This window comes from Sorex fumeus, unplaced genomic scaffold (assembly GCF_029834395.1).
Source record: "Sorex fumeus unplaced genomic scaffold, SorFum_2.1 ptg000043l, whole genome shotgun sequence".
Lineage (NCBI taxonomy): Eukaryota > Metazoa > Chordata > Mammalia > Eulipotyphla > Soricidae > Sorex > Sorex fumeus.
This window is the reverse complement of record NW_026606100.1, coordinates 23,860,346-23,932,434: the sequence shown is the minus strand read 5'-3', so window position 1 is coordinate 23,932,434 and position 72,089 is coordinate 23,860,346. Positions and strand designations below refer to the sequence as shown.

The 72,089-nt window shown below is 41.6% G+C and overlaps 1 pseudogene; it reads right to left on the bottom strand.

The window, feature by feature from the left end:
• Positions 1-33,800: 33,800 nt before the first annotated feature.
• Positions 33,801-34,138, bottom strand: LOC130029868 (elongin-C-like; annotated as a pseudogene).
• Positions 34,139-72,089: the final 37,951 nt, after the last annotated feature.

Here is a 72,089-nt window from a genome sequence, read left to right as displayed (position 1 = left end):
CTCCAGAAATGATTCCTGAGTGCAGAGCCAGGAGCAATTGCTGAGCATAACCCGGTGTGACCCCCAAACTGAATTAAATAAATAAATAAATAAATAAATCAGATTTTCAAAGTTTCCTATTGTATTTTTAGCCATACTGTCCATAACTCAACCACCTCTATTCTCACAGCCACTCTCCACATGCTCAGACAAGCCTAACCCATGAATGAATCTATTCCAGGAACTGATATAATTTACGCAACTGATAGATGATAGATCAACAATAGCACACCAAGTTTGATGGGGTTTAAAATAGAAGACAAGTGGTTGGTAGCCGTACTCTCCATGGCAGTGTTCCCAGAAATCAAGCTCAGGGAACTGCAAGACTCTTCACCGTTGACCATTCCCCTGAACCCCCCACCCCCCTCAACACACACATGTACTCAGGATGGAGGCGTTCCCAGAAAGTTTTAGGACTGCATCAGAAGTGGGACTTTATTCTGGAACAGGCACCATTGGGACGTACTCCCCCAAAAGTAGAGCAGGGGCGATGGGCATGGCCTCCAAGGCAGCAGCCCCACATGCAGCTGCTCTAATTTTCCCCTTTCTCTATACTTTGGACTCACATCTCAGTCTCCATTGCCTAACTTTCAGGAGTACAGCTTGGCTATCACAAACAGATTATGCCAATAGTCCACTAGCCTATTTCTATCTCACCAAAATAAATGTGAACACAAGAAACTGACAAGTCTAACATTAAAGAAAACATATCTGAAACTGTAATAGAGGACTCACAGAAGTCACAAAGGAACAGAACCAAAGAGGAAGCTAGTATTCTAGAAGGGGTAAAAGGTGACCACCATCAAAGAGCTCATCCAGTATCCTTTCTGACAACAAGAGGGGAACATTGAGAATGAACTAGAGGGTCCCACCTCAAAAGGAAATACAACAAATACAATCTCTCCAATAATGAATTCGGAGATGAAATGTTGAGCATATATATTGAATTCAAAGAAACGATGGAAGAGGCACCCAGTTGACTGAAGGAATCCATGAAAGAAACAGTGGAATGGACAGTCAATAAAATCAGGAAGCAATTAAAGCAGAAATAAGAAAGCAACAAACAGGTGTCACTAATAAAGGATTCAGGAGATGAAATTAAAAAGAGTGTGTGTGCTCAACATTAAAATGACCCCCACTGATGAAAGAAACCGTGAGCTACAAGATGAGCTGCATGAAGCATACAGGCAACAAAATGTAATGGGAAAGGACCTCAAAATAGGTCGTGTGAATCAGAGACCTAGGGGTTGAACTTCAGAGGAACAACATAAGAATCATCAAAGATTCAGAAGAATGGGGAGGCTACCCCAATGAAGTAGAAACAGTTAAGGACATCATTGTTGAGAATTTCTCAAAGCTGGAGAATGCAGACATCCAAATCCAAGGAGTTTGAAAGGTACAAGCTAAAAGAGACCATAATATAGAGACTCCAAGACATAGCCTATTCAGAATGATGGATAATACAGATAGAGACATAATACTGCAATTAGAAAGGTCAAAAAAGGAAATCACATACGAAGGTGCATCCCTTAGATTTGCAGTAAACTTACCAAAGGAAACCGTCCTAGCCCAAAGACAATAGGAGGATATAGTGAAAACACTCATTGAAATGAATGCTTCACCAAGAATACTCTATCCATCAATGGAATACACTAATACACTGCAACTTTAGAAAGGATGAAGTCATGAAATGCACATACAAGTAGTTCAACATAGTATCATAGGATGTAAAATGAGCCAGAAAGGGAGGGACAGACATAGAAAGACTGCACTCATCTGGGGAATATTAAATAAAAGAATGGGAGAAAACACAAAGAATATTTGAGATCATTACCAGAAGGTCTGCTCCATGGCTTGGAACCCGGGAAAACTGGACAGCTACATGCAAAAAAAAAGGTCTCAGACATCTACCTATCTACCTAAGAGCATGCACAAAAGTCATATCAAAATAAATTATAGAACCTCATCATCAGATCTGAATCCATAAGGTACATTGAAGAGAAGGTCAGCAAAATCCTCTATAACACCGAAACTAATAGTATCCTCAAAGTAGACAGGCCACTGAACAACCAAGTGGAAACAGAGATACACTAATGCGACTATCTTTTTTCTTTTTCTTTAGTTTTAAAATATTTTATTTTTTAAAAATTTTTATTAGTGAGACATCATGAGGTACAGTTGTAGAATTACACATTTTTTGCTTGAGTTTCAATTATACAATGATCAAATATCCATCCCTCCACCAGTGCCCATTTTCCATCACCATGGGTCCCAGTATCTCTCCCACCCCCCATCCCCTCCACCTCCCCCATCCCACCCTGCCTCTGTGGCAGGGCATTCCCTTTTGTTCTCTCTCTCTCTTATTGGGTGTTGTGGTTTACAAAAGAGGCAATGGGTGACAATCATGTTTGGTCTATAGTCTACTTTCAGCATGCTTCTCCCATCCTGGGAGGATCCTCCCAACACACTTCATTTGGTGCTCCCTTCTCTATCTGAGCTGCCTTAGCCCTAGCATGTGTGGCTGCCCTCCAAGCCATGGAGTAAAATTTCTGGTACTAATCTCGGCCATTCTTGGGTGTTAGTCTCCTATTTTGTTATTTCATGTTAATGGGAGTATCCTAAACCAAGAAGGCGCTGTGCCTCAAAAGAATCAGTGAGCTGAATACAAAGACTGTTTACAGAATGGGAAAGGATATTCACCCAATGCCCCTCTGATAAGGGGTGAATATCAAGGGTATACCAGGCACTGGTCAAACTCTTCAGTAAGAAAATATCCCATCAGAAAATAAGGCAATGAAATAAAAAGAAAATTTCTCAGAGGAGAAATCTGAATGGACAAAAGGCACATGAAAAAATATCGTTCATCACCAGTCATCAGGGAGATGCAGATGAAAACAAAAAGATACCATGTCACAACACAGAAACTGGCACATATCCAAAAGAACAAAAGCAATCAGTGTTGGCATGGATGTGGGTTGAAGGGCACTCTCTTTCTCTGCTGATGGGGATGCTGACTGGTGCAGCCTTTTTGGAAAACAATATGGACGTTTCTCAACAACAACAACAAAAAAAACAAAACTAGAAATTGAGCTCCCAATTGACCCCGCAATACCAATTCTGGGAATAGATCCTGGAGATGCAAAGAATTACAGTAGAAATGACATCTGCACTTGTACATTCATTGCAGAACTCTTTGCAATAGCCAGAATTTGGAAAAAATCCAAGTACCCGGAACAGATGACTGGTTAAAAAAAAAAAACTTTGGTACAACTACACAATGGAATACTACGCATCTGTTAGCAAAGATGAAATGATGAAATTTGCATATAAGTGGATCGATATGGAGAGTATCATGCTAAGTGAAATCAGTAAAAGTGATTGTGTTTGACACAGAGGCAGCTGTGAGAGATTGTGTGGGGTTGGCGGGAGGGATACTGGGAACATTAATGGTAGAGAATGTGCACTGGTGGAGAGATGAGTACTCAATCATTTTATGACCGAATATACTTTCAAAATGTAATCAAGAAATTTTGCAAATCTGTAACTGAACCTCATGGTGATTCATTAAAAAATCAAAATAAATAAATAAAAAAAATAAATAAAATAGAATATGAGGAAACAAATCTTAAGGGAAATATATTCATACAGAAAGATTGATGGACAGACAGACACACAGATAGATATATATGCACACAAGGCTAAACCTTAACAACATGTTACTAATTTCTTATAAAAGTACTCACTGGCTCCTGGGTGATATACAACCATCTAGAAATACTTTCCTCTAAGAAACAATTTTTGGATCATTTTTAGCGAATTATGCATAACAAGTAGTACAAAATTAGTTATTTTGGCTCTGCATTAGTGTGGGGGGCCCCGCCAAACCAATCCTCCGGCCCGCGGAGGTGGCCCTCGGGTCCGTAGGTGCAGGGAGGGACCGACCAAATTAACACAAGATACAAGAGACATAATTCAATTTAGAAACAGAGAGAAAAAGGGACAGGACAGAGCAGACAGGACAGCAGACAGGATCAGACAGGACAGGAGTTTATTCAGGGCAGCAGGTGCTTAAATACCTATCAGTACAGGAAAAGCACAATGCAGTTACACAAAAAGGGTCATGTCCACATATGGTTAGGAACGTTATAAAGTCTATAGGTTTTCACATACCAGGCATGAGGTAGTTACACAAAGGGTTATATCAATATATGATTTACAAAGTTTATAATTTTCACATACTAGGTTAATCACTGTCAGTTACTTCTTGTTTTTACTGACAGCCATGACAGATGTTTTCTCAAGATAACCATACATAGCACAGGCATGTAGGCCCTTGGTCAGTTAAAGGTCCAGCTTCCCACACATTAGGGCAGGATTTTAGGTTTGGTATGGAAACATTTGAAATATGTTCATGAGAAGGTGTAATGGTGGTGTATTGGTGTTTGAATATTAAATGCACTCAAATATTGTGAACAACTTTTAAAAATAAAATTAAATTAAAAAAACTTTTTACGAGATCAAAGCAACAATTCTAAGTGTGGAAATCTATGAAGAGGAAAACAAAATAAAGAATAACTCAGAGATTTCTGTATTCAATTATCAGGTGTTCAGAAAGAGAATTCAGCATGGTCCATAAGGCTCATGCTGAAAACTGAATGCTGAAAGCCCCAAAGGTGCCATGTGGAGAGAAGGATCACGTGAGTCCAGCACTAAGCCACAGGCTTAGGACTGTGATCATTAGAAAACAGTTGGTGGCCAAAAAAGGAAATTTTATTGAGCAAGACCATTTAAGATCAAGGTTGAATCAGTGCAGACTTATAATATAGAGAATCGAATAGTGGAATTTTCTGCTATTCATAGTTCATACACTTCCGTCTATAAACCACTAGGAATTTCATCTTGCACTTAGCACTGTAGCACTGTCCTCCCATTGTTCATCGATTTGCTCAAGCGGGCCCAGTAATGTCTCCTTTGTGAGACTTGTTGTTACTGTGTTTGGCATATTGATTATTGCATGGTAGCTTGCCTTGCTTTGCTGTGCGGGCGAGATACTCTCAGTAGCTTGCCGGGCTCTTGGAGAGGGTCGAAGGCATCAAACTCAGCTCGACCAGGCTGAATAAATATATTTACTATATTTCAATATAGCCATACCTCAGCCAGAGGAATAGTAAAGCAGATAGGTATTTGGCTTGGTCAGGGTCTATCCAGGTTCAATCTAAGACATCCCATATTTTTCGAGAAGCACTTCCAGGCATAATTACTGAGTTTCGAGCCAGGACTCACCTCTGAGAATTTTGGGGTGTCCCCGCAAATAGTAAGAACTTATGAAGTGCCCACTGTATACAAGCCATTGTTTTAAGCATATTTGTAGGTATTAAGTTGACAATATTTTGTTAGAAATGCTCTAGCATCAAAGATATTGTTGGGGTCGGGAGTCCCCTGGCCCTGGGAAGCACGGAGAGACCAGACAGACACAATTCCTACAGGAGTACAAACAGGGTTTATTTAGATCAGCATGCTGGGGCTCCACAGCATACCCCAGAGTGGGCAGTGGCTGAGAGAGCCCCGAGCTTCTTCAAAGAGGGTCTTATATGGGCCTTCACCGGCCGTTACAACAAAGCCCACGCATTCCATAGCCTATAGATTCAGAAATCAGCAGTTACATACATCGATTGTTATCATAAGCAAGGTTATGGTGGGAATATTAAGCCTTGGGTAATCTCCCCCAACCACTCGCATCCTGAGTTATCTATCACCCAAGAAATTTGCAGGGTTCCCATCACCCAAGACATCTACAGGCTTCTTTATTGGAACAATACATTCCAGGAACAGTCAATACGCCTGAACCCTGTCACACTCGGTTTCCCAAGGAGTTACGTCCTGTTTTGCTCACATTCACAAGAAGTTACATCCTGTTGCAAAGCAGCCGAGCAGTTTTACAGAAAGCAATGTTGCAAGTTAGCTGAAGCATGCAAAAACTTAATGCCCTAATATGGATTCTTTCATTCCCCACTTCTTTTAATAAGCATCTCTAATCCTAGAGATAGTGGGGTGATCAGGGCCTTATTCAAGGACCCATATTTAAGAGGAGCTTTCCCCAGTGGGTGACAGAGTTTGATACTGCTGCCTTAAAACCCGGAGTTGGACTGAATTGACACGTTCTCTAACAAAATTCACTAACCGGTTCAAGATTTAGGGTCCTAGGTTCACCATGATTAGAAGAATCAGGAGGGGGCCAGCCAAGGTCGAGAGGAATGTAGCTAGCCACAGGGACTGATTGAACCATGACTCAAACCAGCCTTCCCTAGCTTCCCTTTATCTTCGGCGCTGCTCAAGGCCCTCCCCGAGCTTGGCCATGGAGTCTCATACCACCCCTGTGTGATCAGCATAGAGACGCAGCATTTTTCTCCCAACACCACACATAAATCCCCATTCTTCTTTGCCTTGGGAGGGGGCCTTCACTGTCGACCTGCCTATGTCCTATTCCCCCCTAGAGATTTCACCATCTTAAATCTTTAAGGGGAAAATGGTCGGTGGTCCATCTTCTGAAGCTGCTTCATGCTGACAGAGGGGCCCAGACCCTGCCTGTGCAAGGGGGAAATCTCTTGCTACCTTAGTTTATAATGGGCCCCAGGCTATGAAGTGCTTGGGTTCCTGAAGTTATCTGGAAGTAAAGATCACTTCACTTAGACTGAGGGATATTACTTAGAAATGGTTAGACCCTGGAGGAGTAGAAATTCCTTTCTGACCCAGTATGAACAGAGTTGTTAGCTGTCTTAAAGAAAAAGTTAAAGCAACAAAAACCAAAGCAACATTGGCCAATTCACAGACTGGGGGAAAGCAATTAATTCTGCGCTTTGAGCTGAGGTTCCTCCTAGAAAAGATCAGATTAGCATGTACCACTTTGAGTTCCTTTATTGACCAGGCTGTTTACTTATAGTCAGTAAACTAAGTTTTACCTAAAATTCCCAAAGGGGGTACCTTTGAGATCAAGATTAAAATTTATTCAATCACCTCTGTAGAATTAGAATCTGATCCTTACAAAAAGCAAGTTACAGAAACATGGTTTTCTTTCTACCTTCATTTTAAAACTTTGCCAGATAGCTTAACAAACCTGGTTTGTTCTTTTGCATAAACACAGCAAAATTAGAGAACTCTCCATTTGGGATACCCGATTATTTACTGCAAAGTCCTGGGGGTCGGCTAAAGACAGGAGACACACCAATAATGGCATTAATCTTATCTGGCACATCAGGGTTACCCAGGCCTGGCCATTAGATGTCCCACGATGAACTGGATGGCCTCGAGCTTTCAGGTTGAACTGGATGTGGCTTTGGGCCTCATTTTCCGCAGAGATGTCCTGGCAGAAAGGAATCCATCCCATCCCTTCTTCAGGGCCGGGAGAAATTCTGGTTTCCAGGTTTTTTTTTTTCCTTGACGCTGAGAGTAGGCCCAGACTGAGTTAACCTAGATTCCTCCATAGCGATGATGACTTCCAGTCTTTCCTTGAGCTGGCCTGCCTCTAAGGTCACCCTGAGGTTTGTAGGGTACTTGAAACAGTACCTGTTAAGTCCCTGCTCCTGTCATTTAGACAGATCCCCTGACTGTTTCCCTGGAAAAGGGCTTTGGGGTCCCACAGCTGGTTTTTCCTGTCTGCATGAGGGGTAGACCCTATTACAGAGAGGAAAGACTTATCTGTATTTATGCAAACCAACGTAGTGCCATGAAGCACCAAAAACATCTGAAGGTACAAAAGAAGAGAAAAGCAAGCTTTTCACCTTACTCACAGCAAGGTGTAATACATCCATTTGCTGTGGGTCCTAGTCAAAAGAAGCTTAAATCTGTAGCGATAAACGATACAATTTAGCATCATGTTTAAACCTTGACTTCCCATTTTCTAAGAGCACTTTACTAGGAGTCTGGACAATCTGTCCAATATCTTTTCCATAGAGCTTACCAAAAAGGCACTAGAACAATTCTTCAGATGTAATTTAAAGAGTTTCTTATAACAATACAGTTTGATCAGTTCCTTTTCTTAAAACACAACCTGAAACCCTCTGCACATTCCTTAACATTCATTCTGTCCTGTAACTTTCACTTTAACAGGATCCCTTTCCTTTTTTCCACTGACAATATCTCCATCCATATCTTTCTGACTTATTACATACATCTATACAATGTGATCTCCCAAATTTAGACACACGTTACCGACCATCTCACTTAACATGACAAAACTATACTCTGCGGTGCTATTTCAAAAGCATTAGATCAGTTCTATAGATATTCAAAAAGCCTTAAAAAATGCTCACAATTAAATCTCTTACAAGGTATATTCACTGGGCAAAAGATCACATTAGAAATTAACCAGGAGACATCTTAAAATTCTGATTTACAGGAAAACATAAATACAAAAATATTAAAACACTCATATGTTATCATGAAACAGAAAGCATTTCATACTTAGGTACAAAGTTCTCAGGTCAGGACTAGGTTGATACCTGGAGACAAAGCTTGGCATGAAATAAAATTGTCAAAATAATAGCATGCACTGTTAAGCACTAGACAGGCTGATTAACAACATAGTTAGTAATTTTCCCACACTTTCCATGAAATTATTCATTCTCAGAAACTATTACAGAAGGCTGACATCTGAGGTGAACCCATTTTATAACTCTTAGTAGTTCTAGAAATTTTAGTTACCATGAGTCTCGGAGATCATATAGAGCACTGGTAGGACAAACTTTGCAACCAATTTTATAACTCTAGAAACTCAAGTTTAAACTAAACCATTACTTTTTGAACCTGTTTTCATGTGTCATAGTTCTTGTACCTTGTTACTTAAAATCATGAGCATTGTACACGAGATACATTTAACAATTCCACAAGAATGCAAACATGTTTTCAGACACAGAAAATGCCACTTGGTTTTTACCAAACTTTGATATTATAGAAAATAACACTTGGACTGTTATGGAAACCATAAGAAAACTTTGTTTCATTACAATTGGCTGAGACTTGTAAGGTAAACCATAGCATTCTTTGAACTTAATTTCACTTTAGTTTCAGGCTCTAGTTCCATAGCTATTGTAGACAGTACAGATTCTTAAGTTCAAAAGGATTTCAACTGTTAATAATCATATAATCATTAATGTTCTTCTAACAAGAAATTCAGATTGAGAATTCTGCTCTCTCTATATAGGCTCAACCTTCTGATAAGGGATCTTCATTTAACCCTTGTCTAACAGGTTCCAAAAACAACTGCATTTCTTAAATAACTGGGTTGCATATCAAACTAACTTCTCTAGTATTTCTACTCCTGATTTCAGCCTGGTCCCAACACTCTAGTGTTCCACATAGACAGACAGACAGACAGCAGACAGACAGACAGACAGACAGACAGGCAATGAACTGACTAAAACACCACAAGTACATGTGCACACATCTGCAGTTGACCGATCAATCTGACCCTTCAAAAAATGGTAGGGAGGAATTCCAACAGGTACAGCCCGCCCCCAAGGGCCGGGTCCCTCTCTGGGCATGCGCAGCTAGAACCAGCCCCTAGAAAGTCGGTTTTCAACCCCTGATCTGTGTGGGACGGGCACAGAGGCCCAGCTCTGGGTGACAAAGATAAAAGGCTCCAATTCCAACAGGTACAGCCCGCCCCCAAGGGCCTGGGTCCCTCTCTGGGCATGCGCAGCTAGAACCAGCCCCTAGAAAGCCGGTTTTCAACCCCTGATCTGCGTGGGACGGGCACAGAGGCCCAGCTCTGGGACACAAAGCTGAACGGCTCCAATTCCAACAGGTACAGCCCGCCCCCAAGGGCCTGGGTCCCTCTCTGGGCATGCGCAGCTAGAACCAGCCCCTAGAAAGCCGGTTTTCAACCCCTGATCTGCATGGGACGGGCACAGAGGCCCAGCTCTGGGCAACAAAGCTGACCGGCTCCAATTCCAAACAGGAGACCTTCCCAACTCCTCGCGCAGTGCCAGGAACTCTTTCCGGAGCCACGGTCGCTAACGCGGCGGCGAAATATTTTCCCACTACATATGCCATAGGAACCATAAGCTACCTGCTTAGATGGAAACTTCTCTATTTTAGCTCAGCCACTAGAAACACAGTAGCCAATAACTCATAAGCCTATCTTAACTCACACTGCATATCAAGCAGAATAGTAACAGTGAACGTGAAGGACTAAACCACACTTGTCACAATGGTAAAGCAACGCAAAAGCCCACCAAACTTTCATATAGAAGAGTCTAGCCCAGATGACACCAACAGTACTGTAGTGTTAGACAACCTCTCTGACAGGGAATTCAGAAGAGAGCTACATAGGATGCTTAGGGAATTAAAAGAAACAGTGGAAAGCAATGCCAATAGAAGACAAGAGGATCTGAAGGCAGAAATGAGGAAAATGCAATCAGAAATGTCAGACCTGAAAAATCTCGTAGGCGAATTGAAAAGCTCAGTGGAAGGCCTCAGCAGCAGAGTAAGAGCGGCTGAGAACAGAATCAGTGAGCTCGAAGATGAAGTTCAGAGACTCTCCAGAAAAGTGCAGAAAATGGAAAAGAGACTCACAATTCGGGAACAGATGGCAAGAGAAGATCATGATGAAGCCAAGAGGGGTAACATAAGAATTATTGGAGTCCCAGAGGGACAGGAAGAAAACCTCGATGAAGAAGAAACTGTCAAAGACATCATTGCTACAACATTTCCAGAGCTGAAGAAAACTTGTGACCACATTCAAGAGGCCCGAAGGGTACCAGCTAGAAGAAATCCGAATAAAAATACCCCAAGACACATTCTGATCAAAATGACCAAAACCTTAGACAGAGACAAAATTCTGAAAGCAGCAAGATCGAAGAAAGAAATATCTTATAAAGGAGCATCCTTAAAATTCACAGCTGATTATTCTGATGAAACCCTCATGGGCCGAAAACATTGGTGGGACATAGTAAAAAAACTCGATGAAATAAATGCCTCCCCCAAAATACTTTTCCCAGCAAGACTCTCATTCATAATAGAAGGAACAGAACACAGTTTCACAGACAAACAACAGCTCAGGAACTTCATAGACTCCAAATCATGGTTACAAGAACAACTAAATGGGCTACTTTAAGGCAAGAAAGGCCCCTCAAATAAACCAAATTTTAACAGAACTATGGGACAAAATCCCATAACAATAATCTCTCTCAATGTCAATGGGCTAAACGCACCAATTAAAAGACATAGAGTGGCAGGATGGATTAGAAAATTGAACCCAACATTCTGCTGCCTGCAAGAAACGCATCTCAATAGTCAAAGCAAACACAGACTCAGAGTCAAAGCTGGAAAACAATCCTACAGGCAATCAGCTCCCATAAAAAAGCTGGGGTAGCCATCCTTATATCAGACCACATCGATTTCAGAGTGAGGAAGGTCATAAGAGACAGTGAAGGCCATTTCTTATTGATAAAAGGATCTGTACAACAGGAAGAACTTACAATAATAAATGTATATGCACCTAATGAGAGACCAGCAAAGTACTTAAAACAACTACTCATAGATTTGGAAAAAGACATCGATAGCAACACAATACTAGTGGGAGACCTCAACACCGCTTTGTCACCTCTTGATAGATCAACCAGACTCAAGCTTAGCAAGGACATACTTCATCTGAGGGAAACAATGGAAGAAAGGGGCTTAGTAGATATATACAGGACACTTCATCCACAAAAAGCTCAATACACATTCTTCTCAAGCGTCCATGGAACATTCTCCAAGATAGACCACATGCTGAGCCACAAAACATGCCTTCATAAAATTAAGAAGGTAGAGATTGTATCAACAATCTTCTCAGACTATAATGCCCTGAAATTAGAAGTAAATCACACACAAAAACAGAAAACTAAATCAAACACCTGCAAAGTAAACAGTGCACTATTGAACAACGAGTGGATTAGACAGGAAATCAAAGAGGAAATCGAAAGATTACTAGAAACGAATGAAAATGAGAACACGAGTTACCAAAACTTAGGGGACACAGCAAAGGCTGTGATAAGAGGAAAGTTTATAGCTCTACAAGCATTCCTCAGGAAGGAGGAGCGAGCACACATAAGTAACCTAACCACACAGCTTAAGAGCTTTGAGAATGACCAAAAAAAGGAGCACAGCCCGAACAGGAGAAAGGAAATAATAAAACTCAGAGCAGAGATTAACGAGATGGAAACCCAAAAAACAATCCGAAAGATCAATGAAACCAAAAGCTGGTTCTTTGAGAAAATTAACAAGATCGATAAGCCTCTAGCAAAACTCACAAAGAAAGGGAGAAAGAAAACCCTAATAAACCGAATCAGAAACGAAAAGGGGGTCATTACAACAGAAACCACAGAAATTCAGAGGATCCTCAGGGAGTACTTTGAGAAGCTTTATGCCACGGAACATCAAAACCTCGAGGAAATGGATAAATTCCTAGACTCCTACAGACTCCCAAGGCTGAACCAAGAAGACCTGGAATACCTGAACAGACCTATCACCATCAAGGAAATTGAAATGGTAATAAAAAGTCTCCCCAAGCACAAAAGTCCTGGCCCGGATGGATTCACTAGTGAATTCTTCCAAATCTTTGAAGAGGACTTACTCCCAATGCTCTTTAAGTTTTTCCATGAAATTGAAATATCAAAAACACTTCCGAACAGTTTCTACGAAGCAAATATCACACTGATACCAAAAGCAGACAGAGATACCACAAAGAAAGAGAATTACAGGCCAATATCCCTGATGAACACAGATGCAAAGATCCTCAACAAACTACTAGCAAATAGAATCTAACTACTCATCAAAAAGATCATACACCATGACCAAGTAGGATTCATCCCAGGGGTGCAAGGATGGTTTAACATTCGGAAATCAATCAACATAATCCACCATATCCACAAAAGAAAAGATAAAAAGCATATGATCATATCAATAGATGCAGAGAAAGCATTTATAAGATCCAGCACCCCTTTATGATGAAAACCCTAGCCAAAATGGGTATAGAGGTGACCTTCCTCAACATAATTAAAGCCATCTACCACAAGCCTACAGCAAGCATCATCCACAATGGGTAAAAACTGAGAGCCTTCCCTCTAAGATCAGGGACGAGACAGGGATGCCCACTCTCTCCACTGCTGTTCAATATAGTACTGGAAGTACTTGCAATAGCGATTAGGAAGGAAAAAGATATTAAGGGCATTCAGGTAGGAAAGGAAGAAATCAAGCTCTCACTATTCGCAGATGATATGATGCTCTACTTAGAGAACCCAATAACCTCCACCAAAAAACTCCTAGAAACAATAGACTCGTATAGTAAAGTTGCAGGTTATAAAATCAATACCCAAAAGTCCATGGCTTTCCTATACGCAAACAGTGAGAGAGAAGAAAGCAACATGAAAAAAACAATCCCGTTCACAATTGTGCCCCAGAAAATCAAGTACCTAGGAATCAGCTTAACTAAGGAAGTAAAGGACCTGTACAAAGAAAACTACAAAACGCTACTTCAGAAAATAAAAGAGGACATGAGGAAATGGAAAGATATCCCCTGCTCATGGGTCGGGAGACTTAACGTTTTCAAAATGGCAATACTACCGAAAGCATTGTATAAATTCAATGCAATCCCTATAAGGATACCCATGACATTCTTCAAAGAAATGGAGCAAACACTCCTGAAATATATATGGAACAATAAGCCCCCACGAATAGCTAAAGCAATTCTTGGGGAAAAGAAAATGGGAGGAATCAACCTCCCTAACTTCAAACTGTACTACAAAGCAGTAATAATTAAAACAGCATGGTACTGGAACAAAGGCAGAACTGCAGACCAATGGAACAGGGTTGAATACGCTGACATCTCCCCTCAATCATATGCTCATCTAATCTTTGATAAAGGTGCAAGTAATGTGAAGTGGAGTAAGGAAAGCCTCTTTAATAAATTGTGTTGGCATCACTGGTCGGCTACATGCAAAAAAATAGGCTCAGAACTCTGCCTAACACCATGTACAAAAGTAAGATCAAAATGGACTAAAGACCTCAACATCAGACCAGAAACCATAAGGTACATTGAAGATAAAGTTGGCAAAACCCTCCATGACATTGAAGCTAATGGTATCTTCAAAGATGCCACGCCATTGGCCAAGCAAGTGAAAACAGAGATAGATAAATGGGACTATCTTAAACTAAGAAGCTTCTGCACCTCCAAAGAAACAGTGACCAAAATACAAAGACAGTCTACAAAATGGGAAAGGATATTCACCGAATACACATCTGACAAGGGGTTGATATCCAGGATATACAAAATACTGGTTAAACTCCACAAGAAGAAAACATCCAACCCCATCCAAAAATGGGGCAATGAAATAAACAGAAACTTTCTCAAAGAAGAAATCCGAATGGCAAAAAAGCACATGAGAAAATGCTCTACATCATTAATCATCAGGGAGATGCAGATCAAAACCACAATGAGATACCATCTCACACCTCAGAGACTGGCCCACATTCAAAAGAACAAAAACAACCAATGCTGGCGCAGATGTGGCGAGAAAGGGACACTCCTTCACTGTTGTTCGGAATGTCCACTGGTTCAGCCCTTCTGGAAAACAGTATGGACGATTCTCAAAAAATTAGAAATTGAGCTCCCATTTGACCCAGCAATACCACTCCTGGGAATATATCCCAGAGAGGCAAAAATGTATAGTCGAAGTGACATCTGCACTTGTTTGTTCATTGCAGCACTCTTTACAATAGCCAGAAACTGGAAGAAACCTGAATGCCCAAGAACAGATGACTGGTTAAAGAAACTTTGGTACATCTACACAATGGAGTACTATGTAGCTGTTATAAAAGATGAAGTCATGAAATTTACATACAAGTGGTACAATATGGAAAGTATCATGCTAAGCGAAATGAGTCAGAAAGAGAGGGATAGACATAGAAAGATTGCATTCATCTGGGGGATATAAAGTAACAAAGTATGAGATTAATACCCAAGAATAGCTGAGATCAGCACCAGGAGGATTACTCCATAACTTAGAGGCCAGTCGGGTATCCTAGAGGAAAGGGCAGTTCAGATAGAGAAGGGAGCACCAAATAAAGGATGTTTGGAGGATCCTCCCAGGAGGGGAGATGCATGTCGAAAGTAGACTATGGACTGAACATGTTTGCCACTCAATGCCTCTTTTGCAGACCACAACACCCAAAAGGAGAGAGAGAACACAGGGGATTGTCCTGCCACAGAGACAGGGGGGATGGGGGGATGGGGGTGGGAGGGATATTATCCATGGTGGTGGAAAATGGGCACTGGTGGATGGATGGGTATCTGATCATTGTATAATTGAGACCGAAGCACAAAAAATTATAAATTTACAACTGTAAAAAATATAAAATAAAATAAAGGGGAAATAAAAATGGCAGGGAGAAACTGATGGACTGAGAAAGGAAGAGACAGTCCCCAGGGTGAAGAAACCTTATCGGCTGATTGGGAACTCTGCTCCCCATTTCCCAGCCTGACCAGCCAGTCTCCTGCTTGTTAAAAATGGGTCAAGAAAGCGCTTTTGTTGATATAAGCTGGCAAAATAAACTATGACAATGATATTACCATATTTTGTCCAAGGCTAATTCTGAGGCAGGGAGCTAGTATCTTCTTATCAGACATGGGGATAGGCTTCTTTGTTTCTGATGTCAAACAGTTAATCATAAGATCGTGCATTTTCCTGCCTCCTCTGCTTTGATACTCTCCTATTCCTTTTGTTTCCTGCAAAGATCTGACTGCAAAATGATCTGGTAATGCAAACTGCCATTCACTAGCTCTCTTTCCATACTATTCTCAGGCCACATGGTGTTACAGAGGTCAACAAGATCTCCTTATCTAAAACTACCTAGTTGGAAGCTCCTCAGATGTTTTCCTCATTGCAAGCAATAATCTATGAAAAAGGGTGGTTCCTTGGCAAAACTTTTCTCCAGATCTATCACTTTGGCCTCTCCTCAGGGGACTCTAACCCCGCTTAAATTGGCCTTTATTCAGAGGCTCATCTCCACCTGGATGGGCCTGGCATTGGGCAGACCCACAGCTGTGTGCCAGAGCCAAACCTAGTGCTGTGGTCTTAAAAACTCTGCTCCTTAAAAAAAAACAGTTCTGCCTTTCTTAGCTTTCTACTTTTCCCACTTTTTGCTGGCTTGCTGCTTTTCTCAGGACTCTTAGGGGGCAGTTTACTTTTTTTTTCTTTCTGCCTTGCATCTGAACTGCCTTCATTAGCATTTCAATTGACCTCTAGCTGATCTTCTGATTAGACTGAGACTAGCAGGGGAAAAGGATTTTCTGCCTGGAAATTGATCTGCCTTAGTTTCCCAGAGTCTTCTCACTAGTGGGCTTTCCTCCCTCCCATAGTGGCTGGTGACACAAAACAGACAAAGGAGGGGTGCCTCTTTGCAGAGACCATTCAGATGCTTGCCTGGCCTGTGGAGAACTTAGCCTTCGTGGTTCAACATTGTGACTTGTGACCGGCAGCTATATTAGTGTCTCCCTTGACCGTATGTTCTCCGTGGAGTCGCAGGCAGCCCACTCGAGCTCCGTGACTTTAGAGGGACTTTAAGAGTGCCAGGTCATGGAGCTACAAAATCACGCCCGATAGGAGGACCTATTAGGGTGCTCATATACACACGCATTCACACAGAGGTTATCACATTCCTCCCTCAGTCCTCCTAGAGATTTCCAAGGGAGCATACCTTCATAGCAGATCTTCCACAGATTACCTTCTTTATCCGAGCCACAAGATTTGGAGAGAAGGAACCTTTGGGGCCAATCCACACCAAAGCACCAAAGGAAGGCCATTCTGATAGTGAGTGAGAGAGGAATGGACGGGGCTTGTCCCATGGTTCCAAAGTCGATGTCAATGCTGCCAGGGGAACCTAGAAGGACTTGACTCATGGAGGGGGATTTTCACATAGGTAAACAGAATTAGGAGAAAGATAATACGGGGAGGAAAGGGCTGAGGAGCAGGTGCTGGCAGTCGCAGGTTAGGCGGCGGTTTGTCAAAAAGCTCGGAAGAGAAAAAGGACAAGCGCGATCCAACCTATAAGACAGAATAACGCAAGCACAAAGCCCTTTGGAGAGGAAAGGAGAAGAGAGAAGTAATAGAGTGACCGATGATTCTTCCTTTGTCACACCAGATGTAGCCTCTCCAAGGCCACCACAAAAGAGGCCTCCAGGCGTCCCACTGGGGTGTCCCCGAGGGCTGCAGCCAGTGTCTATCCAGACACGTCTCTCAGACACAAGGCTCACACACACATATAATTAGTGCCACCAATCGGGTAGTAAGGAGAAATGGTACCGGAAAAACAAGGAAGAAGAAAGAGGCGCCTTAACTTATCCTGCGGCTCAATCCGGCGTCCCAGGGGCAGGGTCCTCAAATCTCGGTGAGACCTCCAAATGTTGGGGTTGGGGGTCCCCTGGCCCTGGGAGGCATGGAGAGACCAGACAGACACAATTCCTGCAGGAGTACAAACAGGGTTTATTTAGACCAGCATGCTGGGGCTCCACAGCATACCCCAGAGGGGGCAGTGGCTGAGAGAGCCCCGAGCTTCTTCAAAGAGGGTCTTATATGGGCCTTCACCGGCTGTAAAAACAAAGCCTGCACATTCCATAACCTATAGATTCAGAAATCAGCAGTTACATACATCGATTGTTATCATAAGCAAGGTTATGGTGGGAATATTAAGCCTTGGGTAATCTCCCCCAACCACTCGCATCCTGAGTTATCTATCACCCAAGATATTTGCAGGGTTCCCATCACCCAAGACATCTGCAGGCTTCTTTATTGGAACAATAGATTCCAGGAACAGTCAATACGCCTGAACCCGGTCACACTCGGTTTCCCAAGGAGTTACGTCCTGTTTTGCTCACATTCACAAGAAGCTACGTCCTGTTGCAAAGCAGCCGAGCAGTTTTACAGAAAGCAATGTTGCAAGTTAGCTGAAGCATGCAAAAACTTAATGCCCTAATATGAATTCTTTCAACTGGAGCTCTGAAATTCCACACTGGGGAGAGGGGTTGCAGCTTGGAACCTCCCCTGATATTGTGGGACCTGAGGCTGGAGCGCTTACAGATTTCCAGAACTGGGGTCAACAGCTGCATCAAAATAGAAGCGACAATCTCTGTCCCAATGATTTCCCCTCTTACACCTGGGACAGGGCTTGGGAGGTGCAAGTCTGGCTCTGCAGTCTCTGGCCCAGTGGTTTCCCTTCTTACACCTGGGACAAGACCCAAGAGGTGCTCTCACAGTAGTATGTTTGGGAGATGCCCTGCAGTCCTTATGAAAGTGGCCTGGTTTTCCACAATGAAAATATTTTTCTGAGCTTGTCTCTGTACAGTATAGGCTTCCAAAGCCTTCATCTGAACCTTCTATTTAATAGAACCAACATTCCTACATGCTTTCAAATACCCCATCATATCTTCCTTCTCTTTGATAGGGCACAGAATGGCCTGGCAATCCTCATTAGCATTTTCAAAGGCCAATTTTTTAGTCAATAGTTGCTGAGTTTTCTTATGCTTAACCTTCATTTCAATGGCTTCCATCAACCTTCCTATGAAATCTGCATCAGATTCTGAAGCCCTCTGGAATGTCTTAGTTAAACTTGTCTTAAATTCTGCATCTGCATCAATCTTCTCCCAAGCATGCAGGGTTATGTCACGGACATGAGCAAAAGCAGCACGAGGCAAGGTGACTTGCCTTTTGCGGTCCTGCCATTTCCCTTCACCTACTAACATCTCCTAAGTCAGTTTAAACCCTGAAAATGTTCGTCCAGCATGGACTAGGCCATGAATCTTTGCCTTGGCCTCATCATTGAACCACATCCTCCACTGCAGGTACTGAGAAGGGCTTAAGCACATTTTAGCAAGCATGTGAAAATCTTGAGGTATCCAGTAAACCTTTTGACTCCAGTCTGTAAGATACTCCTTACAGTATGGAGGTGTAGGACATTAGGAGAAACAGGTCTTTTGGAACGACTGAGAGAATCCATTCTTAAACTGCGATAAGACAGAGGCTGCTTCTTCTCAACCTGAAATGGGCGATTGGGAGCATGTCCAGAGTGGTCTGGTGGCCGCTTTGCTGAGCTGCTCTTGGACTCATAATCTGAGTAAGTGCAAGCAGACTCATAATCTGCATCGCTTTCATCTGATGCTTTGGAAGTGGAGCTATATTCATCTGTCTGAGAAATATTTTCACTATGAAAACCCTTTCCAGACTTAGGTATGGGAGGAGCTGAGCCCATATGATCCCTAATGTTCTCCTCCTACTCAACTGTGCTTTTCCAAAACAGGAGAATAGACACAACTATCTCCCATGTATTCCAGAATTCCAGGGGGATCTTATTCCCTTCCTTAGATGCCTTATAGACATTTTTCTTAACTTTTCCCCCAATCTTTGTTTCTAGAGTCCCTTCATCCAGGAACCATGGGTTTACCTCATAAAATGCTTTAAGGCAGGACAGAAGCTGGTCTTGCAAATGCATAGTCCTGGGTTCCCTTTCGTATGGGAGAGACACTGAATCAAATCCATAAACATCTTGTCCTGTTGAGTATGGCTCCAGACACTTCGAAAGATCTTGGGAAGGCCCTGAATCTGTCTCATCGTAGTGGGGGATTGCTGCTAGGATTCTAACTCCCAGCAAACTAAAAAAATCCTGTTCTCCCACTCACTTTTTAGAGTGGGGGTGCACTGTCCGCAAGTCATGCCTTTTAGGTTGGTAGCTCAAGCCTGCCCAAGGGATGCCAGCTGTAAAAAAAATAAACACGTTGAGGATTGTGTGTTTGAGGGCTCTCTGGATGGCTCTATCTCACAGCCCACGTTCGGTGCCCTAGAGCCACTGTGTGTGGCCTGGATAAGGAACGCTGTTGGCCAAGGGCAGTCAAAGGAAGAGACCAGGGCCTGGCCGGTTGATCTTTGTAGCAGTTTATTACAAGGAAGTTTATCCCATAGAAGAAATTTATGTTATTGAGGGCCTAGGTTCTCTCAAGCTCATGTTCTCCATGCTAGCCTCTACATGGTCCATCTGGCAACGCTTCTCTCTGTCTCTCTCCCCAGCTCCCTTGTCTCTCCAACTCCTTGGAAGTCTGGGCTGACACTCACCCAGTCAGGTAGCCAAATCAAAAGAAGAAAGCCCTTCCTGAAGTCCCACCTAAAAGGTAATTCTAAAGCCCTTCCTGACTGCCCAAGGGCAAAATACCTCCTAAGGTGTCTTCCTCTTTTCCTCAGTCCAATAAAATATCAACTACCAACTATTCCTGAGTCTATGCAGGAAGGACAGAACAGTGTTATCATACTGAATGTGCACTGGTGGAAGTATGGTTATTTCAACATTATATGTTTGTGATTCAAACATGAAAGCTTGTAACTCTCATGGGGATTCAAAAAATAAAATTTTAAAAATATAAAGATTCAATCAACAGAACTCTCAAAAAAAGGAAAGATAAGAAAATAAAAAAAAATGTGATTTAAAGTCGATTTGTAGTCCCATCCCTTTCAGGCCCTGATGCAGTTAGCTCCAGCAGACAAAATCCTCCAGAACTTGAAATCCATGATCATGGCCGCTATCCACATGTGTGGACAAGCCTCATATATGCTTGAATGTGCAGAAAAACTCAGTTATGTGGGACTTCTCACGGAAAACTCCAGGCTTAATGAAATCAGAGTATGAGTAACCTCTCCCCAACTCCCCCTGTTTCCAGCAGCTTGGCAGTCAAACCCACAAAACACCTATGTTGCCATATAATCTCATCAATGACCGTGTAGTTCATAGAGAATCTGTTGGCATCTGTAAAATATAAAGTTGTTTGTGCAGGAGAGATAATGCAGTGTACAAGGTACCTCTCTTGAACCCAGTCTACTGAGCTCCTCCAGTTATAATTCCTGAGTGTGGAACCAGGAGCAAGCCCTGAGCGTGGCTAGGTGAGGACCCAAACTGAAAATAAAAAAATAAATAAGTAAATAAAGGATTGTGAAAGTTGTTTCTTCTATTTTTGGCTATATTGTCCCCTAAATCTAAAAGACCCTACAAAGTATTAGACTATGTTTGCCTGGCACAAGTTTACAGCGGGCAGATACTGTGTCATCTACTCTATCTTTGCCTACTATTCTTTTCTGGGGACATGTTTTCAAAAGGAACACCCTAAACTTAGTGCTTTTTGTTAGAGCAAGATTTCTCATAATAATCCATCATTTCCTACCCCTAAAGTAAATAATAATGTATATCATAAAGCATCCGGAGATTATCAAAACAAGCTCCCGGGAGAGCACAAGGCAGAGTCTCCTACCCTGTGCCTGACTATCCTCGCCAGGGCCCAACAGCTGAAGACCTCCAGGCCCCAGCCAAGGCCTTACTGGGTCCACTCTCCACACACTTGGATAAGCCTCAGGCATAACAGAACTGGCAGAGGAAACCAGGTGTGTGGGACCCGTGGTTGAGATCTCCAAGCCTGCACGATTTGGGACTGGACCTGTCAGTAGCTAGACAGTTACGCCCTCCAACTGCCGTGTAACCCCAACAACGGCCAGGATCCAGAGATTATCACAACAAGGTCCTGGGAGCGCGCGGCCGCATTTGCGGCCACGCGACTATTTATTTACTTTTCTCTAAGTTTTCAGGGTACCTTAAATATCCCACCTGCATGGCAGAGCTTGGCAAGCTATCCGTGGTCTATGCCAAATAGACCAAATTGATATGCCAAATCCAGTAATAAATGGATCTCATTCCCCTAACCCTGAATATGCAGAGTCGAGAAGGATATGGAAGGAGAGGCTGATAAAATACCAAGGCAGAAATAGGCTGCCAAAACGCAGAAAAACAAAAATGATTGTCTGCACTTTTAATGCTTGTACGCTTGCATCTACTGCATCCATTGAAGACCTTATGGTACAAGCGCGAAAGATCAAGTACGACATCATTGGTCTGACCGAAACGAGAAGACATCAATCACATCATGCCGTTTTCGACACTGGAGAAGAACTGTTCCTTGGAACATGTGATAAAAGAGGTGTCGGTGGTGTCGGTATCCTTGTCAACAGAAACTTAGCCAGGAGCATTGATTCATTTGAATGCCTAACAACCCGAATCGGACGATTACATTTGAATAGATGTGGCTCACTACCGGCAGTTTCTATCTTTGTTGTCTATGCACCAACATCCAGTTATAGTGAAAGAGAAACTGAGAAGTTCTACATGGAGCTGGAGAAGTTCTATAAAGAAGATCACACCTTCTACAAGATCATTGTCGGTGATTTTAATGCCAAGATAGGACCAAGAAGATCAGTCGATGAACTCCACATCGGGACCCATGGCCTGGAATGGAACGAACAGGGTGACAGACTGTCTGAGTTCATCATGTCAACCAAAACCTTCCATGGTAACTCACAGTTCCAAAAGGCTGAATCTAAACGTTGTACATGGGAGTCTCCCGATGGACGGTTCCACAATGAAATAGACCACATTATATTTAATCGGTGGTTTTGCCTAACCGATGTTGCTGTTGTCCCAAAATTCCAAACGGGATCAGACCACCGTCTTCTTCGTGCAAAATTCTACCTCACAGAACGAGGAGAAAAGAATGCAAGATTTAAGAAGAGGACTCCCAGAACGACCACCATCTGGGAGCTCTTTGGCTCTGTTGCGGCAACATGGGAAGATGCCGTCATTGACAACATTGATGAGGAATACAATCGAATGATTCAGCACCTCCATGATTGTGTGAGGAATGCCAAGAGAGAGATAACCACAAAAAGCCACCTTTCTTCGAACACTCTTGAACTTATTCGCCAACGTGGCTTGGCACATGCCTCAGGCAACCACAAGCGAACATCCGAACTGGCAAAGCAGTGCAGAGAAGCCATCAAGGATGACCTCAAAAACAAGAGAGCAGCATTACTGGTAGATGCGGCAGAAGCTGGGAAAAGCATTCATAATGCCCGCCCATCCTTCACCAACTACAAAACCAAGATGACTGCCCTCCGACATTATGATGGATCTATCACATCTTCCAGAAGGGCAATGGAGAAGATTATTCATGACTTCTACTCAGATCTCTTTAATAGCCACGTCCACTTGCCCACATACCACATACCACATGATGGATATGTCGTTCCCAATGTTCGACCTTCCGAACTCCAACATGCCATCTCGTCGGTAAAGAAACAAAGAGCACCTGGCCCAGACAAGATCAGACCTGAACACCTGAAGAACTTACCATCAATACTCATCAATACATTGGCTTGACTCTTCACACGCTACCTGTCTGAATGCAAGGTTCCATCCCAATGGAAAAGCAGCAGGACTGTACTACTATACAAGAAGGGAGACATCCACGACATTGGCAACTATCGCCCAATCTGCCTATTGTCTATCATCTACAAACTGTTCACTCGAGTCATCCTGAATAGGATTAGCAAAACACTAGATGAAGGACAACCATGTGAACCAGCCAGATTCCGAAAAGGATTCAGTACCATCAACCATATCCACACGATTACTAAGCTCATTGAGGTTTCTCGGGAGTTCAAGATGCCGCTCTGTCTAACATTCATTGATTTAAAGAAGGCCTTTGATTCTGTTGAGACGGAAGCGGTTATGGAAGCCCTAGCCAATCAGGGCGTACAAACTCAATACATCAGGATCCTTCGTGAACTCTATTGCGGATTCACTACCAAGATCTCACCATTCTACAAAGAAGTAATCATCCATATCAAGAGAGGGGTTCGGCAGGATGATACCATTTCACCAAAACTCTTCAGTGCCACCCTCGAGAACATCATGCGACGACTGGAATGGGAAAGCATGGGAGTGAAGATAGATGGTCGGCAACTACACCACCTCCGCTTTGCTGATGACATCGTTCTAATAACACCAAACATTAGCCAAGCGGCACAACTGCTGAACGACTTTGACCGTGAATGTGGAAAGGTCGGACTACAGCTGAATCTTACGAAGACAATGTTTATGAGAAAAAGCCTTGTTCCTGACGCTCCATTCGCTCTCAACGGAACCACCATCTCCGAATGCAACAGTTATATATACCTAGGTCGAGAAATCAACATGATAAATGACCTGGCACCTGAGTTGCGTAGGAGGAACAGAGCGGCTTGGAATGCCTTCAAGAGCATTGAAGAAATAACTAAAAGGACAAAGAACCTCCAGCTACGAGCACATCTCTTTGATTCCACTGTTCTTCCTGCATTAACATATGCCTCAGAGACCTGGACCCTACGAAAACAGGATGAGAACGCTATTCGGGTCTCTCAAAGAGGAATCGAAAGAGCTATGCTTGGAATATCACGATTCACTCAAATGAGGGATAAAATCCGGAGTTCTGATCTTCGTTAATGCTCAAGAATCAGGGACGCTGTCTCATTTGCCAAGACATCAAAAATCAGATGGGCTGGACACGTAATGAGGTTTACAGACAACTGCTGGACTAGAGCCATTACTGATTGGATTCCACGGGTCATCAAAAGATCACGTGGACGCCCACCTACAAGATGGTCAGACTTTTTCTCAAGAACCTGAATGATCGGTTTGAGGCTCTGAATGTTCCTAGAACAATCAGATACCATTGGGCTACGCTAGCATGCAACCGGGATGAATGGAGACGTTACTGCACCCGCTCAAGTAAATCGATGAATAACGGGGATTAAGTGATTAAGTGATCATAAAGCATTAACATATAAATTAATATTCTGAAAAATTACACAAAATACACTAGTAGTAACTTAATGTTATTGGTTAACTAGGCAATACAAATTATTACCTAGTAACTGTTGATTTATTAATGAAATCTGTATGCTTATCAGTATAATAGGAGTATTTTCCTAACCTAAGAGTCTGAGGAATGTGAAACTTTTATAACTGTCTTGTAAGATTCCACCTCTCTAGCCTACTTAAGTCTACCTCTCAGTCTATCCAATCCAGTCTTTTTCTTGGGAATCTGACTTCCCTATTGGCTAGCCTCTAACTTTCAACTGCCTGCTTTGTGACATCATTCTCCCACCAAACCTACCAGCACCTGGTAGAATCTTGGAGCTCCCATGCAGTTGTTTCTAAACAAGTTTGGATCATCAAAAGTGACTAGTGACCAATGACCAATTACCAGTGATCAGTCATCTGTAGTGGACACTTGTGGACTCCCGCTTCAGTGTTCAGACGTTTTCTCATATCATAAACTCTTCTCATTTACTTTTCTTGATAATTCCTCTTTTCTGATCATGTCAGGTAAGGAATAATATTTTTCAAAGCTTTTCATGAGATACCTTATCCCTACACTTAGCAGTTAAGGAAAAGCAGCATTTAATAATAGGGGAAAGTATTCAACTAGAATTTGGCAAGCCTTATTTTAGTTTGAAGTTCACATTTGCTGTGCGATTTTGGACAGTGACTTCCTTTCTCTCACATACAAAGTGTTTTTCTTCTTTGATTACATTATATTCGATGCATACTTCCAACCTAAAATACATGTTTATATATGAGTTTTCACTCTCTGTCTTTTCTTTTCCTTTTAATAGTGATTTTTACATGATATTCATGAAAAAAAGTAAATATGTTCTGTCAAACAATACTTTGAGAGAAACAGAAAAGGTGGTTTTGGTAGAAAACCTAATATATACCAGGATGTTTTATCTTACTGGTCTCTACACTGGTATTTATCAATTAGTATTTTAAATTTAGTGCTATTCAAAAGTCATTATCATGTGTCTTTTTAGTTTTCTATGTAAACTCGATGATAAGAAAAACTGGATTGTGAGGAAGGTGTGGAGTGAAGAGTGGTAGGGGGGCTAGTCCTCAAAGGTAAGGAAGTTTAGGGGCATTTTCAACAAGCGTTGACCAACAGAAGCCAAGAAGTAGAAGATGATATGAGGGAAAATAGGAAAGAAAGATTATGGAGGGAAATTATCAAGGAAGGAGAAAGAGTTTGTGATAGAATGTTGGAGAGAACCAAATAGTTCAAATCAAAACAGAAATAATATAGATAAATATGCTGAGAGCCAGTCAAAGCAGTTGACTTTAATTATTTCTAGGACTAGAAAATATACTATGCCTTTAGTAGAGTAACAGTAGAAAAAACAGTCTATAGAAAACCATGGTTGTGGTTTCTTTTCTTATTGTCTCTAGAACACAGTTGGTACTTGGCAATTTTGAATGTAAACGCGTTTGAGAAATGATACTTCCTATAAATAACTAAGAGTGGTTACCTAGGCAGATGCTTGTAAAAATAAAGCAGTGATGTCTTCTATCTTGAATCAGGAGAATTGATTCTTTTCTGTGGTAAGTAGTGTCCAGGTTAAGGTAACTTGTCATATTCACAAATAGTTTCTTTTGGGGCTGGAGTGATAGGAAGGGAGTTTGCCTTTCACGAGGGTAGACCCTTTGCCTTGCATGCTTCCGACCCGGGTTCGATTCCCAACATCTTGTATGGTTCCCTGAACACCACCAGGCATAACTCCTGAGTGCATAATCCAGGAGGAACTCCTGTGCAATGCACAGTGTCACCAAAAAAGAAAAAAGAGTAGTTTCTTCCTAAAATGACAGCATTTTGATAGCAGTCAACATCTGCTTTTAGATTCTAAGAAGAAATAGAAAAATCAAGTCTGAGATGTCTAAGTTACAGTCACTGTCCATTGTCGTCCCGTTGTTCATCAATTTGCTCGAGCAGGCCTAGTAACGTCTACATTTTGACAATTGTTATTGTGTTTGGCATATTGAATACGTCACGGGTAGCTTACCAGGCTTTGTTGTGCAAGCGAGATAATTTTGTTACTTGTCCAGCTCTTTGAGAGGGAGGGAGAAATCAAACTTAAGTCATCTATATTGTCTGCATGCAAAGCAAACGCCCTACTTGCTGTATTATCGCTCCAATCTTGATGTGTAAGTACACACTGATTTCAGTTTTGTAGGAGTCTTAGTTTTTTTACATTAAAAATATTTAAATTGAATTTTGGTGATTGTTTCTGAAACTTTGAGAATGACAATTTCCTGGTTGATAAAAATACATATCATCTAGATTTTAAAAGTAAATCGTAAATTTTTTATCATTTTTTAAATGGCATTTTCTGCTTCTTGTGTAATTTACAGAAATTGTGTGCTCTGTTGAGTACCTGTTGTTTGATGGCTAAATTCAGAGGTATGAATAAAAATAATAATGCCATTTCCTTGTAATTATTATATTTGCTTTTGCTTTATACTCCTTTAAAACATATACTGGCTACCACAAGCAATGACATTTATTATTTTTAGTGCTTGTGATGTAAGTTACTGGTAAATCTTCTCTTTTATGGACTGGTAAGCTATACACTCAAAAAACATCTTCTACTGCCTTTTTTTACTAGTAGTTTTTGCTAAAATAGAATATTATCTTAATATCATATACATGACACAATTTCTTAATAAACTTATTGTATTATTTTCTTTGTTAAGTTTAGGGGCGACATTCACTGTTGGTGAGGGCTTACTCTTGGGTCTGCTCTCAATCAGTTACTGTACTATACTGCTTGCCACATAGCCCAGATTTCATTCATATCTACATACTTCTTTTTCAGTTCTGTGATACATATTTTTCATGATTTTTTTCTTTTTTTCTATGCCTTCTCCCATGTAAATCACGTTAAATAGGGAAATTTTATTTCTGTGTGCACATTATTCTTAAGTAGAGTTGTAAGTAACTCCTTTGCAGGAAAGCAATTTGAGACTCAGAATTTAAACAACAGTCTTCCTTTCAAAGATACATCTTTGAGAAAAACTTAAGTACTCATTTTTGAGGGGGGATCAGAAACCAAGGTACGGTTGCTAACCTCCAATTCATCAAGTAGATTGAGTAATAGGTGAGCCGTAGTTAATAGATAGGAGCTACACAAGCAAAAGACAAAACCTGAATATTACACTGGTAATAGTCGTGATGACCCCACATTCCTGTATTAATGGAAAGTTTCTTCCTCCTAGTTTCTGACATTGTAGTGATCAAGGCAGAGCCCTAGCAAGAAAGTGCATATGCTTAGGTTCCTTAACCTGGTAATACATAAGGGACAGCAAGATAGTCTATAAGGGGATAAAGCATTTGCCTCGTAAGCAGCCAATCCAGTTGGATCTCTGTCACTGCATCCAGTCTCCTGAGCACTACAAGTGGTCACTCCAGAGTACAGAGCCAGGAATAGCACAAGATCACTGCCAGGTATGGGTTCAAACTCCACCTCACCCCAATCCCAATAAAAATAATTGGAAAGCTTGAACAAGTCTGTAGGCCATCTCTGGGACTCGGGTTTCTTTCTTCTCCAAGAAAATGTTAGTCATTCTCTTAGGACTTCCTAGTTGTAAAATGCTTCCATTCAAGGCAATAACGTAAAGTTCAGCAGGAGAGCAAGCTACCGGTAAAGCTAGAGGAGAAACTAGCTCTAAACAACAAATCCATGTACCAACATCACCAGAGTCTTCTATAGCTCTGTGTTCACTATGGGAGTGTGGTGCCAAACACACAAAGTGCAAAATGTTCCAGCCTTTCAACCAATCAAAGTTGTTTGGAATTTTGGAAACTTACTTGATTGTTGGTATTAGAATCTTCTCTATACTTGAAACTTTAAGTGAATTCAAACGTTATCGGAGGGGCTGGAGTGATAGTACAGCGGGTAGGGCTTTTGCCTTGCACACATCCAACCTGGGTTTCATTCCCAGCATCCCATATGGTTCCCTGAGCACTTCCAGGAGTAATACCTGAGTGCATGAACCAGCAGTTACCCCTGTGCATCGCTGGGTGTGACCCAAATAGCAAAAAAAGTTGTCGGATGTTATCAGTCTCAAAATTTTTTTTATTACCCTCTTGTTCTTACAGAAAATATTCAAACTCCATCTGTATTGGGAACTGCACATTCTCTGCAGTTTCCCCTTCCCGTGGGGAACAATACAGCTTCCCTAACAGGAAGTGTCTGCAAGTACTCCAGTGTATCTAATCCAGCTGGTAGTTCTGCTTGGCTTCTGCCCTCAGATTCTGGCATCTCTTTCCAACCACTCATGGGTTGTGCCGATCTTGACCAATATTCTAGCACAACAATGCTGTCTGGATTGTCTGGTCAGAACCAGATATCCACTTGGTCTGCTTCCAACCCAAGTGTTTTGGAGGGGGATATTGCAGGAAGTACTGAAAAGAAGTCTTACACGGGAGACTTTACTACGACTATCCTTGATCAAAACTCCATTGTCTCTTCCATGTCTATGGCAGTTCACTATGAGAAAACCTTAGATATCAACCACATGGTGTCTCTGTACCCATAGCTTTCTGCCAGTCTTGTTCAAAGGACACCGTTTCAGGTTCCAAATCAGAGTTATAGCCTGTCGCTTCCCTACCAGGAAGAAAGCCAGGTGGCTTACTATCATCTGGGCAGTTCAGGACCTTTCCTTTCTGGAGATGACATCATGACATGGGTTGAAGATAAACTAATTCCCCAGCTCTTTGATTGCTTTTAAGACCTATGTCAATGCATAGATCCACAGGAAATGAACACCACAGATACCATCAATCTGAATCAGGGGCAAGAAAATTCAGGTGCCACTAAGGGGACCTCCCACCCAACACAAGAACAAAAACCAGGCCTCTGAGCCTCTGTAGGGAGAACCCAAGGCCTAAATCTATTCCAAATACCCAGAGCACGTGCTAGGGGGAGCAGGGATTGTTTGTAATGCTGCTGCCAGTGATAGCTGTCCTGTAACCAGGGCCAAACCCAACAGCAAACTTCAGAAAGCTGTGTCCCGCAGGATCACAATGACCATGAGCCATGGGCAGGAGAAGACCAAAAAGGCCAGAGAAAACTCCAAGAAAGCTAATGACAAAAAGCATATAGGGAACAAGGTGAAGGCAGAAGACATGCCCACCATTGCCAGGATGAAACGCAAGTTAAGTCAACCTGAGCTTTGCCTGGAGGCCCTTAAAAGGCCCGGAGCTTCTAAGACATGCATATGCTGGAGTCTGTACAAGAGTTTGATGCAATGGGGAAGAAGAGGGACCCAAAGCCTGTATCCTCTTCCTCCCGGCCTGGGTAGTTCAAAGAAGGCCAAAGATATCCAGCCCTCCTCAGCAGTGAAACCATTAGCAGGTGCTATAAGGGATGGAAAAGGTCTTGAGAAAACACAAGTCAAAGCTCAGAAACCAAGCAGGAGTGCGAAAGAATGCTCGTCTCCATCCCAGTCTGAGCTGCCACCTCCTGAGAAGGTCAAATTGGTACCTTTGCCTTTTCTTACCATGGAGAAGCTGCAAGCTGGACGTATTCCTCAGAAACCACAGTCTCCGGCTTCACATCGTCCTGCTGCAGCTTACCCTGCCAGGTCTGGCTCTACCAAGTCAGCTCCGCCACTGCCGCCATTTCACCCCAGCCAGCAACTGCATATTTGTCACATCCTGCCAGAGCAGCTTAGGCCATTTCAACCAACCGATCTCGACCAGTTTTGCTGAGCTCTACTAGCCGGCCATTTTTCTCACCCTGAAACTTCTGGACCTGCTCCCTCCAAGAAAACAGCTAGCACTTCTCTTCAGTGGGGCCCTCTTCCTGTCTCTGGGACCGAGCGCCAGGCTTCACCCAAAGGGCAGAATCAGTTTCGACTCCAAGACTTCTGTTTCCAACCAATTCCATGGAGAAAACCCAATGTTCCTTAGCCAGTCATGTCAAAGCCAATCACAAAAGAGCAGAGATCAGAGAGTGAGGCTATGAAGAGGAAGGCTCAGAAGGAGCGTGAGAACACTGCCAAACGCACGTCTTTGGGGAAAGTGGAGCTTTTTATTCAGAAGGAAAAAGATATGGACATCTCTTGGTTCTATGACTATAAGTAGCTGGAATGGTTGGTGCCATATTAAGTACCGTAAGTTTGCCTGAGACAAACACCTGAAATGCTATACACATTTCATTTATTCTGATACATTTTTTCAAAAAATAAATAGATGCATGTAAGTTAATATATTTGTAATAAAATTTCTGAATGTAGAGAGGCTTTCCATTGTGGTCATAATTTGGAGAGGACAAGGATTGAAGGATTCATGAGAAAGAAATAGAAGTTAGAGGGGGGATAAAAGGGGAAACTGATAAGAATCTCTGAAAGAGAAACTTGGCTCAGGGTTGTAAAGCCCTTAAGAGGAGAAATTTTATGGGTCTAATGAAGAGATGGGGGGTGAGGCAGAGAAATAATATACCTGATAAGGCATTGCAGGAGACTGACCCAAGATTCAGCCCTGCAGTCCTATGTGGTCCCAGGAGTTTCATTAGATGTTATCCTTGAGCACAGAGCCAGGAGGTAGCACTGAGTACAGGCAAGTATGTTTCTATCACCAGTCTCCTCCAAAAAAGAATGGGAGAAATGGCACAGTTAGAGGGTTTGGTTTAATATAAAAAAATGGAATAGGTTAAAGAATGAGGATTTGTATATTAAGATAACCTGTTGAAAAGTAAAAACAGTTTCACAGAGCCTCTCTTTATGTCATAGTCTCCTTTTTAAATAAAGAGATTAGATACATATCTCCAATAAGTGATCAGGCTGTGGGATGCTTAGACATAGGATGACTGCACTTATTTGTGGAATATAATGTAACATTTGGGTGACTAACAGATGGAATACAGAAGGGACCACTATTTTTTAAGATAATTTCTTAAATTTAATCAAATAATTCCTATTACCTAACTATAGAAAAATAATCTGATTTCATAAATCCTCAAAAGAAGGCCAAAAAGATCAAATAAGACATGTACTAATCTTTCAGTCATTTGAGCCTTTATTAACATGCAAGTACGGTTTGCAAGATATACAGGTTTTCCTAATCTTATAGTTCAATGTTTTAAACCTAGAGTTACTTCTGAATCTAACACAAAGCAACTCACTAAAGTAGGCCAAGGTTCAATAAACTATTTTTTAGCTATTACCTTGACAGGTCTGATGGTAGTTTAGGTTTTTATAATTGACATTATTTGTCATCAGGTAACAGAATAGAGTTCTGATCTTGAGTCTTTTATACTAAAATATGTACCTGTATGTCTTATGAAGTTACTAAAATATATGCAATTAACATGTATGTTGTTTACTTCACTACTTTCATAAACTAGAAAGTACAACATTAGGTCTTTCAAGAGTAAAATTTAATTGTATAACTCTAGGTTGTTTTTAATTTTCTGAAGTTCCTATAACCTTTCTCTGGCCTCATCTAAGCTTTACAGGTATGCACAAGGTTGCCCCAGACCTAGGCACGCAGGAGGCTTGTAGAGAGTTGGTTCTTGATGGTTGCAGTTCCCAGAAAAACTGGTCCATAATAAACCCATCTTGAAGAACTAAGTTGAAAACTTAATTTATAGACTCTATAATGACAGCATATTGTCACTACAAGATAAGAGAAATATAAACTCACGTTCAGTGCTTCTTTTACCATAGATTCTCATCAGCTATGCTGTTATGGTTTTTAATATTTTTGGTATGTTTAGTAGGAGAGCTTATTGACCTCCTTATTAAGTTTAAGTTCACACTAACTGTGGGTAAAAGACCCACCAATCATCATTGTCATATTCACTTGGGATGATATATTTTAATACACGATTATGTGTAACAAAGTATATTGTAAGCAGTGCATTGTGTATCTCAAAATGTTTCTCATAAATAATTCAAATGGAAGGAGGAAATTAAAATAATTCAGGATAGTCTAGTTTTAAGGTCTAATGAGGTTAAGTCTTGATACATACAAAAATGTGAACACAACAAGGAACTATGGAAGAATGAATATTGGGGGAAAATAACTATAAAAAGTACATACTGTGAATTGGTTAAAATGAACAATGCACATTTAATCAGTCATGTAGCTGGCCTGTTGGCTACATGCAGTTACTAGCTCCAAAAACTGACTAGTAATCTTCCAAAACTGCTTTTAAATCAAGCTCTTAAATCGCAGCTATAAACAAAAGGACAAGAAACATTTAAACAATAGGTAAAGGTAAAGGTAAAGGCCCTCCCACTGTTCGTCGATTTGCTCGAGCGGGCCCAGAAACTTCTCCATTGGAGACTTTTGTTGTTACTGTGTTTAGCATATCGAATACGTAATGGGGAGCTTGCCAGGCTCTGCTGTGCGGGCGAGATACTCTCGGTATCTTGCTGGGCTCTCCAAGAGGGACAGAGGAATCGAACTCGGGTCAGCCATGTTGGCTGCGTGCAAGGCAAATGCCCTACCACTGTGCTATTTAAACAATACTGCAGTTTAAATTTCAACTCTTATGTCTTTGACAATTATAAAAAAATTGAAGTCTTGGCTAAGTTATAAACATGTTTATAATGCAGCATTTGCTTAACAAATAATGCTACTTATGATGTCTAGAAGATCAGGATAGTTTAAACAAAACAAAACAAAACATAAAAATAAAGAGTCAATTATTTACATGTGGAACATGTACATTTATGCCTAAATTTTAGCATTTACTGTACCATTATTAATTTAAAAATCACATCCAAAATATAAGGCAAAACCACCTATGAATTGGCATAATAGTTTATTTTTCAGTTTTTGACGATGTCCCTAATTTACTGATGTAGCAAACGAATGTCAGCTCTGATTGCTATGCGAAAGAACAGAAGATAATCTGCTTGGCAATGAACATTAAAAGTTCAATTGGACTGAGGCAACATGCTATATATGAAAAGTTACTAATTGAAGTACTGGTATTAAATACTGAAAAAAGTTAACAGTTTATTATAATTTATTTTATTTAACAATCTAGGAAATTCACAACGATCAGCCATTCCAGTGCAATTTCAGGTGCAACTGGGAATTCAGGAATCTTGGTGGAGCTGTTAGTGTAACGAAACTTGTAGGTGAAATACATGCACACTTTGGATAGCACATTTGAAGGGATCTCTCTACAATTACTTCATTGGTTTCATTTTCAGCAAACTGACTTGGGCCACTCAGCATGGCTTTTATTTTTCCTGATGTTAACGCATGTTCTCTTTTTACAATAAACTCATAGCCATAAGAGATATTAATTTTGACATACATAGCATCAGGGCCTTCACAGCCACCGTAGGTTTTCTCTTCTCCATCCATTATGTTATTAAGAAATTCTACTTCACTCCCAGACGAAATTTAAGAGTTTCTTGTCAGCTCCGCAGCCAAGTGAAGCTGCCACACCCTCGCCTGCACCCCGCCGAGAAGGGACCACTATTTAAATGATTCTTGGAGGGCTCACTGGGGATGTTAGATGCCTGCTGAAAGTAAACTATAGAGCAACCATGATGGTTACTTGCTATACGCATTGCAAACCATAACACACAAAAGGAGAGCGAGAGAGTAAAAATGAATGTGTTTGCCACATAGGCAGGTGGGAGAGATTGTGTGGGGGTGGCAGGAGGGATCCTGGAAACATTGGTGATGGAGAATGGGCACTGGTAGAGAGATGCGTACTCGATCATTTTATGACAGAAATATAATCACAAAAGTTTGCAAATCAGTAACTGAACCTCATGGTGATTCATTAAAAATTAAAAAAAATAGAATAGAAAGAAAGCATTCTAAGGGAAATATATTTATACAGAGCGGTAGATGGACAGACAGACAGACAGATATGCAAACAAGGCTAAACCTTAACAACATGTTACTAATCTGTTATAGAATTGCTTAATGATTCCTCGGTGAAAGACAACCGCCTTGACATACTTTCTTCTAAGAAACAATTTTTGGATCATTTTTAGCGAATTATTCATAACAAGCAGTACAAAAGTAATTCTTTTGGCTCTGCATTTCGGCAGATTTTTTGATTTGGGATGGAAACATTTGAAATATGGTGGTGATAAGGTGTGATGGTGGTGTATTGGTGTTTCAATATAAAATGCACTCAAAAATTGTGAACAACTGTATAAAAATTTACTATATTTAAAAATTTACTATATTTAAATATAGTAATACTTCAGTCAGAGCCATAGTAAAGCAGATACGTATTTGCCTTGGTCAGGGACCTATCCAGGTTCAATCTAAGGAATCTTATACTTTTCTACAAGCACTGCGAGTCATAATTACTGAGTGTCGAGCCAGGAGTAACCTCTTAGAATTTCGGGGTGCTCCCGCAACTAGTAAGAACTTATGAAGTACCCACAGTATTTAAGCCATTGTTTTAATCTTTTCATTTTTTTTTTCATTTTCATCATCTTGTTATTCGTCGATTGCCTCGAGCAGGCCCCAGTAACGTCTCTTTCATCCTAGCCCTGAGATTATATTCAAGGCTCTTTAGGAGAATGAGACCCATCATTGTTACTGGTATTTGGCATATTTGGTACACCACGGGGAGTTTGCCAGACTCTGCCCTGTGGGCAGGCTACATTCGATAGCCTGCAAGTTTGTCCAAAGTAGGAATGAGATAATAAGATGTCATAAGCTTAGTAAGAGGAATTAAGTTGATAGTATTTTGTTAGAAATGGTCTAGCATCAAATATGTAAGATCAAAGAGCTAGTATTTGGGATATTTTCTGCCAAGAAGGCAAGGGCAGGGACAGAAAGGGGGGAGTTTCTGGGGAGACATGCAGAGGTTTTTGTGTTCGCTGGCTCCCTGGACGGTTCTATTTCACAGACCATGATCAGTGACCTAGAGCCACTGTGTGTGGCCTGGATAGGGAACGCTGTTGGCCAAGGGCAGATGAAGGAAGAGACCAGGACCAGCCCGGTTGATCTTCGTAGCAGTTTATTACAAGGAAGTTTATCCCATAGAAGAAATTTATGTTATGGAGGGCCTAGATTCTCTCAATTACATCTTATCCTTGCTAGTCTCTCCATGGTACATCTTGCAGTCTTGCTCTCTCTCTCTCCAGGTCCCTGGAAGTCTGGGCTGACACTCCACCCAGTCAGGTAGCCAAAGCAACATAAGAAAGCTGCCCTTCCTGAGTGCCCAACTGAAAGCTAAATCTATTGCCCTTCTGGCTGTCCAAGGGCAAAATACCTCCTAAGGTGTTTTTCTCTTTTCCTCAGTCCAATTCACTATTAATAAATTATCAGTTATCAACTATTCCTGAGGCTATGCAGGAAGGACTGAACAGTGTTATCCTACATCTCCCCATTTTTCTCTTCTTTTGAGACTGCAGAGCTCAGGCCAGATTAATCATTCCTAACCCTAGCAGGGTCCAAATCTAGTTATTACTTTTTGGATCATGACAGCATTTGTCCATGACCAAGGTCTTAACTTATAGTTAATCATTATGGCGCTTTGGCCAGGCCCATCTTGTTGCCAGAGTAGCACATAGCTTACCTGCTTGCCCTGGTTCCATCCAGTCCCTCATCGGGACCCTGCTTTGGGGGGCACTAGGAAGTGTGGACAACTGAGGCTTAAGTGAGAGAACAGATGCCTGGGATGGAAATGTCACTGAGAGTCACATTACAAAAGCATGTCTTCTTGTGTCCATCCAAAAAGGACATTGCTCTGAATAACCTATGCAAAGGACTTAGGAAGAAGAGAAAAGCAATATTTATATATCAATAGAACACAAAGAAACTTACAAATAAACACAGAGAAACGGGAGCACTGTGATGGGAGCAGCCCAATAAACCTAAACTACCTGAGGTTATGGAGGAAGGACAAAGCAGTGTCATTCTATGTCTTTCAGTTGTTTTTTTTTTTCAAAGAACACAAAATTTGAAAGAGAGAAACAATTCCAAATACAAGGCAGTCTCATTAGTTGTAGTAAGATTTCCGTCCAACCCTGGACCCAGAGCAGTGCTTGTAGTAAGCGTCCAATTGTCCTGCACTGTCCAGGGGTGATGAGAGTCACCAATGATGAGAGTCATTTAGTCCCTTTCTGAAGAAATGAAGTGTCAGGATAAAAATTGAAGAGTTGTTCCTGTAACAGCATCAGTAGTAGATGCAGTAATGAGTACCAGGGGAGCAGCTATTAGGAGTCTGATAAATTCCAGGCAGCACTGGATCAGTCAGGGAGCACGGGAACAGGAGCATCACAACTTCTGGCAGGAGTACTTCAGTAGGGAATGCAGCCATTCTCCGGTCAGGTTCATAGGCAGTCATAGATGTGCAACCTAGATTATGTTTGAGAAAAACACTATTTTTTAGTTATCAGAGGCTTGGACCATCAGGGTTTGGTCTCCATGCATGTGAGTCGAGAAAAAGACAGAGAGAAGCTCCAATACAAATGGATATCCTAGAGAGAAATGAAAAAAAGTGTTCCTGTTTAAAAGTCATTCTTGTCTCCTTCGGGAACCTGTGAATTCCAAGGAAAAGGTAAAAGTAAAGTATTGTTAATTCAAAGTATGGAGGCCTGGCGTTGTCCAATCCACAACCTGTTAAAAGAGAGGTATAAGGAATGCCTTCATGTGAACTCTTAATGTGTTAAAGGAGCCAGAAGCCTTGCTGCAGATCTTATGATGCTGGCTCCTCTTCTTTCCCTTGTGACTTCCAGCAGAAATAGTTTGGAGATGGCTTGGGGCTGGAATGTGAAATGTTTTGAGTCTCTGCCAGTCTGAGGTCCAACTCAGGTGGATGAATTCGAGTTCTGATGAGACGTAATCGGATCCAACATTTCCCAGTGGGGTTATCATCTGTTGAAACTAAAGCATACCCTTGTCCTTGAATGAGGAGTTTCCCTGCTACATTCAAGTGGGAAAATACCTCCTTTTTGGTCTTTGATTTAACATGCCATATATCCATTGAATATGGAGAGGTGGTGGGCTTAAAGCCGCAGTGTTCTCTTTAAAGTCAAAGTGCTTCTGCCTAAGAGTAGCAACTACAGTGCCTTGTGAAATTGGGCCCTTTATGGCAGAATTTAATTTGTAACAATACTGGGCAGGAAATCTCCAAGGCTGCACTTCCTGCCACTACTGGCTGCAGGAATGATATGGAAGGAGCTCTGAAATTCCACTCTGGGAAGAGGGGCTGCAGTTTGGAACATCCTCTGATATTGTGGGACCTGGGGCTGGCGCCCATGCAGGTTTCCAGGACTGGGGTCAACAGCTGCATCAAAATGGAAGTGACAATCTCTGGCCCAATGATTTCCCCTCTTACACCTTGGACAGGGTCCCAGAGTTGCAAGTCTGGCTCTTCAGTATCCGGCCCAGAGGATTCCCTACTTACACCTGGGACAGGACCCAAGAGGTGCTCTCACAGTAGTATGTTTGGGAGATGCCCTGCAGTCCTTACAAAAGTGGCCTGGTTCTCTACAATGAAAACATCTTTTCTGAGCTTGTCTCTGTACAGTATAGGCTTCAAAAACCTTCATCTTCATCTTCTATTTAACAGAACCAACATTTCTACATGCTTTCAAGTACCCCTTGATATCTTCCTTCTCTTTGATAGGGCACAGAATGGCCTGGCAATCCTCATTATCATTTTAAAAGGCCAATTGTTTAGTCAATAGTTGCTGAGTTTTCTTATGCTTAACCTGCATTTCAATGGCTTCCATCAACCTTCCTAGGAAATCTGCATCAGGTTCTGAAGCCCTCTGGACCACCTTAGTCAAACTTCCCTTAAATTCTGCATCTGCATCAGTCTTCTCCCATGCACACAGGGCTATGTCAAGGACATGAGCAAAAACAGCACCAGGCAAGGTTACTTGCCCTTTTGGGTTCTGTGACTTCCTTTCACCTATTAACATCTCCTAAGTCAGTTTAAACCCTGAAAATCTTCGTCCAGCATGGCCTAGGCCATGAATCTTTGCCTTGGCCTCATCACTGAACCACATCCTCCACTGCAGGTACTGAGAAGGGCTTACGCACGTTTTTGCAATCATGTGAAAATCTTGAGGTACCCAGTAAGCCTTTTGACTCCAGTCTGTAAGATACTCCCTACAGTATGGAGATGTAGGACCTTAAGAGGAACAGGCCTTGTGGAAACGACTGAGAGAATCCATTCTTAACCTGCGATAAGATAGAGGCTGCTTCTTCTCAGCCTGAACTGGAGGAATGGGGGCATGTCCCGAACGGTCTGGAGGACACTTTGCTGAGCTGCTCTTGGACTCATAATCCGAGTAAGCGCAAGCAGACTCATAATCCGCATCACTTTCATCTGATGCATTGGAAGTGGAGCTATATTTATCAATCTGAGAAATATTTCCACTATGAAAACCCTTTCGAGACTGAGGTATAGGAGGAGCTGAGGCCATATGATCCCAAATAATCTCCTCCTCCTCCTCAACTGTGCTTTTCCAAAACAGGAGAATAGAAACAACAATCTCCCATGTATTCCAGAATGCCATGGGGGATCTTAGTCCCTCCCTTAGATACCTTGTAGACATTTTTCTTAACTTTTCCCCAAATCTTGTTTTCTAGAGTCCCTTCATCCAGGAACCATGGGTTTACCTCATAAACTACTTTAAGGCAGGACATGAGCTCGTCTTGGAAATGCATAGTCCTGGGTTCCCTTTCGTACGGGAAAGACACTAAATCAAATCCATAAACATCTTGGCCTGTTGAGTATGCCTCCAGATACTTCGAAAGATCTTGGGAAGGCCCAGAATCTGTCACATCTTAGTGGGGTTTTCTGCTAGTATTCTAACTCCCAGTAAACTAAAGAATCTTGTTCTCCCACTCACTTTCTAGAGTGGGTGTGCACTGAACTCAATTCTTACCTTTTTGGTTGGTAGCTCGACCCTGCCCAAGGGATACCAGCTATAAAAACTAAACACGCTGAGGGTTGTGTGTTTGCAGGCTCTCTTGATGGCTCTATCTCACAGCCTGCCTTAGGTGCCCTAGAGTCACTGTCTGTGGCCTGGATAGGGAACCCTATTGGCCAAGGGCATACGAAGGAAGAGACCAGGGCCTGGTTGGTTGATCTTTGTAGCAGTTTATTACAAGGAAGTTTATCCCATAGAAGAAATTTGTGTTATGGAGGGCCAAGGTTCTCTCAAGCACATGTTCTCCTTGCTAGTCTCTCCATGTTCCATCTTGCACCCCTGTTCTCTCTCTCTTTCCAGTTCCCTTATCTCTCCAACTTCCAGGACACTACACCCAGTCAGGTAGCCAAATCAACAGAAGAAAGCCCTTCCTGAAGGCCCACCTAAAAGGTAATTCTAAAGCCCTTCCTGACTGCCCAAGGGTAAAACACCTCCTAAGGTGTCTTCCTCTTGTCCTCAGTTCAATAAAATATCAACTGCTAACTATTCCTGGGGCTATGCAGGAAGGACAGAACAGTGTTATCCTACAGAATGTGCACTGGTGGAAGAATGGGTTTTTTAACATCATATGTTTGTGACTCAAACATGAAAGCTTGTAACCCTCACGGTGATTCATAAAATAAAAATTTAAAAATATAAAGATTCAATCAAGAGAACTCTCAAAAAAAATAAAGGAAAGATAAGAAAATAAAAAAGTGTGATTCAAAGTGGATTTGGAGTCCCATTCTTTCCGTGCCCCGATGGAGGTAGACCTAGCAGCCAAAAACCTCAAGAACTTGGAAGCCATGATCATGGCTGCTATCCACATGTGTGGACAAGCCTCATCTATGCGTGAATGTGCAGGAAAAGTCAGGTATGTGGGACTTCTGACAGAAAACTCCAGGCTCAATGAAATCAGAGAATGGGTAACCTCTACCCAACTCCCCCTGTTTCCAGCAGCTTGGCAGTCAAACCAACAAAACACCTCTGTTGCCATATAACCTCATCAATGGCCATGTAGTTCACAGAGAATCAGTTGGCATCGGTAAAATATAAAGTTGTTTGCACAGGAGAGATAATGCAATGTACAAGGTACCTCTCTTGAACCCAGTCTACCGAGCTTTTCCAGGAGTGATTCCTGAGTGGGGAGCCAGGAGCAAGTCCTGAGCGTGACTACGTGAGGAACCAAAATCAAAAGAAAGGAAGAAAGAAAGAAAGAAAGAAAGAAAGAAAGAAAGAAAGGAAAGAAAGAAAGAAAGAAAGAAAGAAAGAAAGAAAGAAAGAAAGAAAACATTGTGAAAGTTGTTTCTTCTAGTTTTGGCTATATTATCCCCTAAATCTAAAAGACCTTACAAACTATTAGTCTATATTTGCCTGGCATAAGTTTACACCTGACAGATACTGTGTCATCTATTCTATCTTTGTCTACTTTTCTTTTCTGGGGACATGTTTTCAAATGGAACACCGTAAACTTAGTGTTTTTTGTTAGGGGAAGATTTCTCATAATAATGCATCATTTCCTACCCCTAAAGTAAGTAATAATGTATATAACAAAGCATTAACATATAATTTAATATTATTAAACATTACACAAAATACATTAGTAGTAACTTACTCTTGTTGGTTAACTAGGCAATACAAATTATTTCCTAGTAACTGTTGATTTATTAATGAAATCTGTATGCTTATCAGTATAATCGGAGTATTTTCCTAACCTAAGAGTCTGAGGAAGGTGAAACTGTTATAACTGTCTTTTAAGATTCCACCTCTCTAGCCTACTTAAGTTTACCTCTCAGTCTATCCAATCCAGTCTTCTTCTTGGGAATCTGACCTCCCTATTGGCTAGCCTCTAACTTTCAACTGCCTGCTTTATGACATCATTCTCCCACCAAACCTACCAGCACCTGGTAGAATCTTGGAGCTCCCATGCAGTTGTTTCTAAACAAGTATGGATCATCGAAAGTGACCAGTGACCAATGACCAATCACCAGTGATCAGTCATCTGTACTGGACACTTGTGAACTCCAGCTTCAGTGTTCAGACATACTCTCATATGGTATCCTCTTCTCATTTACTTTTCTTGATATTTCCTCTTTTCTGATCATGTCAGGTAAGGAATAATATTTTTCAAACTTTTAAGGAGATTTCTTATCCCTAAACTTAGCAGTTAAAGAAGAGTGTTTTACTTCTTTGATTACATTATATTTGATACATACTTCCAACCTAAAATACATGTTTATATATGAGTTTTAACTTTCTGTGTTTCCTTTTCCTTTTAATAGTGATTTTTACATGATATTCATGAAATAAAGTCAATCAGAGACTATACTTTGACAGAAACATAAAAGGTAGTTTTGGTAGAAAACCTAATATATACCAGGATGTTTTATCTTAGCGGTCTCTCCACTTGTATTTATAATTTAGTATTTTAAATTTAGTGCTATTCAAAAGTAATTATCATGTGTCTTTTGAGTTTTATATGTAAACTCAATGATAAGAAAAACTGGATTGTGGGGAAGGTGTGGAGTGAGGAGTGGTAAGGGGTCTAGTCCTCAAATGTAAGGAAGTTTTGGGTCATTTTCAAAAAGCGTTGACCAACAGAAGCCAAGAAGTAGAAGATGATATGAGGGAGAATAAAATAGGAAACAAAGATTATGGAGGGAAGTTATCAAGGAAGGAGAAACAGTTTGTGATAGAATGTTGGAAAGGACCAAATAGTTCAAATAAAAACAGAAAGAATATAGATCAATATGCTGAGAGCCTGTCAAAGCAGTTTACTTTAATTATTTCTAGGAATAGAAAACATACTCTGCCTTGAGTAAAGTACCAGTAGAAAAAACAGTCTATAGAAAACCGTGGTTGTGGTTTCTTTTCTTATTTTCCCTAGAACAGAGTTGCTACTTGACAATTTTGAATGTAAACACGTTTGAGAAATGATACTTCCTATAAATAACTAATAGTGGTTACCTAGGGGGATGGATGATACATCATCTTCAATATTTTTTATCACATTCTAGTTTGTAAGGTGCATGTTTGCTCTGCTTGTTAAAATAAAGTAGTGATATCTTCTATCTTGAATCAGGAGAATTGATTCTTTTGCATGGTATGTAGGGTCCATGTTAAGGCAACTTGTCATCTTCACTAATAGTTTCTTTCTGGGCTGGAGCGATAGGAAGGGCGTTTGCCTTTCACGAGGGTAGACCATTTGCCTTGCATGCTTCCAACCTGGCTTCGATTCCCAGTAACCTGTATGGTCCTCCTGAGTGCATGAGCCTGGAGGAACTCCTGTGCAATGCCCGGTGTGAACAAAAAAGAAAAAAGCGTAGTTTCTTCCTAACATGACAGCATTTTGATAGCAGTCAACATCTGCTTTTAGATTCAAAGAAGAAGTAGAAAAATCAAGTCTCAGATGTCTATTTCACTGTCACTGTCCATTGTCTTCCCATTGCTCATCAATTTCCTCGAGCAGACCCAGTAACGTCTCCATTGTGACAATTGTTTTACTGTGGTCGGCATATCGAATACGTCACGGGTAGCTTGCCAAGCTTTGCCGTGCAAGTGAGATACTTTGGGTACTTGTCCGGTTCTTTGAGAGAGGAGGAGGAATCAAACTTAGGTCATCCATGTTGTCTGCGTGCAAAGGCAAATGCCCTACCTATCGCTCCAGCCCTGATGTGTAAGTACACATTGATTTCAGTTTTGTAGGAGTCTTAGTTTTTATACATTAAAAATATTTAAATTGTATTTTGGTGATTGTTTCAGAAACTTTAAGAATGACAATTTCCGGGGGTATGGTGCCGCCAGCAGGTCAGTCTGTACCTGTGAGGAGAGTGCATCAGCAGCCTCATGGCGCCTTCAGACTTTCAGATACCCCAAAATTGCTGCTGTGCCTTTGGCCAGACCCCAAAAACTTGGGGCAAAGTTTTCCAAGAAAGTAAACGTCCAAAAGTTATGTATGTGGCAAACACACCCACAAACCACCTCCAGCTCAGGTATATAATTGGAGGCAAGGCCTCTTTGGTTCCTGATTGAAGTGCTTAATGGACATGATCCCAGAGACTCAGAAACAAATCTTAGAACCCAGTGGCTTTAGGTAGAAATGCGTCTGGTCTCTGCAGTAGGCTACCGGTGCTGGGCCAACCCAGGTGGGAATAAGTTTCATGCCTTGGCCTGTTCCCCCTGGCGGCCCAGTGGCCGCCATCCGTCTGAGGCCACTGGATAGTCACATTTGGGCCCCCAGTGATGAGACACACAGGGCATCACTGGATGCGGGTGGAGCCGGGCTTGTCCTCCCCACCCCAACGAGACCCCAAGTAATCGCCCACGAATGGCCTTTCTGGCTCCTAATCAAGCTGCTTAACGGCCATGATCCCAGAGACTCAGAAACAAATCTCAAAACCCAGTGGCTTTTGGCAGAAATGCATCCGGACTCCACAGTACGTTACTGTCGCCGGGCCACCCCAAGGAGGAAAGGGTGTTGTCCCTCCACCCGCTTCCTCTTGCCGACTTGGTGGCTGTCATCCTCCAGAGGTCATTGGACAGTCAGGCTTGGGCCCGCAGTCACGAAACTTGTTGGGCCTCATGGGATGGGAGGGGGTGGAGCCGGGCCTGTCCTCCCCACCCCAACGAGAACCCAAGTCATTGCCCACGAAAGGCCTCTCTGGCTCCTCATCAAGCTGCTCAATGGCCGAGATCCCAGAGACTCAGAAACAAATCTCGAAACCCAGCGGCTTTTGGCAGAAATGTGTATGGACCCCGGAGTAGGTTACTGTCACCGGGCCACCCCAGGGGGGAATGGGTGCTGTCCCTCTGCCTGTTCCCTCTTGGCAACTTGGTGGCTGTCATCCTCCAGAGGCCATTGGACAGTCAGGCTTGGACCTGCAGTGACGAAATTTGTTGGGCCACATGGGATGGGGGTCGGGGGGAGCCGGACCTGTCCTCCCAACCCCAACGAGACCCCAAGTCATCGCCCACAAATGGCCTCTCTGGCTCCTCATCAAGCTGCTCAACGGTCATGATCCCAGAGACTCAGGAACAGATCTCTAAACCCAGTGGCTTTGGGCAGAAATCCCTCCAGATTTAAGTGTTAAAATTTCGGAATTTCAAAACCACATGGCCCTACTGCAGTCACACAACATCATATGTTATTCATAACTAGCAATAGAACAAAAATTTTCTATTGTTGCCTTTTCAGCAGATCTGAGTGTTGGGGTAAAATCTCAAATAATGGTGGGTCTGGTGTCGAAATAGTGAATGTGATCAAAGTAGAGAGAGAGTAATGTGGAAATCATCTGCCCCACAGGCAGGGGGAGGGTGTGGGATGGGGGTATACTGGGATTTTTGGTGGTTGAGAATGGGCACTGGTGAAGGTATGGGTGTTTCATTGTATGGCTGAGACTTAGATCCAAAAGCTTTGTAACTGCTCTCACGGTGATTCAATATATAAAATTATAAAAAATGGAAAAAATAGAATGACAATTTCCTGGTTTATAAAAATACTTGTCATCTAGATTTTAAAAGTAAATCTTTAATTTTTTGATCATTTTTAATGGCATTTTCTGCTTCTTGTGTGATTTACAGAAATTGTATGCTCTATTGAGGACCTGTTGTTTGATGGCTAAATTCAGAGGTATGAATAAAGATAATAATGCCATTTCCTTGTAATTATTATATTTATTTCTGCTTTATACTCCTTTAAAACATATACTGGCTACCACATGCAATGACATTTATTATATTTACTGCTTGTGATGTAAGTTACTACTAAGTCTTCTGTTTTATGCACTGGTAAGCTATACACTCAAAAAACATCTTCTACTGCCTTTTTTACTAGTAGGTTTTGCTAAAATAGAATATTATCTTCATATCATATACATGACACAATTTATTAATAAATTTATTGTGCTGTTTTCTTTGTTAAGTTTGGGGACAACATTCACTGTCGGTCAGGGCTTACTCTTGGGTCTGCTCTCAATCAGTTACTGTACTGCTTGCCACATAACCCAGATTTCATTCATATCTACATACTTCTTTTTCAGTTCTGTGATACATATTTTTCATGATTTTTTTCTTTTTCTCTACGCTTCCTCCCATGTAAATCACGTTAAATAGGGAAATTTTATTTCTGTGTGCACATTATTCTTAAGTAGAGTTGTAAAACACATTTGCAGGAAAGCAACTTGAGACTCAGAATTTAAACAACAGTCTTCCTTCCAAAAGCACATCTTGAGAAAAACTAAAGTACTCATTTTTGAGGGGGGATCAGAAACCAAGGTACAATTGCTAACCTTCAATTCATCAAGGAGATTGAGTTATATGTGAGCTGTAGGTAATAGATAGGAACTGCAGAAGCAAAAGACAAAACCTGAATATTACACTGGTAATAGTCGTAACGAACCCACATTGTCTATTAATGGAAAGTTTCTTCCTCCTAGTTTCTGACATTGTAGTGATCCAGGCAGAGCCCTAGCAAGAGAGTCCACATGCTTAGATTCCTTAACCTGGTAATACATAAGGGACAGCAAGATAGTCCAGGAGGGGATAAGGCATTTGCCTTGTAGGCAACCAATCCAGTTGGATCTCTGTCACTGCATCCAGTCTCCTGAGCACTGCAAGAGGTCACTCCAGAGTACAGAGCCAGGAATAGCACAAGATCACTGCCAGGTATGGGTTCAAACTCCACCCCACCCCAATCCCTATAAAAATAATGGGAAAGCTTGAACAAGTCTCTAGGCTATCTCTGGGCCTCGGGTTTCTTTCTTCTCCAACAAAATGTTAGTCATTCGCTTAGGACTTCCTAGTTTTAAAATGCTTCCTTTCTAGGCAATAACGTAAAGTTCATCAGAAGAGCAAGCTACAGGTAGAGCTTGGACAAGGACAAAATAGCTGTAAGCAAAAACTCCATGTACCAAGATCACCAGAGTCTTCTATAGCTCTGTGTTAACTTGGGAAGCGTGGTGCCAAATACACCAAGTGCAAAATATTCCAGCCTTTCAGACAACCAAAGTTGTTAGGACTTTTGGTAACTTACTTGACTGTTGATATTAGAAGCTTCTCTACACCTGAAAGTTTAAGTGAATTTTGTTCCTCTCAAACGTTGTTGGAGGGGGCTGGAGTAATAGCATAGTGGGTAGGGCATTTGCCTTCCACAAGGTTAACCCGGGTTCCATTCCCAGCATCCCATATGGTCCCCTGAGCAAGGACGGATGTTATACGTGAGTGCATGTACCATGAGTAAACCCTGTGCAACGACGGGTGTGACCCAGAAAGAAAAAGAAAGTTGTCAGAGATTATCAGTCTCACAGATCTTTTTTATCACCCTCTTGTTCCTTACAGAAAATATTCAAAATCCATTGGTATTGGGAACTGCATATTCTCTGCAGCTTCCTCTTCCCATGGTGAAAAAGCAGATTCCCTAACAGGAAGTATCTGGAACTACTCCAGCATATCTACTCCAGCTGGTAGATCTGGTTGGCACCTGCCCTCAGATTCTGTCATCTCTTTCCAACCTCTCATGGGTACTGCCTATATAGCACCACCATGCTGTCTGGAGGTTCTGGTCAGAGCCAGTGATCCACTCTGTCTGCTACCTACCAAAGTGTTTTGAAGTGGGATATTGCAAGAAGTACTGAAAAGAAGTCTTACATGGGAGACTTTACTGTGACTACCCTTGACCAAGACACCACACTCTCTTCCATGTCTATGGCAGCTCCCTATACAAAAACCTTAGATACCAACCACATGGTGTCTCTGTACCTGTCACTTTCTGCCAGTCTTGTTGAAAGGACATCATCTCAGGTTCCAAATCAGATTTATAGCCTGTCCTTTCTCTACCAGGAAGGAAGTCAATTGTATTACTATCATCAGGGCACTCCGGGACATCTCTTTCTGGAGAACCTGGTCCCTGCCTCCAATCCAATGGCTCCATGACATACAACGGAGGTAGGGTCTCTGCCTTCCAAGATTACAGCAATGCATCCCCAGAAAATGGTTATGGTTCTAAAAAGAAGCTTCAGCCCCCAACGAACCAACCACTAGCCTCCACCTCTGGAATCTATTACTCTGTGTCTGCTCCACCCAGCAAAGAATCGAGTTATCAACGTGGGTAAACTGCAGAGAAAAGAAATCTGGCACTCAAAACTTGGGGTCAAATCTGCAAGTGGGAAAATGTTCATAGACAGGTGGCATTACAATTAAATAAACTGAGATTTTTATATTTATGAAACCTGAAGTAAAATACACTCAGTTTAAGTTTAAATTCCCTCACTCATTTTACAGTACCTTATTTTCACACTCAACATCAGACCTTCTAATGCAGATTAGATGGTATGATAGTATAAAGACCACCTAGGCTTCCTAGAAGAAAACTTCAGTAGCATAACAAGGAATGCCACATTTTTATGATTGATCAGTCCGCCAGCATTATCACAGTAACAATAATCTCCATTTCTTTTTTGGGGGGGGTCACACCTGGCAATGCACAGGGGTTATTCCTGGCTCTGCACTCGAAGTTACTCCGGGCAGTGCTCAGGGGACCATATGGGATGCTGGGAATCGAACCCGGGTTGACCGCGTGCAAGGCAAACTACCTACCCACTGTGTTATCTCTCCAGCCCCAAAGCTCCATTCCTTAAATTATTGTGTTTGTGATTTCTGGGTTTTATAGTCTCTGAGTCTTGGCTGTTGATGGGATTACACGAAGACTATAAAACCAAGCTCCTGGAAGAGAACAGCGCAGAGTCTCCTGCCCCCGCGCCTGGCTGTCTTCGCCATTGCTCCTTGGAGGGGAGCGGGTTGAGTTTCCTTCCTCGCCCCAAGCAGGGCTCCAGCAGCTGAAGACCTCCAGGACCAGCCACCACCATGCTGAGACCACTCTCCACAAGCATGAAGGTACCAGCAGAGGAACAAAGGGATGCGGGTCCCTGGGCTGAGATCTCCAATGCTGCTTGGATCAGGGGACTGAGCATCCCCCACCCAGATCCTCCAAATTCCACTAGGCAGGGGTCACACCCACCAACTGGCCCCTGGTGCGTGTAATACCATCAACAGCCAAGAACCAGAGACTATAAAACCCAGCTCCTGGAAGCTAGACATCTTATTATCTCATTCCTACTTTGTACAAACTGGCAGGCTACCGAATGTAACCTGCCCATATGGTAGAGTCTGGCAAACTCCGCGTGGCATACCCAATATGCCAAATACCAGTAACAATGATGGGTCTCATTCTCCTAAGCCTGAAAGACCCTTGAACATGGCACCTTTTAAAAAATCTCAGGGCTAGGATGAAGGAGACATTACTGGGGCCTGCTCGAGGCAATCGACGAATAACAGGATGGTTGTAATCATGATCATGATCGTGATTTCTGAAGACATTTAAGAACTCTTATTGTGATGATACCACAGTAACTTTCCCTTACTTTAATGTATAAGATTCTGAATACACAATATACTCAGAGATCTTGTCCAAAGTTATCAAACCTAGAATCTCTACTTGAGCACAAAATTCATTATGAAGTGTTGCTTCATTCTTTCTTTGATTTCATGATATGAACTTCCAGGGTTTATTTTTTTTTCAGGAAAGTGAAGAAATTGACTATATGATGCTAAGTCTGTATAGCATTTAATAGTTTACAAATCTCTAGCTTGAAAAAAAAATCTTTAGTTTGGGGAAGGCAGAATATGGGTCAAAGATCGCAGTGCTCAGGGCTTGCACCTCGTTATGTTCTCAGGGTTCACTTATGAAGGTGCTTAGAGGCTCATATGTGATGCTGAGGATCAAACCAAGTTTAGCTGTGTGCAGGGCAAGTGCTATACCGACTATGCTATTCCTCTATTCTAAGTCTCTTATTTTTAAGTACGGGTTACACAGAAAATCTTTCAAGTACAAGGGAAACAATGGCATCACATTACCAACAGTAAGAACGACAACAGTTACCTCCAATCTTCTAGCTCAGGGTCTTGTCCATGATCCTTAGAAGAGCCAGTAACATTGTGATGCCCATTGCCGGAAGGTGCCCAATTGTGGCGTCATGAGTTATGTGGAAGGAGTATATTTTTTAAGGGGGACTTATTTCTTCCGTGGTTCCTTTGTAGTGATGAATTCCCTGGGGTAGAAAAGTTCCCTGGCATTGCAACCTTCTGATCAGACATTTTATCTGACACAAACTTCAGAATTACCCATGTCTTGCAGTATCAGGATTCAAATACTTGAGAATAGCCCACCAGCAGAGCTCCCAGATATTCCCATGATAGCTTCAGAATAAAGTAACCTGGCACTACCCCCTTTTCCAACTCAGGAAGAAACAGATAAGAATTGGGATGAGATTAACATTGAGCTTTCAACGTCTCTGGGTACCTACCAGATCCCAATAGAAAACCAAGATCCTTCACTGTGCCCTTAAAAATCCATGGATACACCAGTTACTGGCCTGCATTGATCCTCTCAGCCAGAAGCAACAGTCTGGTACTGAAACTACTCTATTCTAAATCCCTGACCTTGAAGATTGGAGGTAACTGTTGTCGTTCTTACTGTTGGTAATGTGGTGACGTTGTTTCCCTTGTGCTTGAACGATTTTCTGTGTAACCCGTACTTAAAAATAAGGAAAAGAATGTTCAATATTTGGAGGATACAGAAACACTTGAATGTGGAAATGAATCTCGTGGTATTTTTGCAGATCACGACATGGGAGGAAGATTAACAACTTTCCCAGCTCTTTGGTTGCTTAAAACACCTAGATCATTGCATACATCTGCAGGGAATGAACACCACAGATACCATCACTCTAAATCAGGGGCAAGAAAACTCAGACGGCACTAAGGGTACCTCCAACCCAACACGGAAGCACAAAAACTAAGCCTGTGAGCCGCTGGAGGGAGAACCCAAGGCCAAAATCCATTCCAAAGACCCAGGACGTGTGCTAGGGGGAGCAGGAGTGTTTGTAATGTTGCAGCCAGTTGATAGTTGTCCTGTGACCAGGGCCAAACATGACAGCAAACCACAGAAAACTGCATCCAGCAGGATTAGCAAGACCAAGAGCCATGAGCAGGAGAAAACAAAAAAAGGCCAGAGAAAACTCTCAGAAAGGTAATGACAATAAACATACAGGGTACAAGTTGAAAGCAGAAGAGAAGCCCACCATTGCCACGATGAAAAGCAAGTTAAGTCAACCTAAGCTTGGTCAAGAGGCCCTTAAAAAGCCCCGCAGGTACCAAGGCATTCACATGTAGAGTCTGTGCAATTGTTTGATGCATTGGGGAAGAAGAAGTATCCAAAGCCTGGATCCTTTTCCTACCGGGTACTGGGTAGTTCAAAGAAGCCCAAAGACATCCAACCCTCTTCAGCTGTCAAACAATGGCCAGGTGCTACATGGGATGGAAAAGGTCTTGGAAAACTCAGGTCAAAGTACAGAAACCAAGCAGCAGTACTGAAGAACGCTCGTCTCCATCCCAGTCTGAGCTGCCACCTTCTGGGAAGGTCAAATTGGTACCTTTACCTTTTCTTACCATTGAGAAGCAGCAAACTCAACGTGTTCCTCGGAAACCACAGTCTGTGGTTTCACATCCTACTGATGCAGCTTACCCTGCCAGGCCTGGCTCTACCAAATTAGCCCAGCCAACTGCCACCAATTCATCCTGGCTAGTGACTGCATCTTTGTCACGTCCTGCCAGACATGCTCAGCCCACTTCCACCAACCCATCTCGATCAGCTTTGCTGATCTCTACTAGCCACCTATTTCTCATCCTGCAACTTCTAGACCTGCTCCCTACAAGACAACAGCTAGCACTTCTCTCCAGCAGAGCCCTTTTCCTGACTCTGGTACTGAGCATCAGGCTCTACCCAAACAGCAGAGTCAGTTTATACTACAAGATTTCTGTTTCCAACCAATTTTTTTTCCTCCATGAGGAAAGGCCAATGTTCGTGAGTCAGTCATGTCAAATCCCATCACAAAAGAGCAGAAACCAGAGTGTGAGGCTATGAAGAGGAAGGCTCAGCAGGAGCGTGAGAACGCTACCAAATGCACCTCTTTGGGGAAAGTGCAGTTTTTTATCCAGAGAGAAAATGATGCGGACAGCTCTCGATTCTCTGGTTATAACTAGCTGGAATGGTTGTTGCCACTTTAAGTACAAGATGGTTGCCTTAGACAAACACCTGAAAAGCCATACACATTGCATTTATTCTGATATATTTTTTCAAAAATAAATAGATGCATATAAGTTAATAGATTAGTAATAAAAGTTCTGAATGTTGAGAGCCGTTGCACTGTGATGGTTATTTGGAGGGGGTGAGGGGCGAAGGATTCATAAGAAAGAAATAGAAGTTAAGAGGGGGGGATAAAAGGAGGAACAGAAAAGAATATAAGAAAGAGAAACTTGGCTCAGAGTTGTAAATTCCTTAAGAGGAGATATGTTATGGGCAGGAGGGGCAGGCAGAGAAATAGTCTACCTGATAGGGCATTTGCAGGAGGCTGACCCAAGATTCATCCCTGGAATACTATGTGGTAGAACGAGTTCCACTAAATGTTATCCTTGAGCACAAAGCCAGGAATAAGCCCTCAGCACAGGCAAGTTTGCCTCCATCTCCAGTCTCCTCCAAAAAAGAATGGGAGAAATGGCACAATTAAGGGGTTTGGTTTAATATTAAAAAAATGGAATACGCTGAAGAAGGAGGATTAGTATAACAAGATGACCTAATAAAAAGGAAAAATAGTTTCACAGAGTCTGTTTTTCTATATCATTACCTCCGCTGTTTAATAAAGAGATTTGAGACATATCTCCAAAAGGTGTGGGTGGACTATCCATAAATGATAAGGCTGTGGGATGCTAACACATATACTGGGGAAAGAACCTACAGATGAACAGTCAACGGCCCTCAGAGTTATTTAGGGGTGATGGTAAATAGGGACCAAGAAAAGAGAAGAGTTGTAGCAAGAAGCCAAAATATCAGCTCTTGGAACATGTAAAGATCAATTGCCATGTACTCAGGCCCGTGGTTCAGCCACCCTAGGTGCAACATTTCTCTTCATCTTCCCAACAATAATCAGAGCCAGAATTACCAGGGCACTAGGCCAGCGCGGTTCAACAATGAGGTCTATATGACTAAGTTCTTTGGATTTGCAAACTCCCCAATGTGGACAATGTGTGTTTCAAACCACAGCATCCTGACATTACTGACTTGGGAGCTCAAAACATATTACCTTCAGGGGGCCTCTCAGGAGTTTTCCGCAGTCCCTGGTGCCTGCAGCCTGCTCCGAACATCGTTAACGGAATCTCACACAAAAACCAATGCTATAACTGGCGCTGGAGGCTGGGCCGTGGGAGAATCCATACTGGGACATGCGCACTAGGTCACTACTCCCAGAGCTGTTGGGACCGGCTCTTCTTGAGGCTGCGAAGACGGTGGTGGAAAGAGAAGGTCCTAGGACAGATATGGGGTGATGAATGAAAGGGAAGGAAACGGGGAAGGGCTAGGACCGGGACAGTAGATGGGCATGATGGAAAAGTTGGTGGGTTACATTAAAATGTTTTTTAGTGAAAAACTGTGTACCATTTATCAAAGGAACAACAAAAGTCGGAAAATAAAATAGGTGAAAAATCACAGGTGACATACAAGGTCCGAGAGAGTTCAAAGAGATGAAGTTCTTTCTGGAGCTCCTGCTGGATCTTGGGCAGACACGTTGGTTTTCCCAGCATTATGTGGTGTGACCACAAAACAACCCCCAAGTGTTAAACAAGCAAAGACAAAAAAAATCAAGCTGCAGAACATTAAGAGTGGAGACTCGTTTTTCTTTTGGGGAGGCGGTGGGAGAGGCTTTGATGTGAAGAGTTTTAAGTATTTTATAAGGTGAAAAGAGTAAGAAACACCTTGGCCAGCACAGGGATTAGGGGCCCAAAGGGGAGTGTCTGATGGCCTTCTACTGCTAACGTGAAAAAGGTAAGGTGTACTGCATTTACATAATTTAGAGTTTGAAAAAAAGTAAAAATCTGTCATAGCCCAACAGTTATTCCCAATTTTCCTAGGTGCTTCTAGGCAATGAGTAAAGGAAAGAAAACTTGTACCCCTTTAAAAAAACACACCTGCATAAGCAATATTTTTTATGGGATCCATCATTTAAGACAAATTTCAGTGGCATTTTCTATACTTGCTAAATTTGCAACTACTTCCATTATTTTTTATCCATGCGCTGGAGCAATAGCACAGCACGTAGGGCGTTTGCCTTGCAAGCGGCCAACATGACCTACCAGAGTTTGATTACTTCGCTCCTGGCAGAGAGTGGGCAAGCTACTGATGTTATCTTCCCCACACAATTTAGCCTGAAAAGTTGCACGTGATGTGTTTAATATGCCAAACTCAGTAACAATTGTCACAATGGAGACATTACTGGGCCCGATTGAGCAAATCAATGAACAACGGGAGGACAGTAATGGTGACAGTGACCATTATTTTATCCATAACAGTTTCATCATTTCCAAAAACAACCTTTTCAGTACTGACCTCTCCATTCCATCTCTCCTCTGGTTCCTGGCAACAATCCTCTTTTGTCTATATGAATTTTCTTTCTCTACACCCTTCCCACATATGGATCCTAATATATGTGACTTTTTGGCAACATTTTTTAACCCTGATGCTTTCAAAGTTTATCTGTGCGACAGTATGTCATTACTTCCTCTGACTGATATTATTTTGTATGGATCTATCATATTGGAGAGGTTTCCACACTTTCTAAATGCACAGAGCCCCGGAGGTCTCATAAATTGGCTGAAAGAAATATCGATAGTGGTTGTACAGAGGGTAGGGTGCTTGTCATCAACACAGTAGGACTGCTTGGCTCCCTGGCACTCCATATGTCCCCTGAGCCCGGCCAGGAGTGACTTCTGAGCACAGAACCAAGATAAAGCTCTAAAAACCATCATGTATGGCTAAAAAACACAAAAAATAAAAGCAGTCACACATACACAAGATCCAGACCCTTTCATGTATTTTATATGCTTACAAAATCATGGTGTAGAATAGATAATAGCCATTCAAAGAATCCATCAACCCACACATATTCCTTTGTTTAGTAAACCTTGATTAAATAGATTCTATGGCTGGCAATGGAGAGATCTGGGGAATTATCAGGTGAGTCAATGGAATAGCCCTTGTTCTGACACAATGGAGGAAGAAGATGATGAAGATAGAGGAGAAGTTCATGTGACCTTCGAGCCAAGACCTGAGTGTATTCATTACCAGACAAATTGATGTCCTCATAATTTAACAGAAAATACAGGCTAAAGACCTTCTAAAGAAGGTATGTATCCTGGCTGACATATTTTTCCCAGTGATCTTCATATGAAATTTCTGCCTTGTAGGAGTGCGGATATTTTTCTTCTGATGTATAAGCTAACAGTTTATTGGTTCCAGCCCTCACAGAAAACCTAAACAAAAGAGCACATCAATAACACAATAGCTTGTAGTCCAAGACAGTGCTCAGCAACAAATATTTGAAACCAGTACATATAAAAATTAAAAATCTTTTTCTATTTCACTGTTAAATAAACACAGAACTTCTTAATGGAACTTGTGTAACTAGTAGCTAGTAGATAGGGTAAGTAGCAAGGTCTTGAGGCTGGGACTTAAAATGAGCAGTATGGTTCCCTGGTCCACATCGATTTTCAAACTATTTTGACTTTATATTACAGTTACTGCTCCAGTAATGATTCCTGAATGCAGAGCCAGGAGCAATCGCTGACCATAACCCGGTGTGAACCCCAAACTGAAATAAATAAATAGATCAGATTTTCAAAGTTTTCTATCGTACTTTTAGCCATATTGTCCATAACTCAACCTCCTCTATTTTCACAACCACTCTCCACATGCTCAGACAAGCCTCACCCATGAATGAATCTATTCCTGGAACTCTTATAATTTACACCACTGATAGATGATAGATCAACAGTAACACACCACATTTGATGGGGCTTAAAATAGAAGACAAGTCGTTGGTATGCATGCTCTCCATAGCAGTGTTCCCAGAAATCAAGCTCAGGGAACTGCAAGACTCATCACCGTTGGCCATCCCCACCCAACCCCCCCACCCCACAACACACACATGCACTCAGGATGGAGACTTTCTCCGGCAAGTATTAGGACTGCATCAGAAGTGGGACTTTATTCCTGATCAGGCACCGTTGGGGCTTACTCCCCCAAAAGTAGAGCAGGGGCGATGTCCATGGCCTCCAGAGCAGCAGCGCCTGATGTGGCTGCTCTAATTTTCCCCTTTCTCTTCACCTTTTTTTATTAATTGATTTATTAATTTTGAATACTCATCCCTCAACCAGTGACTATTTCCCACCACCGTGGATCCCAGTATCCCTCCCACAGCCCACCCCCCACAACCCACCCTGTCTCTGTGGCAGGGCATTCCCTTTTGTTCTCTCTCTCCTGTTGGGTGTTGTGGTTTGTATAAGAGTTAAGCCTGATTTTCAAGGAGAAACGTTGGATGATTTACTTTCCATAGATAACTTTGTATATAGGGAGATGTCGAGCGGGCGCATAACATGCTGCGGGGTTTGGAGTAAAAGTCCTGGTTCCCACATAGTTGAACTATGCTTGTCACCGGGGCTCCTGGTCACCGGGGTTCCATCTGGAGGAGGCGGGATGTGGCACCTACCCCATTTAGGACTTCCCGGTGATTTCGGCTGTTTTTGGGACCTGGTTCATTCACCGGGAGCTGTGGAGCCACCCAGTGACCTTTCTTCTCTGCGACTGTGTGTGTAAAGATGGCACTAGGGGGCCATTTTTAGAGCACACAGCTGCGGCTTCTCTAATATTCCCCTTTCTCTACACTTTGACTCACATTTCAGTCTCCATTACCTAACTTTCAGGAGTACAGCTTGGCTGTCACAAACACATTATGACAATAGTCCACTAGCCTATTTCGATCTCACTCAAAAATAAATGTGAACACAAGAAACTGACAAGTCTAACATTAAAGAAAACATATATGAAACTGCACTAAAGGACTCACAGAAGTCACAAAGGAGCAGACCCAAAGAGGAAGCTAGTATTCTAGAAGGGGGGGAAAGGTGACCAACATCGAAGAGCTCATTCAGAATTCTTTCTGACAGCAAGAGGGGAACACTGAGAATGAACCGAGGGGATCCACCTTACAAACACCTAAGCAGCACGAAGAATAGGCACAAATCCCCACCACAAGGAGTGGATAAAGAATAGACCTCAGAAACCTCAAAAGGAATACCAACAAATACAATCTCTCCAATAAAGAATTCAGGGATGAAATGATGAGGACTCAAAGAAACAATGGAACAGGCACCCAGTAGATTAAAGTAAGCCATGAAAGAAACAGTGATATGGACAGCTAATAAAATCAGGAAGCAATGAAATCAGAAATAAGAAAGGAACATATGTCACTAATAAAGGATTTAGTAGATGAAATTAAAAATAGAGTGTGCGCGCTCAACAGTAGAATGACCCCCGCTGAGGAAAGAAACAGTGAGCTTCAAGATGGGCTGCATAAAGCATACAGGCAACAATATATAATGGGAAAGGACCTCAAAATAGATCGTGTGAATCAGAGACCGAGGGGATCAACTTCAGAGAAAAGATATAAGAATCATCAAAGATTCAGAAGAACGGGGAGGCCACCCTAATGAGTAGCAAAAGTTAAGCACATCATTGCTGAGAATTTTCCAAAGCCGGAGATTGCAGACATTCAGATCCAAGGAGCTTGAAAGGTACCATCTAAAAGAGACCATAATAAAGAGAATCCAAGACATAGTCTATTCAGAATGACAGATAACACAGATAGGGACATAATACTGCAATTATAAAGGTCAAAGAAGGAAAACACATACAAAGGAGCATCCCTTAGATTTGCAGCAGACTTATCAAAGGAATCCGTCCTAGCCCAAAGACAATGAGGGGATAGAGTGAAAACACCCATTGGAATGAATGCTTCCCCAAGTATACTCTATCCGTCAATGGAATACACTGCAACTGTTAGAAAGGATGAAGTAATGAAATTGACATACAAGTAGTTCAACATAGTAAGTATCATATGATGTGAAATGAGCCACAAAGGGAGGTACAGACATAAAAAGACTGCACTCATCTGGGGAATATTAAGTAACAGAATGGGAGAAAAAAACCAAGAATATTTGAGATCATTACCAGGAGGTCTGCTCCATAGGTTGGAACCTGGAAAAAACTGGACAGCTACATGCAAAAAAAAAAAAATAGGACTCCGACATCTACCTAAGACCATGCACAAAAGTCAGTTGAAAATGGATTAAATAACCTCACTATCAGATCTGAATCCATAAGGTACATTGAAGAGAAGGTCAGCAAAATCCTCTTCAACACTGAAACTGATAGTATCGTCAAAGGAGACAGGCCACTGAACAAGCAAGTGGAAACAGAGATACACTATTGGGACTATCTTATTTTTTTAGTTTTAAAATATTTTATTTCTTTTTTTTAAATTTTTATCAGTGAGACATCATGATGTTCAGTTGAAGACTTACAATTTGTTTGTGATTGGGTTTCAATTATACAATGATCAAATACCCATCCTTCCACCAGTGCCCATTTCCCACCACCACGAATCCCAGTAACCTTCCCACCCCCATTACCCCCATTACCCCATTCCACCCTGACTCTGTGACAGGGCATTCCCTTTTGTTCTCTCTCTCTCATTCAGTATTGTGGTTTTCAAAAGAGACAATGAGTGACAATCTCGTTTGGTCTGTAGTCTACTTTCAGCATGGTTCTCCCATCCTGGGAGGATCCTCCCAACACCCATTGTTTGGTGCTCCCTTCTCTATATAAGCTGCCTTTTCCCCTAGCATGTGTGGCTGGCCTCCAAGACATGGAGTAAGATTCATGTTACTAATCTCGTCTATTCTTGTGTGTTAGCCTCCTAATTTTGTTGCTTTATGTTAATGGGACTATCTTAAACCAAGAAGCCTCGGTGCCACAAAAGAACCAGTGAGCCGAATACAAAGACAGTTTACAGAACAGGTAAGGATATTCACCCAATACCTGTCTGATGAGGTGTGAATATCAAGGGTATAAAACGCACTGGTTAAACTCTACAGTAAGAAAACATGCATCCCATCAGAAAATAAGGCGATGAAATAAACAGAAACTCTCTCAGGGGAGAAATCTGAATGGCCAAAAGGCACATGAAAAAATGCTCTTCATCACAAATCATCTGAGAGATGCAGATGAAAACAAAAAGATATCATGTCATACCACAGGAACTGGCACATACCCAAAAGAACAAAAGCAACCAGTGTTGGCATGGATGTGGGTCGAAGGGCACTCTCTTTCTCTGCTGGTGAGAATGCTGACTGGTGCAGCCTTTGTGGAAAACAATATGGATGTTTCTCAAAAAAACTAGAAATTGAGCTCCCATTTGACCCTGCATTACCACTCCTGGTAATATATCCTGGAGATGCAAAGAATACAGTAGAAATGACATCTGCACTTGTACATTCATTGCAGAACTCTTTGCAATAGTGAGAATTTTGAAAAAATCCAAGTACCCGGGAACAGATGACTGGTTAAAAAAAACTTTGGTGCAAATACGCAATGGAATACTATGCATCTGTTAGAAAAGATGAAATGATGAAATTTGCATATAAGTGGATCGATATGGAGAGTATCATGCTAAGTGAAATCAGTCAGAGAGGGACAGACATAGAATGACTGCACTCATTTGTAAAATATAAAGTGACAGAATGGGAGACTAACACCAAAGATAATAGAGAAAATGTCAAGCACATTGCTCTAAGGCTTCGAAACTGATCTTACATGTTGGGGGAAAAGGCAGATGGAATAGAGAAGGGACCACTATGTAAATGATACTTGGAAGGCGCACTTGGGATGGTAGATGCCTGTTGAAAGTAGAATGTAGACCAAACATGATGGCCACTTACTATATGCATTGCAAATCATAAAACCTCAAAGGAGTTAGAGAGTAAACGGGATTGTGTTTGCCACAGAGGCAGGTGTGAGTGATTGTGTGGGGGTGGTGGGAGGGATACTGGGAACATTAGTGGTAGAGAATGTGCACTGGTGGAGAGATGCGTACTCAATCATTTTATGACCGAATGTACTTTCAAAATGTAATCAAGAAAGTTTGCAAATCTGTAACTGAACCTCATGGTGATTCATTAAAACATAAAAATAAACAAATAAAATAAATAGAATAGAAGGAAACCAATCTTAAGGGAAATATATTTATACAGAAAGATAGATAGATGGACAGACAGACACACACAGAGAGATAGATAGATATGCACACAAGGCTAAATCTTAATAACATGTTATTAATCTCTTATAGAAGTGCTCAATGGCTCCTGGGTGAAATAAAACCGTCTTGAAATACTTTCCTTTAAGAAACAATTTTTGGATAATTTTTAGTGAATTATTCATAACAAGCAGTACAAAATTAATTATTTTGGCTCTGCATTAGTGTGGGGGTCCCGCCAGACCATCCTCTGGCCCACACAGGTGGCCTACGGGTCGGTAGGTGCAGGGAGGGACTGACCGAATGAACACAAGACACAAGAGATATAATGCAGTTTAGAAGCAGAGAGAAAAAGGGACAGAACAGAGCAGACAGGACAGCAGACAGGATCGGACAGGACAGGAGTTTATTCAGGGCAACAGGGGCTTAAATACCTATCAGTACAGGAAAAGCGCAATGTAGTTACACAAAAAGGGTCATGTCCATATATGGTTAGGGAGGTTACAAAGTCTATACGTTTTCACATTCCAGGCATGAGATAGTTACACAAAGAGTACTGTCAATATATGATTTACAAAGTTTATACATTTCACATACTAGGTTAATCACTGTCAGTGATTTCTTGTTTTTACTGAGAGCCATGACAGATACTTTCTCAAGATAACGATACATAGCACAGGCAGGTATGCCCTTGGTCAGTTAAAGCGCCAGTTTCCCACACATTAGGGCAGGGTTTTAGGTTTGGGATGGAAATATTTGAAATATGGTGGTGAGAAGGAGTAATGGTGGTATATTTGTGATCGAATATTAAAATGCACCCAAATATTGTGAACAACTTTTAAAAATAAAATTAAATTAAACAATCTTTTTAAGAGATCAAAGAAACAATTTTGAGTGTGGAAATATATGAAGAGGAAAACAAAATAAAGAATAACTCAGAAGTTTCTGTATTCAATTTTCACGTGTTCAGAAAGAGAATTCAGCATGGTCCACAAGGCTCATGCTGAAAACTGAATGCTGAAAGCCCCAAAGGTGCCATGTGCAGAGAAAGATCATGTGAGTCCAGCACTAAGCCAGAGGCTTAGGACTGTGATCATTAGAAAACAGTTGTTTGTCAAAAAATGAAAGTGTATAGAGCAAGACCACTTTAGATCAAGGTTGAATCAGTGTGGACTTATAAAATTGAGAATCGAACAGTGAATTTTCTGCTATTCACAGTTCTCAAACTTCCATCTATAAACCACTAGGAATTTCATCTAGCACATAGCACTGTAGCACTGTCCTCCCATTATTCATAGATTTGCTCAAGCAGTAACGTCTCCTTTGTGAGACTTGTTGTTACTGTGTTTGGCGTATTGATTATGGCATGGCACGGTAGCATGCCTTGCTTTGCTGTGCGGGCAAGATAATCTCGGTAGCTTCCTGGTAGCTTCTCGGTAGCTTTCTGAGAGGGGCGGAGGCATCAAACTCAGCTCGACCAGGCTGAATAAATATATTTACTAAATTTAAATATAGTAATACCTCAGCCAGAACAATAGTAAAGCAGATAGTTATTTGGCTTGGTCAGGACCTATCCAGGTTCAACCTAAGACATACCATATGTTTCGGCAAGCACTGCCAGGCATAATTACTGAGTTTTGAGCCAGGAGTCACCTCTGAGAATTTTGGGGTGCCCCTGCAAATAGTAAGACCTTATGAAGTACTCACTGTATAAAAGCCATTGTTTTAAGCATATTAGTAGGTACTAAGTTGATAATATTTTGTTAGAAATGCTCTAGAATCAAAGATCTAAGATTAAGGAGATAGAATGTGGGAAGTTGTCTGCCAGAAGGCAGTGGGAGGGCAAGAAAGGGGGCGGTTTCTGGGGAGACACCCTGAGAGGGTTTTGTGTTCGCTCTCTGGATGGCTCTATCTCACCACATTCATTAGGTGCCCTAGAACTACTATGTGTGGCCTGGATCTGGAAGGCTGTTGGCCAAGGGCAGACAAAGGAAGAGACCAGGGCCAGGCCGGTTATCTTTGTAGCAGTTTATTACCAGGAAGTTTATCCCATAGAAGAAATTTATGTTATGGAGGGCCTAGGTTCTAGCAAACACATGTTCTTCTTGATAGTCTCTCCATGATCCATCTTGCAGCCCTGCAATCTCTCTCTCTCTCCAGCTCCCTTGTCTCTCCAACTCCCTGGCAGTCTGGGCTGACACTCCACCCAGTCAGGTAGCCAAATCAACATAAGAAAGCCCTTCCTGAGGGCCCACCTAAAAGGTAATTCTAAAGCACTTCCTGACAGCCCAAGGGCAAAATACCTCCTAAGGTGTTTTTCTCTTTTCCTCAGTCTAATAAAATATCAAGAAACTATCAACTATTCCTGAGGCTTTGCAGACGGACAGAACAGTGTTATCCTACAGAATGTGCTCTGGTGGAGGGATGGGTGCTTGAACATTATATGTTTGTAACTCAAACATGAAAGCTTGTATCTCTCTCCCGGAGATTCATAAAATAAAATTTAAAAAATAAAAGATTCAATCAAGAGAACTCTCAAAAAAAATAAAGGAAAGATAAGAAAATAAAAAAAATGTGATTCAAAGTCGATTTGGAGTCCCATCCCTTCCACGCCCCAATGGAGCTATCCCTGGCAGCCAAAAACCTCCAGAACTTGAAAGCCATGATCATGGCCACTATCCTCATGTGTGGAGAAGCCTCATCTATGCGTGAATCTGCAGAAAAACTCGGGTATGTGGGATTTCTGATTGAAAATTCCAGACTCAATGAAATCAGAGAATGGGTAACCTCTCCCCAACTCCCCCCATTTCCAGCAGCTTGGCAGTCACACCCACAAACCACCTCTGGAGCCATATAATCTCAGCAATGGCCTTAATCCAGAGACTCAACAATGAATATCTCAGAAGAGATAACAGAACAATACACCATAGACATGCCCCTAGATCCCATGCCAGCCTGTTTTAAACAGGGCATCCGAGAGGGAGGATGGGTGAGTTCCAATGAACTCAGCTCCAGCAGCTGAAGACGTCCTCTTTCCTCCCGTTCTTCCTTCCTTCCTTCCTTCCTTCCTTCCTTCCTTCCTTCCTTCCTTCCTTCCTTTTTCCTTCCTTCCTTCCTATCTTCCTTCCTTCCTTCCTTCCTTTCTTTCTTCCTATTTTCATCCTTCCTTCCTTCCTTCCATCCCTCTTTCCTTCCTTACATATGCCTTTCTTTCTCCTTCCTTCCTTTCTTTCTTTCTTTCTTTCTTTCTTTCTTTCTTTCTTTCTTTCTTCTTTCTTTCTCTCTCTCTTTCTTCTCTTTCTCCTTCCTTTCTTTCTTTCTTTCTTTCTTTTTTTTTTTTCTTTCTTTCTTTCTTTCTTTCTTTCTTTCTTTCTTCTTCTCAGTCTTGCTTTCTTTCTTCCTTTTGCTAATTAGGGATCAGCAAATATTTTCTATTTAAAAAACTACACATAGTTAATTGGCTATTCTTTGCGGATCTGTCTCTGTCTCTGCTCATCTCTGCAGTTGTAGTATGAAATCCGTTCCTGGCACTTGGATGATCCTTCCCCAGCAAATTTCCTGGTTCTGTCTTTGCACTGACACCTACTGGCTCATCTTTTTTTTCATTTCTAAAATATATTTCCCTCCAGCACTGAGGAATAATGTAGGGGCTGGAGCGATAGCACAGTGGGTAGGGCGTCTGTCTTGCATGCAGCCAACATGGCCAACCCGAGTTCGATTCCTCCGCCCCTTTTGGAGAGCCCGGCAAGCTACCGAGAGTATTCGATATGCCAGACACAGTAACAACAAAGTCTCCAATGGAGACGTTACTGGGCCCGCTCGAGCAAATCGATGATCAACGGGAGGGCATTTACTTTACTTTAATATATTAATATTCCGTGTGACTGACCCTGATTCTATCAACACAACATATGGTCCCATGAGCACCACCAGGAGTCACTCCTGAGCACAGAGACAGGAGTACCTGAGTATCACTGGGGCTACCACAAATCCTCTCTCTCTCTCCACACACACAAAAACACACATACATAATACACACATACACACACACTACCTGGGCTGGATTGATACTACAGTGAGTAGGGTTCTTGCCATGTATGAAAACAATGCTCAAGTGTTAAAGGGACCATATGTATTGGGATGGCAAGGATTGAATCCAGGTCGACCATGTGCAAGGCAAGTGCGTTTCCCATTAGATTATAACTTTGATCCAGATGACGATACTATGGTAAATTACAACTGACTTCAAGTATTTCTTCTGTTCTTCCTGATTCTTTTTATAGGTTCCCAAATATCCCACACTACTTGGGATTTTTAAGAGATGGTATAATTTGTTAATCACAATAATATGTTATAATATGGGTAAATTGATTCTCATATGCCAAATCCAATTGTCACTTTGAACCTCCATTCACTAACGGTCACTCACAGAGAATGAGACAAACACAGAACTAGACAAACACGTGGATTGACCTAGCTTTAGGGTCACCTGTGCAGCCATCAGTAGTCTCATGGCAGGTCAATATAATGCAATATTGCTCCCCCAATCCCAGAAGATCCCAACAGGTGAGCCATTGTTTGAGTTGACAGAGACATCAAGGACAGTTAGGAAGTATATAAACGTGCCACAGGGACCTGGAGAGCAGAGGCTAGTGTAGGTCACAGAGAATCAGTAGGCATCAGAAAAATTTAAAGTTGTTTGCACAGGAGAGAAAATGCAGTGGGCAGGGTAACTCTCTTGCACCTAGTCTACCGAACTCCTCCAGGAGTGATTCCTGACTGTGGAGCCAATAGCAAGTCATGAGCATGGCTAGGTGAGGACCCAAAATCAAAATAAATAAATTAAAGATTGTGAAATTTGTTCATTCTAATTTTGGCTATATTGTCCCCAAAATCTAAAAGACCCTACAAAGAATTAGTCTATGTTTGCCTGACACAAGTTTACAGCTGGCAGATACTGTGTCATCTATTCTATCCTTGCCTACTATTCTTTTCAGGGTGCATGTTTGCTAGAGGAACCGCCTAAACATAAGGGTTTTTTCTAGGGAAAGATTTCTCATAATAATCCATCATTTCCAACCCCTAAAATAACTAATAATGTATATCATAAAGCATTAACATATCATTTATTTTTTATTATTAAACATTATACAAATTACACTAATAGTAACTTAATGTTATTATTTAACTAGGCAATATAAATTATTACCCAGCACCTGTTGATTTTTTTATGAAATATGTAAGCTTATCAGTAAATAGGAGTACTTCCCTAACCTAAGAGTCTAAGGAAAGTGAAACAGTTATAACTGTCTTGTAAGATTCCATCTCTCTAGCCTGCTTAAGTCTACATCTCAGTCTATCCAATCCAGGCTTTTCCTTGGGAATCCGACCTCCCTATTGGCTAGCCTCTAAATTCTAACTGCCTGCTTTATGACATCATTCTCCCTCCAAACCTACCAGCACCTGGTAGAATCTGGGGCTCCGTGCAGTTGTTTGTAAACAAATTTGGATCATTGCGAGTGATCAGTGATCAATGACCTATCACCAGTGATCAGTCATCGGTACTGGACAGTTGTGGACTTCCGCTTCAGTGTTCAGACATACTCTCATATCGACTCCTCTTCTCATTTACATTTCCTTGATATTTCCTCTTTTCTGATCATGTCAGGTAAGGAATAATATTTTTCAAAGCTTTTCATGAAATTTCTTATCCCTAAACTTAGTAGTTAAGGAAAAGCAGCACGTAATAATAGAGGAAAGTATTCAACTAGTATATGGTAAGCCTTATTTTAGCTTGATGTTCACATTTGCTGTGTGATTTTAGACACTGACTTCCTTTCTCTCAAATACAAAGGGTGTTTCTTCATTTTTTAAATTATATTTGATAGATATTTACGACCTCAAGTACATATTTATATATGAGTGTTCACTCTCTGTGTTTCCTTTTCCTTTTAATAGTATTTTGACATGATATCCGTGAAATAAAGTAAGTCAGAGACAATATTTTGACAGAAACAGAAAATACAGTTTTGGTAGATAACCTACTATAATACCAGGATATTTTGTCTGAAGCAGCCTCTCCACTTGTATTTATAATTTAGTATTTTTAATTTAGTGCTACTCAAAAGTCCATATCATGTGTCTTCGGGTTTTCTTTATAAACTCGATGATAAGATAAACTGGATTGTTAGGAAAGTGTGTAGTGCTGAGTGGTAGGGGGGCAAGTCCTCACAAGTAAGGAAGTTTAGGGTTATTTTCAACAAGCATTGACCAACAGAAGCCAAGAAGTAGAAGATGATATGAGGGAGAATAAAATAGGAAAGAAAGATTATGGAGGGAAATTGTCAAGGAAGGAGAAACAATTTGAGATAGAATATTGGAGAGAACCAAATAATTCAAATCAAAACAGAAAGAATATAGGTAAATATGCTGAGAGCAAGTTAAAGCAGCTGACTTCAATCAGTTTTTGGAATAGTAAACATGCTATGTCTCTAGTAGAGTACCTAACTGTACTAGAGGAAAAACAGCCTATCCGAAAACCATGGTTGTGGTTTCTTTTTTTGTTGTCTCTAGAACACAGTTGGCACTTGGCAGTTTTGAATGTAAACACGTTTTAGAAATAATAGTTCATATAACTAATACATGTTACCTAGGGCGATGGAAGATACATCATCTTTAATGTTCTTATTACGTTCTAGTTTTTAAGATACATGTATGGTCTGCCTGTTATAATAAAGAAGTGATATTTTCTAAGTTGAAGCAGGAGAATTGATTTTTTTGTGTGGTAAGTAGGGTCCAGGTTAAGGAAATTAGTCATCTTCACAAAGAGTTTCTTTCTGGGCTGGAGCGATAGTTAGGGCATTTGCATTGCATGTGGACAGGTCATTTGCCTTACACGTGGCCGACCTGGGTTCGATTCTCAGCATCCCGTATGGTTCTCTGAACACCACCAGGAGTAATTCCTGAGTGCATGAGCCAGGAAGAACTCCTGTGTAATGCCAGATGTGACCAAGAAAGAAAAAAAATGTAGTTTCTTCCTAACAAGACAGCATTTTTTTATGATTTTTTTATTAGTGAAACACCATGAGGTACAGTTATAGACTTATAAATTTTTGTGCTTGGGTTTCAGTTATACTATGATCAAGTACCCATCCCTCCACCAGTGCCCATTCTCCCCCACCACGGGTCCCAGCATCCCTCCCACCCCCCTTCCCCCCCGTCCCACTCTGTCTCTGTGGCAGGGCATTCCCCCTTGTTCTCTCCCTCTCTTCTTTTGGGTACTGTGTTTTGCAAGAGAGACATTGAGTGGCAATCATGTTTGGTCTATAGACTACTTTTAGCATGTCTCTCCCACCCTGGGAGGGTCCTCACAACACCATTTATTTGGTGCTCTCTTCTCTATCTGAGCTTCCTTTTCACCTAGCACATGTGGCTGGCCTTCAAGTCATGGAACAAAATTCCTGGTACTAATCTCAGCCATTCCTGGGTGTTAGTCTCCCATTTTGTTGCTTTATGTTCCCCAGATGAATGCAATCTTTCTGTGTCTATCCCGCTCTTTCTGACTCAGTTCGCTTAACATGATAGTTTCCATGTAGTACCACTTGTATGTAAATTTCATAACTTCATCTTTTCTAACAGCTACATAGTACTCCATTGTATAAATGTACCAAAGTCTCTTTAACCAATCATCTGTTCTCGGGCACTCAGGTTTTTTCCAGATTCTGGCTATTGTAAAGAGTCCTGCAATGAACAAACAATTGCAGATGTCACTTCGACTATACCTTTTTGCCTCTCTGGGATATATTCCCAGGAGTGCTATAGCTGGGTCAAATGGGAGATCAAATTCTAGTTTTTTGAGAATCGTCCATACTGTTTTCCAAAAGGGTTGGACCAGCCTGCATTCCCACCAGCAGTGAAGGAGGGTCCCTTTCTCTCCACATCCACGCCAGCACCAGTTGCTTTTGTTCTTGTGGATGTGGGCCAGTCTCTTTGGTGGGAAATGATATCTCATTGTTGTTTTGATCTGCATCTCCCTGATGATTACTGATGTAGAGCATTTACTCATGTGCCTTTTTGCCATTCGGATTTCTTCTTTGCGAAATTTCTGTTCATTTCCTCGCCCCATTTTTTGATGAGGTTGGGTGATTTCTTCTTATGTAGTTTAACCAGTACCTTGTATATCCTTGATATCAACCCCTTGTCAGATGTGTATTTGGTGAATATTCTTTCCCATTCTGTAGACTGTCTTTGTATTTTGGTCACTGTTTCTTTTGTGGTGCAGAACCTTCTTAGTTTAAGATAGTCCCATGAAATCTTTGAAGATACCATTAACTTCAATATCATGGAGAGTTTTGTCAACTTTGTCTTCAATAAACGTTATGGATTCCGGTCTGATGTTTAGGTCATAAATCCATTTCGATCTTACTTTTGTGCATGGCGTTAGGCAGAGATCTGAGCCCCTTTTTTGCATGTAGCCATCCAGTTTTGCTAGCACAATTTATTAAAGAGGTTTTCACTGGTCCATTTCACTTTTCTTGCCCCCTTATCGAAGATTAGATGATTATATGTTTGGGAGGAGATGTCAGTATATTCAACTCTGTTCCATTGGTCTGCAGCTCTGCCTTTGTTCCAATACCATGTTGTTTTGATTATTACTGCTTTGTAGTAGAGCTTGAAGATAGGTAGGTTGATTCCTCCCATTTTCTTTTTCCCAAGAATTGCTTTAGCTAATTCGTGGGGGCTTATTGTTCCATATAAATTTCAGGAGTGTTTGCTCCATTTCTTTGAAGAATGTCATGGGTATCCTTATAAGGATTGCATTGAATTTGTACAGTGCCTTGGGAAGTATTGCCATTTTGACATTGTTGATTCTCCCCATCCATGAACAGGGGATACTTTTCCATTTCCTCGTGTCCTCTTTAATTTCCTGAAGTAGCGTTTTGTAGTTTTCTTTGTACAGGTCCTTTACTTCCTTAGTTAAGGTGATTCCTAGGTACTTGATTTTCTGGGGCACAATAGTGAATGGGATTGTTTTCTTCATGTCACTTTTTCTCTTTCACTATTTGCGTATAGGAAAGCCATGGATTTTTGGGTATTCATTTTATAGCCTGCCACTTTAGTATACAAGCCTATTGTTTCTAGGAGTTTCTTGGTAGAGGTTTTAGTGTTCTCTAAGTATAGTATCATATCATCTGCGAATAGTGAGAGCTTGATTTCTTCCTTTCCTACCTGGATGCCCTTAATATCTTTTTCTTGCCTAATCGCTATTTCAAGTACTTCCAGTACTATATTGAACAGCAGTGGCGAGAGTGGGTATCCTTGTCTCGTCCCTGACCTTAGGGGGAACGCTCTCAGTTTTTCCCCATTGAGGATGATGTTTGCTGTAGGTTTGTGGTAGATGGATTTAACTATATTGAGGAAAGACCCCTCCTCTATCCCCATTTTGGCAAGGGTTTTCATCATGAATGGGTGCTGGATACAAGACAGCATTTTGATAGCAGTTGACATCTGCTTTTAGATACTAGAAGAAATAAAAAAGTCAAGTCTCAGATGTCTAAGTACACATTGATTTCAGTTTTGTGGAGTATGAGGTTTCCTATATTAAAAATATTTAACTTGGATTTTGGTGATTGTTTCTGAAACTTTGGGAATGACATTTTTCTAGTTGGTTAAAGATACTTGTCATTTAGGTTTTAAAAAGAAATCTGAAATTTTGTGACCATTTTTGAAATGGTATTTTCTGCTTCTTGTGTGATTTACTGAAATGGTATGCTCTATTTAATTCCTGTTGTTTGATGGCTAATATTCATAGGTATGAATGAGAATAATAATGTTAATTCCTTGTAATTATATCAATTTTTTCTTTATACTCCTTTAAGAGCGATAGCACAGTGGGTAGGGCATTTGCCTTGCACGCAGCCAACATGGCCGACCCGAGTTCGATTCCTCCGACCCTCTCGGAGAGCCCGGCAAGCTATCGAGACTATCTCACCCGCATGGCAGAGCCTGGCAAGCCACCCGTGATGTATTTGATATGCCAAACACAGTAACAACAAAATCTCCAATGGAGACGTTACTGGGCCCGCTCGAGAAAAACATACACTGGCTAAGAAATGCAATCACATTTATTATATTTTCTGATTGTTATGTCAGTTACAGGGAAATCTTCTGTTTTGTGGACTGGTAAGCTATACACTCAAAAATCACCGTCTATTGCCTTTTTGTCTAGTAGTTTTTGCTAAAATAGAATTTCAGCTTCATATCATGTACATGACACAATTTCTTAATAAACTTTTGCACTGTTTTCTTTGTTGTGTTTGTGGAAGACATTCACTGTTGGTCAGGGCTTACTCTTGGGGCTGCTCTCAATCAATTACTGTACTGTGCTGCTTGCCATGTAGCCCAGATTTCATTAATATCGACATAATTCTTTTTCAGTTCTGTGATACATATTTTTCATGATTTTTTCTTGGTCTCTATTCTTCTGACATCTAAGTCATGTGAAACAAACAAATTTTATTTCTGTGTGCACATTATCCTTAGTTAGATTTGTAAGTAACTTCTTTGCAGGAAAACAACTTGTGAGTCAGAACTTAAACAACACTGTTTCTTCCAAAAGCACATCTTGAGAAAAACTAAAGTACTCATTTTTTAGGGGGATCATAAACCAAGGTACAATTGTGAAACTTTAATTCATCAAGTAGTTTGAGTTATATGTGAGCCATAGGTAATAGATAGGAATTGCACATGAAAAAGACAATCTTGAGGATTACAAAGGTAATAGTTGTAACCACCCCACATGCCTATATGAATGGAAAGTATCTTCCTCCTAGTTTCTGACATTGTAGTGATCAAATCAGAGTCCTAGCAAGAAAGTCCACATGCTTAGGTTCCGTAACCTGGTAGTACATTAGGAACAGCGAGATAGTGCAGGAGGGGATAAGGCATTTGCCTTATAGGCAGCTAATCCACTTGCATATCTGTCACTGCATCCAGTCTCCTGAGCACTAAAAGGGGTTACTTCAGATTACAGAGCCAGGAATAGTCCAAGATCACTGTCAGATATTGGTCCAAATCCACTCCACCCCAACCCCAATAAAAAAAATGTGGGAAAGCTTGAACAAGTCTATATGCCAATTCTGGGCCTCGGGTTTCTTTTTTCTCCAATAAAATGTTAGTCATTCTCTTTGGACATCCTAGTTTTAAAATGCTTCCATTCTAGGCAATAATGTAAAGTTCAACAGTTGAGCAAGCTACAGGTCGAGCTATGCTGAGGAGAAACTAGCTCTAAGCAACAAATCCATGTACCAACATCACCAGAGTCTTCTATAGCTCTGTGTTCACTTTGGGACCATGGTGCCAAATACACAAAGTGCAAAATGTTCTAGCCTTTCAACCACCCAAAGTTGTTTGAACTTTACGTAACTTACTTGACTGTTGGTATAAGAATCTTCTCTATACTTGAAACTTTAAGTGAATATTGCTCCTCTCAAACGGTGCCGAGGGGGATGGAGAGATAGCACAGCAGGGAGAGCATTTGCCTTGCACTCGGCCAACCCGGGTTCCATTCCCAGCATCCTATATGTTCCCCTGACCACTGCCAGGAGTAATACCTGAGTGTATGAACCAGCAGTTACACCTGTGTATAGCTGGGTGTGACCCAAATAGAAAAAAAGTTTTCTGAGGTTATCAGTCTCACAGATTTTTTCATCACCCTCTTGTTCCTTACAGAAAATATTCATACTCCATCTGTATTGGGAACTGCACATTCTCTCCAGCTTCCCCTTCCCGTGGTGAACAGTTCACCTTCCCTAACAGGAAGTGTCTGCAAGTACTCCAGCGTATCTACTCCAGCTGGTAGATCTGCTTGGCTCCTTCCCTCGGATTCTGGCATCTCTTTACAACCACTCATGGGTGGTGCTGATCTTGACCAAAATTCTCTGACAACAATGCTGCCTGGATTGTCTGGTAAGAGCCAGCTAGCTATCCACTTGGTGTGCTTCCAACCAAAGTGTTTTGAAGTGGGATATTGTACTGAAAAGAAGTCTTACACGGGAGAATTTTCTGTGACTATCCTTGACCAAAACACCACTGTCTCTACCATGTCTATGGCAGCTCGCTATGAGAAAACCTTAGATACCAACCACATGGTGTCTCTGTACC